The sequence below is a fragment of the Channa argus genome, chromosome 3 (genome assembly GCF_033026475.1).
Source record: "Channa argus isolate prfri chromosome 3, Channa argus male v1.0, whole genome shotgun sequence".
NCBI classification, from domain to species: Eukaryota; Metazoa; Chordata; class Actinopteri; order Anabantiformes; family Channidae; genus Channa; species Channa argus.
Genome location: NC_090199.1, coordinates 12659883 through 12727559, shown reverse-complemented (window position 1 = coordinate 12727559; position 67677 = coordinate 12659883). Strand labels below are relative to the sequence as shown.

General features: G+C 39.7%; 2 protein-coding genes across 2 annotated transcripts in view; one reads left to right on the top strand and one right to left on the bottom strand.

Annotated features, from left to right (window-relative positions):
* Window positions 1-6991: 6991 nt before the first annotated feature.
* cxxc4 (CXXC finger 4) lies at window positions 6992-34293 on the bottom strand. The gene is made up of 3 exons (XM_067499632.1): window positions 33741-34293; window positions 30831-31769; window positions 6992-8271 (listed from the first exon to the last, which is right to left on the bottom strand). The coding sequence occupies exons 2-3, from the start codon at window positions 31653-31655 to the stop codon at window positions 8227-8229; spliced, it is 870 nt and encodes a 289-aa protein (XP_067355733.1). The 5' UTR covers window positions 31656-31769; window positions 33741-34293; the 3' UTR covers window positions 6992-8226.
* Window positions 34294-53973: 19680 nt separating this feature from the next.
* tet2 (tet methylcytosine dioxygenase 2) overlaps window positions 53974-67677 on the top strand; it is a 25625-nt gene continuing 11921 nt past the window's right edge. Inside the window, exon 1 of the mRNA XM_067497255.1 lies at window positions 53974-54411. The gene's annotated coding sequence lies outside the window, so the exon portion shown is untranslated. The remainder of the gene's footprint in view (window positions 54412-67677) is intronic.

Genomic DNA, 67677 nt, shown 5'->3' with positions numbered 1-67677 from the left:
AGTTTACAGAAAATCTTTCATATAACAAGGAACAAGGACAGAGAAAAGGGGCATAACATGACATGTAGCACTTTGAAATCTTTTGTCTTGGTCAACTACGTTTTGGTTGTGCTTCTTGGACATAATGATTTGCTGATGTTCACAAGTGTTTCTACACGACTGAACTGCATTCGTAAACACATATTTGTCGGGAATGTAATTGCAACCGGATTATGTTTTCTGTTAACTTAATGAGGACATGTTGTTAAGTTACATAAATGGCAATACCGAATGTTTATACTGCAATATTTTTTCTACAAATTATCCTGTCTTATTTTAGCTATATATCATCCAGTTTTTGGGATTACAAAAATTGGTATTTTTATACATTTACATCTCTTGGTTAGGGAAGGGAAAGACTGGGATATGGTATGAAGCAAGGGTTTGGATTTTTGAAGCTGCTCATAAAATATTGAGGTGATTACGTAGACATAGATAGATAGATTTGCTTTTGCTATTTCTGTTTTGAACAGACTCTATTGCATTTCATTAAGCACTAAACAGTAAAACCTGCTCAACTTTTGTTCCTTACAAATACACTCCAAAATTAACCTGAAACCTGTCAAACTTTAACAGTCACACTTAGCTACATCAAGTTGGTGCTGAAGTCTAAATCGTCTTTTTGATTGATTCCTTTCCAAGTCACTGTCTTCCACCCTCATATAGGTTTTGTTGTTCCAGCCCCATCGTTTCATTCTAAACTTTGACACTGGCGTTAAGGTGGATACGAATTTCCATTTTAATGACTAAATAGCTTTAAGTATTTTTGCAGTTCGTGGTTATCGGACACAAACTATTTGTGGGTCAGATCGAAGAACAATTCTGCATTATATTCTGACATATCTTATGTAGAAATTTCCTTATGTAGCCTTGTACACTATATTGACAGAATGTATGATCACTTTCATTTTTTAATACAGTCATCTTCTCTCTATATCTCTCTCAACACCTCTTTGAATATTTGAACCCTGCTGCAGTTTAACATTTTATAGCCCCCACAATTCAGCATGTTGAATGAATATTGAATAGAGAGTGGTTGGAATGGGACACTGTGAGACTGGTGGATGTGATAATGGAGTAATCCACAGCGACAGGTGAAGTACTCTGCTCCTCTGGGCTGTTTGCTTTGGTAAATGTAGCCGCCATCCTCTGACCCCAATGGGACATGACACTTGGACCCTCCCTGTCTTTTCATCTGATTTCTGCAGCTCCTCTTTATGCTGTTCACCAACATGCTGATGGTGTTACCACAGTACAATGTATGTATGAGTCGGGGATAGCAGCAAAGAAAAGTGGTTGTTTTCTTAGGAGGAAGAAGTTGGATTAGTGGATGTATGGGTGGGTTGGTGCAGAAGCTGATAGATGGTGAATAAAGAGTTTGATGAATGGACAGTTGAAATACTTGAAGAACGAAGAATATTAAGGCCCTTCAGGGATACAACATGTTGGTTAGTTAGCTTTATTTAATCAGGAAATCAGTAAAACAAGTCCTTAGTTGTCGTCTTTGGATCCAAATGCATCTTTGAAGAAAACTAAAGTAATTTCTAACTTGAGTCATGGCATTATGACTGTAAACGTGTTGACTCTCAAAGCATGTAATTGGTTTGTTATTGCAGTGAGTGACATAATAATGTCAGTTTGCACATTGTTAAAACAAAAATTAAAATATCATAGTTATTAGTACAGTATATTTTGCTTATTTTGCACAGTATATTTTTGAGTCATAACTGCATCAGCTAGTCTATAAAGGTATGACTGTAAAATGTGTTTATTTATTGGTTATTTATTTATATTTATTTATTTATTAGGCATCGGAGTGGAAATGGATAAATAAGGAATGATGCATCAGCCAGAAGTGCAAAGGGACATAATGTTTGGCATCTTTTGTGAACTGTTTTATTGTTTTACTCTGTTGAATTATCTTGGGAGAAAAGAAGAAAAATTATAAATAGAAATACAGCAGTGATGAGTTTGTCACAGTGTATTCTCTACATTCTACTTTTCACCATATTTTGACATTTGGTTATTGTAAATAGGACATTTTGTCAGATGGCCAGTTCCTTCATTACACACAGACTAAAACCAATCAAATGATCTTCTCTGCATTAGCATCAACACAGTGTCAGACTGCTTTAAAATTATTATTTTAAATTCCTAAGTTGTTCAAAATATGTTTTTGAAGAGATGAGTGAATAGATTTAAGTCACTCTTTGCTACATCACATACCTTGGATCAGACACTGTCTCCTACAAAATATGTTTATATATTATTCATTTGCCTTCCCAAATACGTATTAAATGGATTACATTATCTAGTAATGCTTGTTCCAGTGCAAAAACTGCAACAATGTTACTCTATGCAGAGGTTTTAGTGAGGTAAGGTCCTGGAAAAACATGATCCAACACTCAATTGTTATGTTGATAACTTACCTTATTATAAAACAAATAAGCATTAGAAAACTGCTTATTTGTTTTATAATAAGGTAAGTTTTAGATGACATAGTTGAAAAAAGGACATTTTCTGGTATTCTAAATCTATTTAGACCTTTGAATGGGTATCAGCCTTGAATCCAGCACTGCTGACTTTGATTACCTAATTCCTCAGAGATCTCTCTTAGACTTTTGCTGCCAGAGGCGTTGACATGATGTGAAAAAATGTCGCTAGCCGTCATGAAACGTACCACCCCAATCAATCAGTCAGCATGCTTGCACCTTTCTTTTCATGTTTGAATATGTGTGCAGGTGTTTGTGTGTGTGTATATGTGTGTGTGTGTATTTCAGCACAGAGGGTTTGCCCATTTGCACTCTTGGGTCAGCATGCAAGGAAGAGACACAGGGAGACCATCAGTGCACCATATTCTACATTCAATTACTAAACCCAGGAAGGTTTTGGCTGTCAGGAGAAGCAGACAGTGTCCGTACATGCATACGTATGAAAAGTGTAGCGTTTGTGTTTGTAATTCTCCAAAGGCAGCAAAAACAAAGGTGCTAATATTTTGTTGCCATTTCTGTCAAATTAAGTCAAATTTCTTAAATCATTGGAAAGTTGTGTGGAGCTGTGCAAAGGGGGCAAGGAGAGCACAGACTAACAGGATCTGCTGAGAAGCCACTAATCTTGTCTGACTGTTCCTCTCTCTCTTTGTCTCAGCGGCAGGTATAGATCGATTAGTTATCCTGCAGACATCACCAAGCACAGAAACTGCTCTTCCCCCCACTTCTGCTCATGTAACACACCTGTATGTATCTCCCTCACCCATCTGAATGTCTCAGTCTCATACATTTCTGTCTCTGTCACTGTCATCACCTTTGTCTGTCTCGCACATAAATACAAACACCCTCAACCTGTCACGCACACACACGCACACACGCACACACACACACACACACACACACACACACACACACACACACACACACACACACACACACACACACACACACACACACACAGAGAGACTCGTGTCTCTCTATACTTGTGAGAACACTCATTGATGTAATCCAATCCCAAGCCCCTTCCCCTAACCCTAACCATAACAACTAAATGCTTAACCTAAACCTTATTGTAACCCTGACTCTAAAACCCAGTCTCGACCCTCAAAAAGTCCTTTGAATTTGTGTGGACCAGCCATAACACCTCACAACAATAGTATTGAAACAAAATTGGTCTACACAAGGCAATAAAACGCCCACGCATAAAAAAATCACGATATGGCCAGGCATAACTACATATTTTTCAAATCACCCAAATTCCCTGAAGGTGCAACAAAACAAATGGACTGAAGGACAAACATTTTTTAAACAAATGGATAGCCAATGTAGCGGGCATGTATATAAAAACATTAAAATAGAAAAATACACTGTCTTTATGTTATACAGTAAATCTTTTTACATTTTAGAAGATTTCACAGCTGGGCTCAGACCAAACAGCCCTGGAATACGATTTTCTTCCCTCAAACTTTTAGAAGTTTGTAAATCAACTTTCCACCCAAATGTCGCTTGTGCAAATCTTGCTGCCTCCTTCAGTGGGGAGATGTTTTTCTTCTCCCTCCTGCTCTTAACTGTGTACCAGCGGTTCTAGGGGCTGTCATATTGCATCAGTGCTCTGCTGATTACTTCCACCTTGTCTCCCTCGTCAGGAAATGATTCTGACACACACTCACACCCTGCTTTCTCTGCATCAATATGCGTGCGATGGAAAAACTGCAGACAGTAAATAAATAATGAAAGAGAAGGTAAGGAGGGATGGAAGGGAGGGAGGGAGGCTCTATGTGTCATTCTGTCTTGGTCTCATTCTCTGTCCTCTGTGCATGCAAGTGACTCAGTGTGGGAAAGTGTTACATGCGTTGTGTAAGGATGTGTAACACAAGTGTCTGTATACAATTCATTCACAGTTGGAGATGGAAATGAGAAGTTTGGATGTAAATGTATTATTTAAAGGCCCCAAAAAACAACAGAATGTTGTTTTGGGAAGGGGTTAACCTTGAAACTACACACCCTGCATTTGAATAGTTTTATAGAAAGTGGGATTAGAAGACATTTAACTGGTGCTAATAAGCATTTCTTCTGCATTGCATTAATTTTCCAATATGTGTTATTTTAGTGCCTCCTCACAGGGTGGGTTTGTGGATTTGTTTTGCTTGGTGCCAAGAAGGATACCAGTAGAGTGAAGGAGCATTCTCAGTCAAACCCTCTAAAGGGATTATCACACAGACGCTGCATTTCTGTGGAGGACACAGAGAGGTTAAGCACATGTGATTGGCCCACTAACCCCCCGCACCCACAGGCATGACAGGGACCTCTACTCATCTCAGCTTTTATTTGAGTAATGGCTGAATATCGAAACCTTAAAAACCATCCAGCATCTTTACCCGGTCAACAGGACAAGTGAAGGATTACCAGTACCCTGTAGGACACCTCTTTTGATGTTGTGATGGCCTAATGACCTAATTAAAGATTAGTTTGTCTAAAAAGCTATTTTAGCTGCCTTTACATAATGAAATGACTTCAGCTCCAGAAATGAAGCACAATTTGGTTTCCTTCCTTGTTCACATCGGTGACTTAACCAACAGCAAACATAGCATATGTCATGCTCTGTGTGTGCAGGTGGGTTCAATTTGAGTTCACGGCTTCAATTTCTTTTTAAAACAACTACTGAGAAGTAGAACAGTACCATTTTTAAATAATACATCTTAAACAATAGTGCATATTTTATCAACAATATGGGTCACCAAGAGATTTTTAATATTATTTACTGGAACAAAACAAATGTATCCAACTTTCTTTTAAACCATCCCGGAAAACAGCACTGACACTGACAATGACAAAGGAACAAACAAAATTTAGAAGGAAGCAAATTAGTCATTATATACAAATATTATATAATGAGTCATGAGGAGTGAGGAAGACAATGAACGTTGAAGTTTTTCTTTTTGGCTGTTCGCTAGCTTCTTGGTGGCTAGGGAGGGATTCATTGAAAGTTGTACTTTCATCTCACGGGTTAGTTTTTCTACTCAAGGCCATTTTGGACTCTAGATGTGTCTTCAACGGAGATGGGAGGGACAGAAGGGAAGACGGAGTGGCTGGAGTAGATGGAAGGTGAGGCATAGCCGGGTTATATAGATGGGTTGACCGTGCAATAGTCAGATCATTAGAGGAGCTCCTGTAAATCATTTAACACGTAGTTTAAAGCTATAGTTAGGAAACAATTAGCAAAGCATAAAGTTGCATAGAAACAGCTATGGTGAGTTTCTCCTAATTAAAGGACAATTTGGAAATTCCTGTGTATAATTTTCTTATAGACACAGTGTGACTGTATCCTGGGTACCAGTGACCTGGTGGAGTGACTTCCAGGAGCACTACTGTCAGCATGAGGTTGCCAAGCAAAAAGTGTAGACACTGCAAAGAAACACTGGGACGTATGAATGAAATATTTCCTGTTGTTTTTATTTTTCTAATTTAGTCCAGATTAAACAAATGTTGTTAATTAGTCATTTTAAAGTCTGAGGTAAATGCCACCATTGTTCAAGCTCCATGGCTGAGGACTTGTTACATATTTCCACCACCCCGCTAACTTGCTAATGTGCTCTTGCTACCTCTGTCTCAGACTGTCCCTGTCTGAAGCAGGAAAGCGAACATTACCACCAGGGCCTGAGGGCTATAAATCCCAGTTCCACAGCGCAGAGTGGGATGTGGGGGGAAGGATTAGAGAAAGCTGTCTCTGATGTTATTTAATCTCACCAGCCAGGGAGTGAGAGAGCCAGCGCACCCCTGATGCACGTTATCAAGCTCTGATGACCAGCGAGGGGGGATTGGGATGCCTCAGAAGCCACATTGCCATCCAATGCTGCTGCGGCAAACCACTTCGAGTCGTCCCTCTGGCTCGTCCTAACCAGTCAGCAGCTCAATTTGGGTGATGGCAAGCGTACTCAGCCAAGGGAAAAGTCGGTCCCAGATGATTTCCCCCTTCTCTGCTCCTCAGCAGTGACACCCCTCCCAACATCATCTACCTCCCAAATGTGCCACTGTCCTTCCTTTCCCTCCCACGGCTGTCCCCACTTCTTCTAGCTGCTCCCCCCCCCCTACCCCTGAAACCCAAAGAACCGGCAATCGCTCAGTTGCTCAAGCTATCTCAGGAGCCCGTCTCAATTCACCTCCCCTCCCGCCATCCTTCCTTCTCTTCCTCCCTATACCCCCCCCGTGCTCCCTCCCCAAGTGCATTCCAGCATGACAAACCACATGGGATTTCACAAGTCCTTTAAAGTCTGCTGCCTCTGGGAACCACTCTTCTCCATGCAACATTTTAGTATTCTAGGGAATACGTGACTGGGGAGGCAACCAGTGCTGTTAGATTTCTCCCTTCTGCTCCTGGTTGTTATTTCTGTTGATGCTTTGCAGGAGGTAAAAACATAGGAAAATGTTATTTTATCAGGTGACCAGTCACTGATTTCAACCCCTCAAATACACATCAGGTGGATTTATTTTTCTCTTAATCTTTGCTGATTACTCCAAATCAAGCATTTTCTGTCAATAAGTCTTTAACTGAAGTCAATTTTTTTATTATAACACATAAAAGCATCACAACAACAATATACAAATTCTTAGTAATCTTTAAAACCAAAACACATTTACACATGCAACAATAGGGTTTAAAGACAATGAGTAACTTATTTAATAATTTTCATTTTTGGAATGTGTTAACGTTTTTGCAGGAAAAAGGACCATTGTTTGCTCTGCAGGAGAAAAGTCCAGAGTATGTCTTAGCTCTAGAACAACATCCGATATGTCAAATATGCATACTGACTTGTAAATCATTTGCATGTTTTCAAAATAACCTACAATTACTGTTAAATGGCATTTTTCTCTACCCTTTAGAAAGTTAAAAACCAAAGTGAAAGAAATAAGGGTTTGATGACCTAGGTGGTTGTTAAAAACACCTTTGAGAATATGACCTCCAGACAGCAGTCAGACTCATAAACGTCTGAGGCTGTAACAATCAAATGACGCCCAATTAGATTTTAAAGAAGCGCGGCTCACCACACAAGACAATGTGCCCTGTTCTGCAAGTGAGTCCACTCAGATGAAGAAACGCGTCAACAAGCCCGTCACAGAAGCACCGCTGCCGTCCTTCGTGTTGTTGCCCTCGAGATGCATTAAACTGCCAGCGTGGCATTTAAAACTATGGTTTTCAGATGAAATAAAAGACAGAACTAGTGGATAATTCAGTTTGATAAAATAATTGAAAAGTCAACAGAAATGAAAGGTTGAAGAATAATTAACAGAACAGATTATTGCTCCAGAGTAAAGTGTGTTGTGTTTTGTTATTTCGTCAATCCATGTGGCCTCTTCTGTTTGACAGATTCACTATCGTTGTATGATTGTCTGTTGGAGTCCTTTACATAGGGTTGGCTGTGAACCTACAGCCACAACACTGAAAACACATTCATAGACACCAAAAATATACATTATGATACTGTCAAAAGGTACAATAATTACACAGAAAAGGAAATTACAGAGTTAAAACAACACCGTTATTTTTCATTTATCTTTTTGTCTGTTCGTTTTTCCTTCCTCATCCTCTCCAAATGTGTTGGGTGCGTTGGGTTCTGTGAACCCATCAATGGCTCCTGACAGAGTCAAGAGTCCCACGTGCCCCCCAGCTGCTGGATGAAGGCAGCCACAGCTCGCCTCTCTAAAAGAACCACCGAAAAGCTTCACCGTTGTTGACTGGCGTCCTCTGTGGGAGACAAAGTGTGAAGGACAAATTTTAATTTGACGCTTTCCTTCTAGCAACCTCCAAAAAAAAAAAAAAAGAAAAAACAAATTACAGACATTTTCAAAAGCCAGTAATCAATAATATTAGGAGCAGCGGTGGATAACAGAAATTTGAAATAAAATGGACATTAACTAAAGTACAAATCCAGAAGAGCACTTAAAACAGCTATAAAGCACAACCACCAAACCAAGTATTTCATCAAAGAGCCAGCCAAGGTGATTACATCCACGCCCCACCCACACCCAAATAATCATTACGCTGGATGAAATATTCAATACAAATTCCCAAGTAGCAACAATGAGGCATTTAATTACTGTGAGTTCTAGCTGCAGTGAGGGGGAACAGTACATCATTTCAATTTGAGCCCAAGCCAGCAGCCGCCCCTCTTCCTTCTCCCCAAAACCTCATTGCCAGATTGGCAGCCTCTGCTTTCCGAATCTCATTTGGAAGTCAGAGACATAAAATACTGAAGTCTCCTACCAATCCCCATGACCAATTAGCACGTTTTTAGAATTTTTTTTTTTTTGCTGTTGACAGGGGGAAATGGTGCATAATCACAACTAAAATCACTTTAGTCTGAGTGGAGGGCAATTTGACATTTTAATACCAAGTGTCATCTGTGGCTCCTTAAAGGCATACTGATGGGTACTTTAGCACCAGACAGGCTCCTACACACAGGCTTATACTGTTTAGGGACCGTTGGTAAACAGTATTTACAGTGCACAGTAGAGCTTGGCAATAATTTAATATTAGCATACACAGTCTTTTTGTGAGATTACGTTGTAGATCGAAATGGCATAGTACTGATTAAAATGAGCATCGGTTTGATTTTTTTTACATGTAATTTTTCACGCATTTGCATAGTTGTGACATACCAGCATTGGTCAGCTGTAGTAAATGAGTCATACTGGCTGTACAATGAGTATGCATCATGCATTTTTGCTGTGACAAATACAGTTAGCCTTTTTTAAATTACAATTGGAAAGTTTTAAAGTAAACAGATGTATATAACAACGGGATTAGCAATAATTCATTGATATGTTTATATCATATTTGTGACCAGCCAAGTATGTGAATTAACATTAACAAATTATGTTAAAACAAGTTATGCTGTAACAATTATTTATCCTTCAAAACACATTTACTGTTGCCAATTCAACAAGACTGTTTCCTAACAATGAGCTCCCCATGTACAGAGCCTGGCTTCGGGTGAAAATGTTGCAATGTGACACCAAAATGGCGGATGCCCTTTCTTAAGATGGGACCAAAATGGCGGTTGGTGTAACACAATGGTGTGCTCTAAACAGTCAAAAATGCTAAAGTTAAACAATGGGCTTACAGCAGTTTTGTTGGGGCTAGGCAAAAGAACATCAGGTTTAGGTGTAGATACAAAGTTAACACTGTTATGGTTGGTAAAACGAAAGTGAAAATCACTGCTTACTTAACATCACATCACATTTCATGCTGCACAAGACCCATTGCAACAACATTAATAACCAAAGTTTCACTTAGAACTTGCCTTTCAGTCTCTGTGTGAAAGTGCTTTGTGAACTATCCACAACCTCATCCTCTTGATAAACGTTTGTGGGTATAAATGCTATGTTTACCACAGCCACTAGATGTAGCTGAACTGTACAAAATATCTTTTAGTCGTTTCTGGATCCTGTAAAATACGACTATGAAGGTTGTATCTACAAATTAGTTTTATAAAACTTCATTTATAGCGGTTGAATTGTTGCCATCTTTGGTCCTTGATCTCGGCTTAACGTGACAGATTGTTTAGTGTATGTATTGTAGTTCAATCTCGTTCTCTTTCCCAAGGCATCAAAAACGGTTGCTTTGTGAAGTGCTTTCGTGTTGTATATTGACACTAAAGAGACTGTACCCCTTTGTGTTGGCATGAGACACATGGGGCTGTCAGGCGAGTATAATAGAAACCCAGGCATGTCAATATTTGCAGCCTAAAGCAATGATGAAGTATATAAAGCCAAAAGTCTGCCTAGGGAGGAGGCCAGTGTGATTGGATACAACAAGACACAGGCCTTTCCCAAAGGAGACAGAGACTTGAGTCCAGTATGAGAAGCTGTGCACTTTAATGATGATCTTTCCGCTAAATCGTTATCATAACAGGTTTTTAGGTAGGTAATGTTTTGACTGTATGTATTTTTGTTTTTTAATTTAACCATGACCTGAGTTTTTGGTGCCTAATCCTAATTCCACACTGAAATAAATAAATCTGAGATGATGTAAATGTAGCAATTCTGTGTTATTAACAATAAGTAATGGAGTTTGTACATTAACTTTAAAAAATATTTTAAAAATATAAAAAAAAAAATTAAAATTAGAAGTTAATCTGCATTTGTTCAGAACATAAGACATTGGGCCCTTTTTTCTAAAAAAAAAAAGGTTTTTCAAGTAATCCCTGGCAATCTTTTTAGGTGGACTCCCACAGCAAGCCATCATCTTGTTGATTTTACTCTGTTTAAATAAAACTGCCTCTGCAGTGGGCAGGGCCACCACCTACTGCTCATTACCTGGATCAGGTGTATTTAGTGAATCACAAGCTGAAAGATACCAATTCACATTGTCTTCGCCCACTTGACCCTCATTGGAGATAGTATCTTGAGATGGCATCACTGAATACACCTGACCCAGGTAATCAATAGGCAGGGCAGAGGGACCTTGAAAACCGGGAATGAGAACGCTGTGCAAGATGAGGATGTGAACCAAAAAACATTCACCAAGGTTCATAATCTCAAGGTCATCTTGCAAGCATAAAAGCCATTCAGATAACAATGAAGGTATTTACATTAATCTCTGCGCGATCCAACACGCAGGCAGTGACAACAAATGATACGTGTACTGTCCATATGAGATGGCAAAGGACTTAATTAGGTCAGTACTTGATGGCTTGGGAGGTGTCATTATCTGATGCTGTTGATGAGAACGTGTTGGTAGATCAGTGAGATATGACATGGCTTTACTCAACCGGTAACCAAAAGCCTGATGACATAAAAGGAAACAACAATTTTATAAATGGATGAAAAGTGGTCTCCAAACACCTCATGTTACAACAGTAACAACTGTGTTGATCAATCGATCATCCCTGAATAAGCTCATTAGGTACAAATCAATAGATGAAGCCTTACGATTTAAAACATAATTTCTCTATAGATTGGAGCCAGTACCAGGTCAGCCTCACATACACATCTACTGGTTCATCACCACACTAATTTTGGATCCATACGTCTTATGTACAGTATGTTCACACCCCATTAACCAATTACTATTATCCTTCCAAGCGAATAAATGACAGACTCATAACAACATCATTACTGATTAAAAATCATGGATGCAATGAAACACCATCATGTTTTAAAGGGTCAAGATGTTCTCAGAATTTTTTTTCTTTGTTTTTTTTTAGTATAATTGCAATGAGCTATTGCCTGCCTCCTTAATATACTGTAGGTCCAATGGATCCTTGATTACAGCCAAAGCAAACAAGGATGGGAGGGCTAGTTTGAACCACAATGTCTTTGTGAGGTTATTTTCTCCTGTGCCACTAGAAAAGAAAATATTTCAGAAAATCTGTCTTATTGATTAATTTTAAAGAGTTTGTAGTGCTCTTGTAAAGTTACCATGTGCTTAAAATATGTTGTAGAATTAACTTGTTTATCCCACTTCAATGTTGTTTCCAGCTGTCCCCATGATAAAATATAAACTTGTCCCTGAGCTCTGGATGAATGTGTCATGTGACCACTTCACACTTATAGATTTTCTAGATATTCTTTGTATCACGGACAGTTCTAGATACACAAGACTTGAACTATTTCAACCCTTTATTGTATTTTGTATCATAATTTCTCGCTCTATTCATACTCTATAATAATGCCATATAAAATGGGCCAGCCTGGAACTGAAACTTATTTTGTTAAATCACGATCACCTACAAACATCATGCACTTCACACTTGATGCACATCAGCAGCAACAATTGTTTGAAACAAATGTGGATACTGGTGCCCCACTGGCTAACAAGTAACAGAAAAATGAGCACCAGTGGCAACATACTATCAGCATAAATACCGATACTTAATTTAAGAAGACATATGACATCCTCATGATATTTCTTTCGAAGTAATTTAATGACATCTACACTGTAAATATAGAGTGAAACAACAGTGAAATTAAATTTGTATCCCTGTTAAATAAAATAAGGTTAGTGATGCTACCTGATATTTGTAGCAAAAAAAAAAAAAAAAAAGAGCCAAAGACAAGAACTGTGGAGGGTGATAAGACAACAGACACATTCCTTACAAAGAACAACACTGATCTTCAAGAACATCCTGCAGAAAATATCAACATGTCTGTCAGAGCACTATGACATGTTTTCTTATTAATGCACAGGAAAGACTGCACAACATGTGTGTGCGTACCCGCCAGATGTTGTGGAAGTTTGGTGCACATCCACTTTGGATATGGCACATTCACAGGGGTACTTTCAATCCTGAGTTCTGTGCTCTCGGTCTAGAACACAATGCTCTAGGAAGCAGAGGCGAGAGAAAGGGGAGGTGAGAATGTTTATCTTGATCCATATTCTCACATTGATCAGTCCCTAGTGGAAGTGCGGCTCGCCAGAGACAATAATGACCCTGATCTGGGCACTCGGCATGTCTCTGTTTTGTTAAGTTCCTGCGTTATCGATCCAGTGGGACTCCTGAGTGCTGCTTGGATTCACTCCCAGGCCTCCTCGCCTCAGCACACTGCAGTGACCAGGCACAAAGAAGGCTCAATTAGCACAGCTCTGCATTGCCTGCTCCCCCACCTGCATGCGCCTTCAAAATCACTCCATCAACCGCCAGGGAGAGTGAGGAAGAAAAGACACAAGAAATACAGAAACAACCAAGGGAGGGGGAGAGGTGTAGAGGGATAAAGTGGGGAGGAAAAACAGAGGAGAGAAAGGTGGGGAGGAGGTAGTGTTACACCAGGGACACGAGAGCAACACCAAGGTTTCACCTCAAATCAAGACGCCGTGGCAGCTGCTCAGCCTCGCGTCAACACTGCTGCCTCTGCAGCAGAGCATACATAACAACCTGGCTACAACGACACACCGAGGAAAAGACAATTTCCCGCTCTGGCAATGAATGCACACGAACAAGTATTGAACTGACTGGAGGAGAAGGGAGAGATTTCTCTAGACCTCAAATTAACCCCACCACACCGCCACGCCAGGCAGTGTATTCTATGTGTGTCTGCCGGTGGCTTTCTGTGATAACAACACAGTAAAACTGACATGTGGTGGAATAATTCTCTGCTGATTCTGGCGAGGCAGCGCGAGGTCTCTGGGCAGCCATGACACCCTGTGATCCTAACTGAACCTGGCAGGTGCAGTTAATGGTGAAGCCACGTCATCGGCTGATTGATACGAAGTGGTAGAAAAACAGCGCTGGCTAGAACAGGATGGTGAATCATAGTCGAACCAACCGGACTAAAGCCGAGTCTGTAAAGGCAGCCGTAACCTCTGCAAAAGGACACATCAAACATAAACCTTCAGTCACAATCTTAAAGATCCAGGTGAAGGCAAGTTCTTCCTATCTTTTCCACTCAAACAATAAAAACACATGAAGGGTTCCTCAAACCCACCAGCCCTGCTCTGCCCCTGCCCCTCCTCTCCCCAGCAGCCTTGGCGTCACACTGCGCTGGGGCCAGAGATAAACCACTCAAGACGATGAGGATGATAATGGCAGACGCCGCAGTGCCTTAAAATTCAATCAGCGCAGGGACGTCAATGTGGATGAGTGTAAAAGTGAAATATGCTTGCCGGCGTGTGTTAAAAGATGCTACACAGGGCTCGCAGAAACAACATCAGGCGATGAAGAGGACGATGAGGGGAAAAGCAAGAGAGCAGGAGAGAGAGAGAAGGAAAAGCAAGAAGGGGAGAAGAAAAAATGAAAATAATGTGTCTCTACTACTTTGCTTCCCAGCACAATCCCACTGGCATTCTGAGCAACCCTACTTTAACCACAGACTGTGAATAAATTACCCTTTTGAACTCGGGGTGATTGCAAATGTGCCCTGGTTTCTCTTGAGACATGTCTGGCACTAACCCTCAGCTCTATGCTCCCAGCCAGTCTTGTCACAGAGCACCCCCCCCCCCCCCACCCACCATTTGCTCCCTCCCTTTAACACAAACTCAAAGCACACACAGACATGCACAACATCATAAAACTTTTAATTTGCCATAATTGCTGGTGGAATTTTTATTTTTTTTCAGCCAACTACAGACTCCTCTTCTTGGTCTTTCTTTTCTGTCTAGGAATTCTCAAGAATTTCATGTGACGATGAGATTAAAAACTATTTGTTAGAGATGAAATGGAGAGGGAATCCTGGAAAAAATGTGTAGCGGCAGCAAAATCAGAGTAGATATGGAAGGGATAGAAGCAAGGGCAGAGACACCGGGGAGATAGAAAGGCAGGAGGAAGAGAAGTAAGAGACAATTGTTCACGGTGGACAGGCAGATGCATCTGGGGAGCGTGCTGATGTGTTTCTCAATGCTCATTATAACACGTGGCCCATACATTACCCTGACAATACCCATTATTTATTCACTTACAGACCGGGACACTGGCCACTTTTCATAACCACAATCCTTTGGATGCGGCTCTAACAGGCTTTAAACAAAACATATATAAATACCACAGCCACCCGTTATCTATTGACACACACGCGCTCCAGCTAACACTGCTTTATTGACCGGATACTGACAGTTTTTAAAAAAACACAATTACAAGCACTTTTGCCACCACATCGTGAGTGAATGAAATTTGTGTGTAAACAATTTCATGTTTTCTTCTTACTACCAAGGCCTTATGCATTTGAGGCACTTTCAGAGAAGTTAGGTCTGCTGTAATTTCAATATAAACCAACATCATATTTTGAAATGACTTTGATCATTTTCTGAAGAGGCAGACAAAACTAGGAAGAGACAGGAAAGAGAAGTAAGGAAAGAGCATGTTTCATCAGAGTCAAGGAAAGAGGACTTTGAGACCCAGCCAGACATTCAGGGCCAGTCTCCAGGTCTAAGAAAGAGGAGGGGGGAAAAAGTTTCAGTGGTGCAGTCAGCTTTAACTGATGTGTTATATATTGCCTGTCACTTTATTCTGCAGGAATATTGGGGCGTTGCCAGGCTCAAACCTGGAAGGTATAGCAATCCATCATCTGTAACATTACCGGAACTGGTGGGTGGGGGTTGAAATCTCATCTTGAAGCTTGTTGCCAATATTCTAGCCACCCAGTGCCGTTTATAAATGTTACCTCTCCAAGGCCGCCATCATGGACAAACCACTCATCTACTCATCCACACACCACCGCCTCCAGTCCTGCATCACAACACCGTAACGCAAACAGACTCAACTTTGCGCACAAGATTAAATATTCAGTACAGCCTGGATACTGTGTACTGTACAAATATGAGCCCTCAGAAATATCTTCTGTTAATAGTGATTAATGGGCATGGTCTTTTGAATTAAATGCGCACTTACTGCGTTTGAATCCTTCTGCTTTGTGGTTTACTTGCTTGCTCAAGTGTCATAGAGACACCAGATTTTGCAAGACCTTCATTGATTTTAGCCAGGTAATATTGAACACAGTCCAGTGCTATTACAAAGTAAAGTTTCCCCCACTGTAAAACACAATATTTCAAGTTATGGTAAATCTAATAATCACAACCACAACAATCAGACATTTCTGTCAGTGCAAGGATCCTCTGGACTTTGAAAATAAGGAATGGTAGCACTGTATAGAACCTAAGTTTTGCAAATAAGCTTTTGAGCTTACTCCAGCACATTCACAGAACATCAGTGTTGTTCATATGCAAGTGTTGATTATGATGCATTATTACATAGAATAAACATTAGATATCAACATCCCATTGTTTCATATGTCACTTTCTAGCCATCATGGCCACTGCAACAGTATTAACATGAACTTGAGAAACGTCAATACCAAAACCAAAAAAGACACCAAGAAGTCAAATTCCCCTCCACAGTTAGTGAGTCAAGCCCATAATCACAATGCTGTAGTTCCTGTATACTGTATATATAACAGCGTCACCCTTTCCTAAAATAATTTTAAAAGTTAAGTTCAGTTATTGTATTTATATGGCTCAACGCCATATTCAACAGAAAAAAGCATTCTATCAATACTGCAATACAGGATTTTGAAAGATTCCTCTGAAGTGTAAGAACACAGAGGTCACATACCTCACACGAGAGTATGTATGAGGTATGTGAACTATGGTACCAACATTTAATAACTAAAAGAAATCCTATGATTTTATTACTCATTATTTTATTACTTTCACTTAGCCCTAACTGACTCATAATATCAGACAATTTATAAAAAAATTAATAAATAGTACTTATTTTTAATCTGAATTTTTCTCCCTTAAAAGAATGTAAAATCAAACTATAGGCTATAATACAATTTTGACACACAATATTCAATATCCTATTTTTTTTTTCCATAGATCATCAGCTTATTAGATTTTTCATGGAGGAATTCAAGTCTGAGATATGTGCAAATTAAGAGGAATACCAAACACTATACAGATGGTTTCCTCTTAACAACATACATATTCAAGTAACCTTCCCACTTAAATATTTTCACGGATCCTATGCACAAAGAACTCAAATATACCAGTGTCGTGAAAGCATTCCAATACTAAAATACAGCTACAATCTTTTAATTCAAGGCCCAGCCTTGCACCAGGCATCCATTCAAGCAAATCAAGCTAAGTGTAGTGCGGATGTTTGTGAGTAATGAGGAATTTGAGAGTTTTTTGCTGACTAGGCACGTACGGACTGAGGGTGGTGAAGGATAGTATGATGGTGTGCTTAAGAGCTGTGCCTGGGAGAGGCGGAATGGTCACAAGGGGGAGATTAGGCTGAGGGGCAGTGAAGGAAAACCAAATCCATCTCCATCTCAGAAACATCCTAAAGCAGATTACTTACTTCAGTGGGAGAGGAGGAGAGAGGAAGGAAAGAGAGGGAGAGACAGAGGAGCAGAGGAGATGGATGAGAGAGGAGAGGAAGAGAGAGAGACCAATTAGCATAGATGCAATTCTGGCACAGTCCTCTGACTTGATATTTGACCTTCTGCTAGAGTCTTGCCAAATAGTGTCTGAGAAGTACAGACGGACCATATGGCAAAGTGCTGCTGGAGGCTGAGTGCAGCGTGACTCCAAACCTTCGTATGCTAATGGGGGAATGTAATTACAGTGCAGTATTCCTGTAGGACGTATATTTTACCAGCCCTCCATAGGAGTGGATTTGCAGCGAGACAGGCCAAGCCTCAGTGACTTCGAAAATGCACTTTTTATCAAACAGTCAGGTAGCCATTAAGTGGACAGTGAAACGGAACAAGCCCGGTGTAACTGGAGCAGCACTGCAACATTTTTTATTTTATTTACTTTTTGCAATTGTTGCAACTAAGCAACCAATGCTGTTTACTGTATATATACCGCATATTGCAAAAAGCTAATTTGCAGCTCTTGTCACTCATTAGACTTTTAGATATGACACTGTATAAGGGAGTTAGTACGTGTCACTAGTAAGTGCAACACCTACAGTCTAATGCTAAATTAGGGTAAGTCCAATAAAACATGCATGAAAGAAACTGCTGAACTGCAATCTGCTGCTCTCCTATGAACACACCCCGACCTGTGATGTCACAGCAGATGTTTTCCAGCAGCTGCCAACGGCAAAACACCTGCTGAGCCTGTGACATCACTAATCAGGGTGTGGCCTGTGGAGCAAGACACAACCACTGACAGCAGTGCTGCACCACATGACACAGGTCCAGAATCTACTTGAAGTTTAGGTAACACATGAAAATAAGCAAAAAAAATTTGTAATCAGAATAATTCTTCAGGAACCGTTTAGATACAGAGAAAAAACTTGGAGGTAGAGTGAGGGGAATGGCATGCAGCAAAGCTCGATGGCTAGAATGGAGCAGTAATTTTAATTTACAAGCAGTATAGGAGCATGCTATGAAAGGTTTTTAACACACATTTTTAATAAATGAATTTACAATATCTGTCAACAAATAAACATTTCCTGTGATTTTTTTTTTTTATTATGACTGTGTTTCACCCGTTTGTCCCTCAGTATCTGTTTAGTATCCACTCATGGTGGCAACAGAATGACTTAAAAGTATTATATTAGAAACTACATTGTTGTTAAGGCAACGACAAGGGGCCCAAGCCAGTGTCTTCTTGTGTCGGTCCAAAGTCTGATTAAATGCAAAGGGTTGTGTCAGGAAGGCCATCCGACGTAAAACAAATTCCAAATTAAACAATCGAATCATGACTTCTGAATCTGACTTCCATACTGGATTGGTCGGGTGAAGGTAGAGGTGGCAAAGGCCAAACAAAGACCATATGAGGACTTGTATGCTAGGTTGGACAGTAAGGGGGGAAAGGTGGGTTTGTACAGATTGGCAAGGCAGATAGAGAGAGAGAGAGAGATGGGAAAGATGTGCAGCAGGTTAAGGTGATTAAAGATAAGGATGGAAATGTATTGAAGGATGCCAGGAGTGTGATGGGAAGATGAAGGAGAACTTTGAAGAGTTGATGAATAAGGAAAATTAAAGAGAATGGTGAGTAGAAGAGGTGACTGGTGTGAAACAGGAAGTAAGTAAGATTGAGAGTGAGAGTAAGAGTGAAGTGAGGAGGACATTGAAGAGGATGAAGAGTGGAAATGCAGTTGGTCCTGATGACATACCTGTGGAGGTATGGAAGTGTCTAGGAGAGGTGGCAGTAGAGTTTCTGACCAGTTAGTTTAACAAGATCTTGGAGAGTGAGAGGATGCCCGAGGACTGGAGGAGAAGTGTACTGGTGCCCATTTTTAAGAACAAGGGAGATGTGCAGAGCTGTGGCAACTACAGAGGGATAAAGCTGATGAGCCACATAATGAGATTTATGGATGTAGTGAGGGAGAAGGAACATGAAGGAACATGAAGTTAGTTGGTGTGAGAGAAGAGGATGCAGATGAAAGGTTAGATGGAAGTTTAAACCAGGCACCAATACAGTTTCCTACAAAGTGTGTTTGACATAACAAATAAATTGTATTTAAAGTGGTTTAATATTTACAAGTACTATAATAAAGATTTCCGTGAACAAGAAAACAAGGCCTTTCCCCTTTTAGGGTTTGCACATAGGATGCGCTGATAGTAACACTAACTCCATATCTCTTCAGGCCTCTCTCTACCCTATAACACAGAATATAATCTCAGACAATCCTCCCATACAGTGTGCAATATCTAGGTTAAAAAGGAGTGACTTTCTGCCTTTGAAGTAGACACCATGCCTCCTCCATTTATCATGCATGGAAAATCCCTGCCCACACAGACAGAGCCTGAACCAACCCACATAGGAAGAAGCTGAGGCAGCACTCTTGGGTCAGAGGCTACTGTCTGTAGCCAGGATCACCTACCTTCTACTAAGTACAACAGTGCCGGCCTTCATTTCAATTAGCTTCACCTAAGTACCCTTGTCCAAGTAAAGCAATTTTACACAGGGGCTGCTACGAAGCTAACGCTCCTCTGGGAGCAAACCCGACAGCAGAGAGGCTTTCAGGCGCTGCTGAGATTTCAGGAAAACAAAACAAAGAGACGCAGTGGCGAGGTCAATTGAGCTTCGAGATGAGAAATCTGAGCAGTGTGAGCAGGAAGAAGGGCAGGCGTTGTAGGATGGGAGTGGGGAGGGGGCTTGAGGGGGAAGAGGAGCAGGACACGCGTTTGAGTGTGTAGATACCTGAGGGATCTGGTATGGAAATCCCCCATTTCTCAGCCAAGTTACAGCCCTTTGAACAGCGGAAGACGTCAGCAAGCACGACGAGAAGCCATGTGGGTGTAACGAAGCGAGTGCTAGGTGAGGCAACGTGCTGCCAGTTCTCTGAAATGTTAAATTGAAATGCAAAGTAGGAGCAGGCCTTCTTGTTTTGAGCAGCTTTCTCTGCATCTGTGTGGGAGCCCTTAAACTCAGGTCTATACACAGAACCCTGCATATTTACTGTAAATACACATAACATTTAGACTAAGATTAGAAAATACACACAGCTAAAGTTGAATCATTCATGGCACTCAGGTAACGGAGACAAATCACTCTGTGAATCAAATTACGTGTGTAACAAAATATTTTAGTTTAGTAAATGAGGTTTTGAACATGCTTCCAATTTTTCTGGTTATGCTTATGAAGACGCAAAGGATGCTGGTATCGACACATATGCGTGTGGACCTAACTCCCAACAAGTGGTCCAGAGAACTGGACACTAGACAGATACTCCACAATAGTGCTACACGTTGGAAGGACCTATTTCAGTTGGTTCATTTTCTTTATTGACAATGTTTGAGAACTACTTAACTACTTGATGAGAGTTAAGTGCAGATGCCCCCTGTCTTTTTTGATTATTCATAGCAGGACAAAACATATTCTGTTGGCCACAAGGTGACTCTTAACATAAGTTCAATCAACTGGCAAACTTAAACTATGTCCCATTAGGTTTTTCAAAGATGTTATGTGTAACTCCAGTTTAAATGCAGAATGCAATGAATCAATCAAACCATTTTAAACCTTTTTGTTTGATAAATTAGTACAAAGACAAGATATCAAATGTTGAACTGAAATTCTTTTGAGATCATTTGAAACCTTTTTTGTTTGATAAATTAGTACAAAGACAAGATATCAAATGTTGAGACTAAAAGTTTTGTTTGTTGCTAATTCAACAAACTCTACAAAGCAAACAAACAAAAAACAAGGTCTTTAAAAAACATATAAACTAGGTCTTTGTGATGAACTATAATTCTTTTGGAAAATTATGGGCATCATGTGATTCGCGCTGAAGATGAGACAGGCCATCTGACTTGTTATTAGAGCATAGTTCAAAACCTAACATAGTAGTGTGGGAATGCAGTGTGCACAGCATGGCTAACCTGCACATCTGTGAAGCCACCATTATTGCTATATAAATATATTGTATATACATTGATTTATATATTTTGAAGCAAAATATGCTGCAGAGAATTGGAAATATAATAACCAGGGATGGGACTAATTTTGCTTACAAAATGAAAGCAGCTGGTCTGTTCAGCTTCCAAAAACTTTTTGCTAAAAGAAGAGGTGGTGCAACACAGTATACAAGCCCCGTAATACACGTTCTTTTTATTTGCATTTTACAAAATTTGGGGTTTGTAGAAAGAAAATAACAAAACTCTTAAACAAAACAAAACAAAACAAAGCGAGGTCAGCTCTCTAGGTACATAGAGAAAATATCACTCCAAGAAGAAAAAGAAACAAGGATTTAATTCATCTTGTCAGAGTCATAAGACTAATGTTCCACCTGAAGAAACCTAAGAATGGCAAGCCTTAGTTAAACTGGAAAGTGAAACTTGACGAAGATGAAAACAAGAGTGATATTGTTAGAAACACAGTGGGCAATGGTGTGTAATGTGCTAAAGGCTGCATTTAAGACTGAGCTAATCCAAGCACACTCCCCCCCGCTCAGTCATTCCAGCTCCACAGTGATCAGATGGGGAAATTGGTCACAGTTTGTCAAAACACAGATTGTACTTTGAGCACATCATTTCTGTACTCAACAAAACGCCACAGACAGATCTTTCAAGGAGTGATGACAAACTGCGGACAGCTCAATGGTTTATCAGTTGTGGGGCACAAAGAGGCTCTCCACTCAGGAATGAAAATATCCACCTGATGTCATCAACCGGGCCATCATAAATCCTATCCTTAGCCTGGGGCTGACTTCACGCCTCTGTGACACCTTCTAACCCCAGGGTTTCTATCAGGAAGAAAAAAACTTGGAAATATCTTTCTGGGCATGGTGTCAGATGCTTGCCATGAAATATTCATAATCTGAGAGCAGAGCCACAATAGAGGAGGTGGCAGCATGTGAGGAATTGACTTGCAGAAACTGAGACGCAGCCACGTTGACCGATTTCTCCCATCACCAGTTGTCACTCACAAATTCACTTTCACGTCAGTTTTCTGGGATGAATAGCACAAAGCCATCTGTCATTTACTGACTTTTAACCTACAGATAGAACTCATTAGCGCAGAAGCAATTCTGTGGCCCTGTATATTATGATTCATCTATTTACCAACTAAAACAAGGTGAACAGAGTGAATATAGGTGATACAGTGTTTTATTTTACTTTTACAGCTCAGCATTGTAATCAAGTAGCTTCACAAGGTAATAACAATTAAAAGCCTTTTGTTTTGTTCTTACATGTTTTAACCAATCAGCTGTGCAGAAATCCTGTATATGGGTATGGTCCATCTTCAAATCATACATAACACATCTCTAATATGGAATTCAGTATACTGTTTGTAAAAACAGTCCTTCATCTGTTGAATGCCACACAAATGTATTTTTAATATATACAATAAAATGTACTAATATACACTCAGAAATGCCTGTACTAAACTGTACCTAGAATTACTGGCAATGAAGTGAATATGTACACATTGTAAACAATGGCCTAATACAATTCACACTTCTTTAATTCTTCCATGTGTGGTGAGGTTTGCCCATAGGCAACGTGGGCTGGTTTATAAAAGAAATAGACTATGCCATCAGAAAGCAGCTCAGAATGAAATTAGTAAAATCAAAAATAGCACATACAGATTAAGTAACTGCTGAAGCGTTGATGTATTTCTTAAGTGTTTGGCCTATTCAAAGATAAAATAACCACTGACTCTATATAAAACCTCATGGACTGAAAAAACTTTTTATGCAAATGCTTTATGTTTAGTTCTGGACTCCTTAATTTACTAGTCCACAATCAAGCAATCCTTGGCCACCTGCTTCAGAGGTTATTGTGCCATTTCATAACTGTTATCTGTTGTTATCATCACCATAAATATGGGCCACAAGATCCCTGGTCCACATGCTAACAGTCTCTATTATGTGTTGTGATGTTGTTTGGTTTACACACCAAAAATAGGCTCAAAATGTGGAGGTTAAGTTTAAAAAAAGACTTTGGTTTAGGTTAAAATCCAACAACAACAAAAAAACATAACCAATTGGCACTATTGCTCCTGTCATAAATACTATAGCTGCTTGATGATACATTTTCCACGTGTATTGATGATAACAATGCTGATGGTTGTAGGTGGCATATAACTATGGTTGTGGTAACTGATAACTTTGCGTTCAATGACGTGATACGTTGTCACAGTGAAGTCTTCACTCACCAAAAACTGTCTAGTCAGTCTGAGTCATAGTAGCAAATATTAGTAGGGAGAGATTTGAGGTTTGAGGTCTGTCAAAGAGACTGGTGACAGAAAGTACAGTAAAAGTGTAACTGAAATACAAGTCACGATATAAAAAATATCCTCAATACCCAGGGGTCAATGCTGCTTACCTTTGCCATAATTGATGGACTGATTTAAACCATAGTAATTCCACTGTCTTTATCTATTTGTTCCTTAACGTAACTGTAGAATGTGAGTTAAATTACAGAAAGAATAAGCAAAATGTATTTACTGCTAAATGAGAATTAGAAATGTTGCACGACCAGGCCTCATCTGGCCATTGCACTCTGTACAATTGTGCTTGAATGAACTGAATGTATGGCTGCAAATAAACGAAATGCTGTGTTTCAAAAGGGCCTTATTTATTTTCATTTCAAAATCAAATTTTGGTCTCTTCCTGTCTTGTCCCTGCATTTTGCAGCCTACTACACATCAGCATTTTCCTTCTGGTGCGCTGTGTAGTTTTCATGTCCGGATGTGACGGGAGTCTGGAAAAACTTTTTTTTTTTTTTGCAATAGCATGGATAACCACTGGTACAAACTGACAGCAAACATACAGTATCTATATACCTTAACAGATGAATGAACCACACTGACACTGGTTATAGATAAACATCCAAACTGACCAAATGACACTATAGCTGGTGGCTAAAATCAAGTAGAAAAACAATTTTGAAGCAAGAATTTTCTATTGGTCTGCAATTTCTCAACACCTATGCTCTTAATTGTATATTTTGATATCTAGCATCACACAACCTACGTTTGTATTAAATAAACAGATGAACATAAAACCACAGAGGTTTTCTAGCTAGGTTGAACCTTATCTTAACCTTATCTTGGCCAATTGAATTAGATTTGTTCTTCTTTATGTTTCACACATGAGAGTGACACAATTTTCATCCAGTAACAAAAAGGAACAATCATGTGACTGCAGTGTTCTATATATGAAACAGAAGCATCACAAAATCACCAGGATAATGCGTTATACTATATATTTTACTCTACTGTATGAATATGTGTAATACATGTATGATTTAACACAGAGTAGGCAGCTCTATGGCTATTCAATAGTTCTGGTAGCTGATTAAAACTGGGAACCCTGCGTTCAAGAACTCTTAATTAAAATCTGGCTTTTAACATCATTTTAATATGGAAACGACTTTGCAAAAAAGTACTAAAACAGATTGATTGTAATATTAGAGTCAAAACATAAAATACATGCAAAAAATCAAATAAGTCAAGAACTCATCATTTTTATGGAGAACAAAAACCACCTTGTTGCAATCCTCTAAGCTCATTGCAATCCCCTGATGCATTTACCGAAGACTTTTCTCTCACACTTTTTCATACAGGCGCTCAGTAATGATGAGATACCTTTTAACTTCTCAGCCAGAGTCAGCATTAATAATTTATTCTCAACTGTTTAAATTTTAAAGTGCCACACATTAACGTCCTCCTGCACCTGCTCTTTCACGCTGTCCACCCTCCACTGGGCTGCTTTTCTACCCCCATCCTGCTCTCCCTCTCCCTGCTCTACAATAAAGACAATGACAATGAGTTCTCTTTCACCACTGAACCAGGAATGTTAAATCAAACAAGGGCAGAGGGGCGACAGACCACATAATGTAAGGGCATCGTCTGGACGCCTCAGATTACGCTTTGGCCTTAATTGGTGGCAGTGGCAAAAATGATGAATTCTTTAACAGTGCTGTGAGGTTGTGCATTCCCGAGCACTGCAACGACCTAAGGAGGGCAGCTTCTCTGTGCAAATGGAAGCTGACAGAAAATCCACATGGCACGACCAATCTAGAGGAAAAAGGCCTGACAATGAGTAAAGGGGCCCATGTTCTTAAGTAGCTGAGGGTAGCTTGCAGGGAAGATGTGTATAATTAAGCGGTCTGCATTGTGGTTCAGATGGCAAAATCCTATTGTCTTGACAGGAGCTTAAGGTTGCCCTTTAGCTTGAGATGTGCAGCAGCACATGGCCTGATTTTTCTTTTTCTTTTTTACACTCCCCCAGACCTCTGCGACCAAATTAATCTGCTGTTTTAAAGCTTGAATAAATCTAGTAAGTTAGAAATCTGCAGATCTAAAGGCCGTTTGTCCCTCAGGCTTTCCTCTGCCTTTTTTTTAATATCTTTACCCCCTCTCCTTTGCCCATGGAGATTGGCTGGGAGCACTCAGTGTTATCTCCATGGAGGCAAAGGTTTGGGGGAGGGGGTGAAGGCCACAGATTTGTCCTTATCTATTCTGAGCACACCTAAAACAAATTAGACCTGGCTGCCGTTGCTTATTTGGCTCCTGCGCTCTCATTAAGGGGCTGAATCCAAGCTATTTTCCTCAAGGTCCTGCTTCCTACCATTTTGGGCCTTGTCTTTTATCACAATAGCAAAGGTTTCTAGGCAGCCAGGCCACCTTTTCATCTCACCCATTTCATGTAGTCATATCAACACCACACAAAGAACAGAGGGGAGAAAAAGGACATCTTCTTACTGTACAATGCTGTTTTCCTGCACATGACTTGATGCAGGCCTTTGACATCTGTTAATTAAAAGGAGGAAATCTGTTCAATTGGATTTAGTTTTGTCCCTTTTCTGCATTTTCCACATAGTGTGCTGCTAATGCTACTAATCTAATGGGCACCTCTGTGGATGTTGTTATTTCAAGGATGTTTGCTTTGTTTTTGCCATATTACGAATGCAAAAATAGAAAAGACATTGAAGTCACATTGCCCCTGTCAATATAGTTAACAAGCCAGTAAAATGGCACTTGAAATCCTACAATTTTGACAACCTTATGAGTCGATCGATATGTGTAATGAAGGATTACACGACTTTAGATGCCTAAGAAAAAGTGCAGTCTTATGATCATTATAATATAGCATATATCCACACGTTAAATGTTTTCAAAATCCCATTAGAACTTACACTCAAAATACAGTATGATATGTGACCTATGTCTTTTGCCAGAAGGTTCTCTCCTGGTCAGACGTTTGTGACATAAAACCAATGCCTTTGTTCTCTTGAATGAGTTCATTTATGACTTATTATTTTAACTTCTGATTCGTCTTTTGTAAATGTATAAACGCTGTATTGTTGACCTACATTGTTTATATTTTATCCGAACCCTAACACCAGAGTTCTGCAGTTTTGGTGTATAGTCACATTTACATTTATCAAATAAAGGCAAAATACACCCATTCAAATAAAGACTTATAATTTAAAAGAACCTGCGCCGATTAGAATAATATGTATTATGAACTTTGAATATGTAGCAGAATTAATTGGTTACATCATGATGCATTACAAAGACAACATGTTTTACTTATAAAACTAATTTAAAACCGGGGTGTTACTACTGAGACGCTTGTTGGATGCTCAACACAAAGTACATTGACAGTGGTTTCCACCCTGAGGGCTGGAACACCCACAGGATCCTAATATAATGCTGGAGGGCAAGATGATCAGAAGAACAAAAAAGAAATAAGCAACATTATGTGTGGGTTTTTTGTATTGTTGTGCTCTAATCTTTTTTTTTTTTTTTGTGAATACTACCATGTCTTCAGGCCTAAAACAAATCTAATGAAACAACCAAGACAATGGAATCATATCCACACTAAGGCCACAATCTGTGATGAGACAGGTGCTGCTTCATTTTAAGAGGTCACAAGGCAAAAAGATTGGGAAAGGCTGCCTTAGAAAATGATAAGGACATATGGATGCCCTCACACTTTGTGAGGATTAGTGCTGCAGAGTTAATCAATTTGTTTAGCAGCAAGCATAGTGGCTGGCAAGCATCACTTTTACATCTGCAAAATTTAGAAGAACTCTAAAGCCTTTTTTATGAGCCTCCCTACAGAAATGAAAGTAAAGTTGAAGTAAACAGGTGAGGTAAACATAGGCAAAGACATAGCTTTCCCACATATGAGTATTATTGCATTTGAAAGTTAATGAAGGACCTTTGAGCCATTGGAGCTCAAGCTATGCAAAGGTAACTGCTCGGGAAATGTTAGGTTAGATGAGATTCCTCTGCCAGACTAATCCATCCTGGAGCCTGAGAGCGGCACGGAGACAGAGAGAGAGGGAGCAGAATCTTCTGCAGAACAGCACAGAAGTGACACAGGGCAATTCTCTAGGGCCTTGCATTAGCGCGCTAAATTAAAGGGGGTATTAGATTAAATTGGCTCTCCGATTTCAGGGGTGTGAGTAAAATTCTGATTTGCATTTTCCACCGCTGCTTAAGATATAATTAGTTCAGGGTGATTCCCATGTGGGAAGCACTGACAGCCAAATCTAACTGGCTGCCATTAGCTTATCGTCTCTTCCAAGGCAAAAGGTACACTCGGCTCATGTCTGGTGTGTGCGTTTCTTTGTTTGTGAGTAAGAGCAAGAGACAGAGTGAGAGCCAGCATGGGTAGGCTGTGCATTTGATAAAACTCACATTTCAGCAGCTGATTCATCAAAACCATTCAAATCACACTGAACCGTGGGTGACCATTAGCACCCTTTGGAAAGTGGCAAAAAAGATCCACTTCCTGTTAATTTGCAGATAAAAGTTTGTAAAACCAAGAGCACATATTCACACCTCCAAGACGTCTTTGAACTCGGCATCATTTCCGTGGCAGAAGGTGCACCTATAATTACAGATGCAGAGTCAAAAACAACAATTACTCCTGTAGAAGTACATAATATGAATTGCTGTAGTCAGTGAAGGAGCTTTTAAAAGCAAGTGTGGATTTGTTTTAGGGGTTTTCACACACTTGGTAATTCTAACCGTCTTTGCAAATGGATGTTTTCCAACAGTCAGTCTAACCATACATAATGAATATGAGGCTAGCTTCCTGGACACCTGTTTAGGGACACCTGTTAGTACAGGATATTATGGAGCCAACTTTAAATGAGATTCCAATGGACATTTTTGGAGTTTACACAACTAACCCCTTACCAATAAGCCAGCAGTGACTCACTTTATATAACCCTGGTTTTCCCATCACTCCCCCTTAACAAGAATCAGAGTTTCCCACATTGTTTGTCAAGCCACAAACTGTATATGTGTTCCCGCTCAATACAGCAGGACAAGGTAGTACGAGAAACATTCAGACGCATGACACCAAGGTTACTATTGCACCACCAAATCTAAGCAATCTAGATACGACGTGTTCATATGGCTGTTATCATGCCACTGAATGGCGAGTTCTCATTTTATCGAGTCGAGTTATCGAGTCATTATCAGCTCATAGTAATGGTTTGGCTGGTTTCACCTTCTACCCATTGGCACATTTATTTATAAACAAAAACTGTGGGAAATTCTGAAATTTAATGATTATAGTAAATATGACAAATGCCAGAGTTGGATTTGGTGACACAATAGCCTTAGCCTGTAAGCAAGAGACCGGGGTGGATGGGTGGGTGGCCAAACCCAGACACCAGTGTGTGTTAGTTTAGGCAATTATGTTTCTGTATTTTAACCCACCCCACGATCATTTACTAACAGTCTCCTTGTTCAAAAGTACTGCACTTATTGTGCTAAAACTGAACGACATTGCAGAGCATAATATCAAATTATATTATGACCTACTGAGCGCACTAACATCTGGGTCAGGTCGTTAACCCATTTTAGAAAACTAGATTTTTAGAAGTTGTTGATATAGAGATTTTTTTGCAGTGCAGCATCACAAACTTTGGGTTTAATTAATCAGTAGTGTTATATGTAAATAACAGACCTAATGTTCACAGTTTTTTTTTTCAGGTGCAGATTAGTAAAGCTTTTGATGTTCGGGGAAGTTATAACATTTTTATTCAGAGATGTTAGTTGTGGCTGGCATACTGTAAAACCAGGACTGAATTAAGAAAAAAACGTCCATAGATTGTCGAATACACAGCACATTATGATGATGAGAATCACACAAATAGATAATAATATATTATGTCACATTGAACAACGAATTGCTGAAAAATAACCTTCCGAATTTCATTCAGGTGCAGTTTCACTTCCTGTAATTTCCTGATTATTGAAAAGAACCAGGAACAGTCAAGTGTGATATTTACATAAAAAACAATGCAGCCAAATGAACATACATATTATCTTAAAAAGCTAATTTAATAACTAATTTAAAAAGAAAATATCTATGATGAATTGAAACAAGAATCAGATAAACCGATGGCTGGAATTTGTAGCGAACAAAGGAATCCATACATAGTGTTTTTCCATAAGTAGATTAGGTAATATTTTCTAATTAGCCTCTGTCTCCTCTTTGCCTAATCACTTAATTAATGAGCGAATCATCTGGCCCTCAGGTTGCATTTGTTGGTGACTCATCCATACCAGCTCATGTTAAACGAGTGAACAAGTTCAGTCTCTCAGGGTAAAGTAGAACATATTCACAACTTTGCCCTTGATAACCAAATGTCAGCCAGTAAATAAATCAATTAAAACAAACCTTTAAAATCAACACTGCCCTCTGATTGTGTCCTAATGAAGCCTCTTGCTACTTGTCAATAAAGCCAGTTTAATGTTTTTTCTCGTCTCTCTAAGAAGGGCGGATTATTTCTGCTCCTTTCCTGATGTCTCATAACCTGAATTGATCTATAATTGGACATAATGACACAAATATGATATAGAATGATTTCATCTGAAGACCACTGTATATGCACAATCAATTCATACAGGATCAGAGAGGATGAATCTGGGTGCTTCACTCCTCTGGCCACACAAAACTTGGGGCTTGTTTTGAGAAACGCCAACAGTAGCCCTGCCATCACTCTCCCCATCTCTTGGTGGTCGGAGGCTGAGGCTTTGTGGGATATTGATTCTCCCCATCCAGAGACGGTTTCCATAATTGGTTAAAATGACCGGGTGCAGAGAGGGATGGCTCTCTGCTGAAAACCATTTCCCAGCTCTGCTTGGAGCTGAGCCAAGCTCGGGGTTGTTCGGATGCGTTCCAGCCCCAGCCTGACTGGCAGCAATTAGGGGTGTCTGAGCCAAGCTCAGCTTGCGCTCCGCACAAACACCCCTAATTACTGCCAATTAGGCTAGGCGGGTAGGCAGATTTGAGAAGCCGGGGGGATGTTCAGGCATGGGTGGGCATGGAAACAATTTTCAAGGGCTTAGAACGTGACTGGATGAAAAGGTTAATGCTTTGGAGTGCAAGGGGATAATAACAAAAGAAGGGGAAGCAGAGCCCCGATTCTCACCTCCAGCGATGAGCCTGGCTTCTTCTTCAGCTCCTCACATTTCCTAAATTTGCAGATCTGGTGGCCCGTTTTGCGGTTCCGACAACTGCTGCAGACACCACAGTTGATTAGCCGCCTGCAGGGTGCACAGACCCCACACCTTTTCCTTTTCTTCTTCGCTGGGTTTCCACTGGATGCCGAGGAATTATTCTGTGGGCAGTCTGCCAGATTGGCAATTTGAAACGCACTGTCTGTAACGGCTGCTGAGGCTGCGGGGGAGTGAAGGGCTGTCATGACGATGACCCCGGGAGGTAATGAGATGCCCCCTAAAGCCGGAATAGCGGAAAAAGTTCCAACGCGTTCTGGGAGATTCATTATCTCTGCTTCAGCAGCACCGCATTTCAGCTTGTTCATGCATTCTCCTGCTAAAGGTCTGCAGTGTTCGGGGGATAAGGTAGAGAGGAAATTATTATTTGCCATTTGCAGCGTCTCTGGCGGAACGCCAGGCTTCCCTGGCCTCTGGGAGTCATTTCTATGCATGCTGGTCCTATTAGGGTTTATTGCCGCTGATTTCCTTCCCCAGAGCATGGCGTTATCGCAGTTCCAAGGCGACATGCCAATTCTAGCACTGGGAAAAATGGGCGTTGTGATGCGGGCAATCTTTGCAGTCTGTGGAAATGCCCCATTGGTTTTATAAAAGTTTGCAAAAGACCTGTACCTTTCCATTTCTGCGTTATAATCCAAAAGCTGACTTAATCCACCATCCTGAAGATTATCCTTTTGTAAAAGAGACACATCTGCGTTCTGTCCGTTTTCAATGCAAAGAGCATTGTTTATGTTAGACATGGCTGAGGAATGGATGTCAGTGTTTAGGCGAAGAGAGTGGGGTTACAGTGGCCTTTGTCAAACTGAAGCTGGTTATGAACAGTGTTTTACCATCCTGGTTTATCTTCTCCAGTGCTAAAGGCAAAAAACAAACAAACACAAAAACAACAGTTACACATTAAAGAGGCCAATGTTTTCATTCTAATCAGATTTCATTTCACTGCTTCAGCTTTTTTTCTGCAGATAACAGCTGAACATTTGAAGAATCTTCTGGCACATTGCTTATGCTCTGACGTTTTCTAATAGAACCATCACAAATAGTCAGAAGTGATCTTCGTCTGATGATAGTAACGTGATAGCTGTGACAGTCCAACATGTCATTATTATGATGGGGAGAAGAATTAGCATTTTTCAAAAAAATAAAGAAATAAATGCCACGCACATTTTTTAGATACCTTGTCAAGGAATTCTTTCTTATTTTGAAGAAAGTCCAATGAGCTACTTAACAGAATGAATAAATACATTTAAATACACACCAAAACATAAAATATTCAATTTCCACTCCAAATGAACACTTTTTTGAAAAGTTAGAGAGGGGTTCAACAGAATTCAGAATATGACAGACACAGAGATTTTTACTTGGGGCCTGCACCATATTTAAAAACAATCTTCTTCGGGCTCCAGACAGAGCAAAGTTAAATGTTTCATCTTATGAAACTGTAGAGTTGACCCAACACTGAAAACATGACTGTGTCTAACCTCTCAGGAGCACCTGGGATTCATTCATGACCAGTGCTATTATATGTACTCAATGACAGACCACATATCCACTGGTGAATTTACATCCAGATCGTGGAGCAGACCAACAACAGCGTGCGCTGCCTCAGGATGGGATGTGTGTGTGTGTGTTTGTGTCTCCAAGTGTTTATAGGTGTACATGTGCATGTGTGTGGGGGGTGTGGGTGCTCCATTTCCTCCATTTCCTCTCTCACTCTCTCCAACAGTCTGTCTGGATTTGGTTTCCACAGATAAAAGCCCATTAGACACATCTCCCCCTACTTCCATTACCTTTTTCTGGGCTTTCTCTCTTAATTGCCAAAGCTGATCCATTGCTGGAACACTAAAGCATTTCAAATCACTTCCATGGTGCTACCCAGCAGCTGTCTCAAAAAAAAAGAATTATAAATATGCTCACATGGAACTGGAGTGATCGCACTGGGTGGCATTATTAAAGTCCTCTGGATGCTGAAGTGCATCCCCTTACAAACATGCCCGGGCAGGTAACTATTTGCTTTGTTAGCCTGAAAATATCACATTGTTTCGGTAATACAAGCGCAATATTGTAACAATGGATACATTTTTGGAAAGAAGACTCTAAACAGTTAACATGCACTAAAACATCCAACATTGTTTAATTTAACCTGTTGTTAGTATTTTTTAATTGTGATGGCACCAATGTGAATCCACCTCTCCACCATCCCTACCAGATCTAAACAGTCAATGTCGATGTGGCATCCAAAACAACCCGCAGCCACCGGTAAACAAAACCTCCCTGGCTTAATGATCAGCCCTCCTCAGGGTCATTATTACTTAATCAATTCACCCCTGGAGCGAAATACGCAGCCAAAGGCAATCAAGTCACGGACATTGATTTTCAACCTGTAAACAAAGTTTAGAGAGACAGAAATGTTCAATACTTGGAGCTGGAGAGAGACACGCAGAGAGAGGGGGAAGGTGGGGAGGTGGGGAGACAGAAAAAGGTGCGAGAGGGAGACTGAAGAAAGAAAAGTAGAAAAAGCCACGTCCGATGACGAACCATTGTGCCGCTGCTGCACCACGATGCTATTAATTACACTTAGTGTGGTCTGTGGCAGATATTCAGATCAAAGGTCACGCATAGATAATCCCAGGACAGTAGAGCGGAACAGCAGTGGAAATAACCTCCCCAATAATTAATCTGACATCGCCTGGATCACTTGACAGTCACACAGGACACAAATGGGGAGAGGAAAAAGAAGGAAAACGCATGCAAGTGGACAGCAAAATAAGGATGGACACATATACACACACACACGCACGCACGCACGCACAGAGAGCATCACCTACCGAGTTCCTGTTGAGAAGAGCTCCCAAGATGCTACCAGCCTGCGACCGCGTAACGGCACATTACCGCGAAGCGATACGTGGGGGAAAATAACGCAAAGATGCGAGAAGACGCACAGACATATGCTGCCGGGGGAGAGCAGGGCGAGAGTGTGTGTGTTCAGGGCGCTCAAAACAAAAGGACCATTTTTATCGACTTTCTTATCTCGTTAGGGAAAAAAAGGTCGGAAAGTGCATTAATAAGCCAAAGGCTTTCGTAGGAAAAAAGAGGGGGAGAAATCGCAGAGGGGGTTAGGTGTTTCCTCTCCTCCTGATCCGGGGGTTGTATTGTGTGTCTGCCTGGTCTCTGCTCAGTCCGTGTCTCCTGTCGCTGTGTGTGGCTGATTGGTGCTGAGGTGAGGAAGCAGGGATGTGGACACCTACTGATCATTGGCTGGAAATTACTATAGAAACACTCGGGAGGTGGGAGGGATGGCTGGCTCAGGGCGCCCTACAGGGAGAAAAATATCTACGGGAAATAGTGTCTGCGTCTTGCACCCTTACACTGCTGTTTTCTTTCTGTCACGGAATATTCGTTAACATAGCCTGTTTGTGTCATGACGAGGCATTTAGAGAGGAGGAGGGGGAGTCATTTGGCAGACGCGTCTTTTAATAAGGATTGGGGAAACTTGTCAAATTAATTTGAATGGAGCTGAGCTGTGATTAAGACAAAATGCCTCCGCCGGGTTGCCCCCCCCTTCTCTCTCTCTCTCTCTCTCTCTCTCTTCGTCCACCGACAGCCATAATTACTAAGACCTCCGGGATTCATCACCATTATAAATCCCGCCTGCTGGCCATCCATACCTCCAGCTTCCTCAGGCTGCCACCACTGGCACGCATGCCACATGTATCCCACCAGCTCCCATGGGTGACACTGTGCGTTCATTCATGCTGATGCTTATAAACTTGAAGTTGAAATTAAATTATGACGCATTTCAGTATCTGGTTTATTTATTTTTTTGTCCATACTCGCATTTATCTTTAAGGTTCATGGTGCAGTAGAGAAAAAAGTTAACACAGTACCTTTACCTCTGCCCAGAGCCGCCTAATGAATCTTCTCTATAACAAGGTTTAGTTACACACTTTAGAGAAAAGTTAGAGAAATATCAAATGTAATATAATTTTACACCCTTGGAAAGCTAAAGAGTAGAAGCTTATTTACATTATTGATTTTATGGTGTTTCTTGATTTTACATCATCCTTCTTAAAATAAAAAGTTAATAAACAACTATTTATGGCTTGGTGGGTTAGTTACTAATAAGAATAGAAGGGCTTTGGGTTGCCAGGTTGTGAAGATCTCACTGGCTGGAGTTGTTGGTAAAATGCTTGTAGGCATTTCATATGTCAGAGAAGACATATGAGCAAGTCATTAATAAAGGATTTGAATACATTAAATCTGCAGCTTTAAGTGTTAATATGTAATAACCAGTCGAATGGATTTTCACCACCTAACAACCCCAAAAGTTTCCAACTATATAAACAAGATTATCATTTGTTAAAAACGTATAAACTCACAATAAAGTGACTCGTATTTGAAAGTTGCATCTTCTTCAATAATTGAGAAGCTGCCACTAACAAATATTGTTTATTATTAATCCAAAAGCAAAACAATAAACAAATGATCATATTAGAGGATGACAGAGAAGCTCAAACTAGTAGATTTTTGTATTTTAAAAAAAGGACTTAAACTATTTTCAAAATTCTTAGATGTTTATGTTCTGTTAGTCAACTAATTAGTAAAACCATTAACAATCCACAATCTGCCCCTAAAATGGCAAAATGTGAAAGAGATATACACTATAACCAGCAGAGTTTTTAAGACAATTGTGAGTAAACAAACTGACAGCTACACTGACACGTACAGCAAGCTTCCAGGTGAGCCGTGTGACACAGGCCTATAGGCTGCTAAAGGCTATGCTTTGATGAATTTATTGAGAGGTGGCAATAGATAGGACAGACAGGAAGCAAAGATTTCACAGTTAAATGCTTTACCATCATGTTTAACTATCAGAATGATAGATCGAAACACATTATAAGACTGTGTGTGTAAATTATATTTGCTTGACTGACAAATTATTCCTCAAACGATATTGTAGTTCTTTAATTTTCTTTCCAAAATCCTCTTAAGTACAAAACAACCATGGACTAAAATCATTTTAATGTTAAAACACACAAGTACACACACACACGTAACTATGATATATGCATATGTGTATAATTTCATTTTTGTGCTAGTTGAGACACACCTACAAGAAACTTCCTTGTGCTCTTTGTCGTAGCGAAGCTGTCAAATAATCTCTTTTTACCAACAACTTGAGCTCGGAATGACTTGAGGGGTGCAACAGATAGTTGTCATTGAAGCCCCAAAGCAGCAGAGAGATGTAGGTGTTATCAGAAATTGGTCTAGCAATGTCAACAGAAGTGGGTGTTTAAGTAGACAGTGATTGGTTGGTTTGGTTTTGAGTGGGAAAGATTAGCATCTACAGTCTGTCGACACACCCCACACACCACTGTCGCTTATAAGCTGTGGTTACTTTTATATCAGGTGCAAAACCTTTTCGGATTAAATTCTCTCTACACTTTGACCACTACATTTACTGGCATTTACAGCTTTGGTTACTTTAATGAAGGTTAAGTCGCGGCCTGTTAACAAACCTAGAGATTTCTCATATTTTCAACGTATTCCAGCATGTAACAACTTGCTTTTGTTCTCAAACTGCACATGACAGGAGACGCAGACATACAATAAGAAGAAACCCATCTTGTTGATTTCTTTACGAATTGATTACTCAAGGTCTAGTTAAACAGAGTATTTGTAGCAATAGCACGTTTAGACATGTATAATTTTAACCATATATACTTCAGAGTAACCTGTCTCTACATCCATCTAGCTGTCCATCTTTATATTTTCAAGGCCTGCTTGTTTTATCTCCAATTTATGGGCGAATATCTTTCCAATGTTCTATCTACAATATACATCCAAATCACTAGAAATAAGTTGTTTGTTTTGTCTCGGTTGTGTCCTTTTAATACCGAAGCAAAGGTACTTTTGACTCTACAAAATGCACGTCTGACAAATGTGTTTTGCAAAAACACATAAAATGAATTACATTTGTCTTGACATTTGCCAAAACGGTGTTAGATCAGAACTTTTGTTCTTAGACATGGAATATGAAAAAAAAGGAACATTCCTCGAAGTGTTATATTCCTCAGTAACCTTGGTATAAAACCCTGTACATCTGTGTCTGTGGAAGCTCTGTCTGAAAATCATTTTATCTTTCGGGCGATAATAGCCCCCAGGGGAAATCTGCCTAGGTGGTCTTAACCTCCGTCAGCAGAGCCTCAGCAGTGTGTGGGTCTCTAGCGGTGGGAGGCATGAACCCTTGTGGCAGGCCTTTGTTCCTGCCTGCGTGCTCCGCAGTTGCTCCCTGTGTGTGTCTATCCCTCCCCGTTTCTCTGGGCTTTCAACTGAACTTGTAGGAGTAATTAATGACCCCGGATTTAAATGCAGCCTGCACTTAGTCAATAGAGGTTGAATCGTGGAGGAGTAAAACCATAAGACATGGATGTTTGAGGGGTGATGGTGTGAATCCATTGATTCATCTGTCTCAATTTGATCTGAGCTCGTTGCTCACATCTCTCAAGGGAGTGACAGCAAATGCACATGGACACATCCAACCTGCTTTCCTCTCCTCGTTAAATTATAAAAGTCTCGCAAAACAAACTTAAAAATGATCAAACCGAATAGAAAGCACAGCTGGCTTTCCTTATATTCCCTTCTCTTTGGTTGGCCCAAAACACTGGCAGAATGTATAGATTTTTTTACGCGAGCAAAGAAGCCCACAACAGTCACATTTGTTTCTCAGTGGAATCATGACCAGTAAGACGGAGAAGCCTGACAGTGTCTCCTGGAAGTGTTCCTGATGGGGTCACACAGGCTGTTATAGTTAACAAAACTCCTCCGAGGCCTTTAAAGCATAAAGAGAATGACACAGACAGAGAGAGAAAGACTGAGAGACAGATAGAGAGAAAAAGAGAACTTGGAAAAATAAACAATACGAGATTATGGGTTTGGCAGTGATGTGCCACAGTGCAGAAGCAACCTTGGCGGTATTTATTTAGAAACCTGCCTCATTTTCTTTGGCAGGCTGTAATGTATGGTGCCCTCACCTCACACACATTAGCCTTTTGCTGTGATTTGATGTGTATCAGCCGGTATTACAATGCTTTTCTCAGATACACTCGAGCGATCCCTCCTCCCTTTTCCATCGCCTGCTAATTGGAGTGTATAGAGCACCCTTAATTATCCAGTTAGTAGCTTTACAGAAAGAAAGCTGACTCCTGGCACACAGTCTGTTACAGATGACAGCACCTACACACACAATCACTACCAAACCTTAAGTTACATGGATAGAAAGCATCTGTATGTAGGCTACGAGAATGAAAGTTCACAGCCTGATTCTGTAGATGTAGCTGCTTTAAAATATATTTTTTAAGGTAGAAGGACTGACACTGGGGATTTCAAGTATTATTATTTCTGCTTTTGTGTTTTAGTACATTGTGCACCAGTAAAAATAAGAATCGCATTTCCTTGTCAGAGGAATCCACCACACCACATGATTTTAGTACATGAATGGCCTATTGCGGTGTGTTGTGGATCTTAAGCAAGCGGGGAAAAAATGCAGGCAGTACGCAGTGAGTACACAGTGAGTGGAAGAAGTATTCAACAAAACAATATGATAAGACCCTTAAAAAGTAGAAGCTCTGCATTTAAAATCCTATCTGAGTTATGCTGTTTTATTGAATTTTTAATTGTAATGTACAGAATTATTGTTTTAATGATACCAAATAAAATTTGACAGTACAACTGAGTATGCAAAGTGCAAATGTGACCCGTGTTCAGGTGCACACGGTTGCCCTGTGAACAGCAGTGTTGCAGGTGAAAATAGTCGGTAGTTGGAATTAAAAGCTGCTGTTCGGCCCACAATCAATATTTGCAGTAACCTGTCACAGGGCTGTCCTGCTACACGAATGTAAACACTACCACAGTAATGATTCTTGTTTAATGTCAGAAGCTATTAAATTGACCCCGAGAAATTTCCAGAGCAGTATTGTAGAGACGGAATTAATGTCTATAACACAACAACACATTGGTTTGTTGGAAATGAATTTTGAACAGTGCTGAATGTTACTTCATTGTATCTGCTCCAGTCCCAGTCTCACGGTGACAAACTAGTGTCACTGAAAATGACAGAAAGGTTAAGATTATGGTTGTAATTCAGAAAAAATTTCAATGAAGGCAGTATATTTCACCTGTTTTCAACTATGTTTCAAGGAAATGCATCATTTAAAATGCATCTTTTAAACGCTGAGGGAGCTAGCCAGTTAAAAACAAATTGTTGGGCAAACACAAACTTAAATTTATCAAACACAGACAAGGGCTTCAACTTTAAGTGTCTCTCTTCATGAACCAGGAAACATTTTTTATGCCAATGTGTGCAAACACAGTTGCCGTGCTCATCCGTTAGTGTGGGTGAGCAAACAGCTTCGGCAAACACAAACATCTTGGAAGCACCCGGTAAAGTCCATAAGTCACATTCATACACCACATTGTGCTTGCACCCAGACGTGTTAGATTTTCTAGAAAAAAGTGTTTCCATCTGGACATTACACCATAGTATCCGTGGAGCACAGTGGTGAAGTTGTTTTAGCCAGTGCCTCACAGCTACAAGGTCCCGGGTTTGAAACTACCTGCTGGCTGTGGCCTTTCTGTGTGGAGTTTGCATTCTCTCCCTGTGCTTGCCTGGGACAAACACACTTAACGACTGGTCGGTAAGACTTGGAAGTCCGGATCCAATGAGAGCAGAAAATTCTCACTTGCTTTTGTGCCAAAAATAAACCTGGCGACAATCGGCAACTGTCTTTTTAATGAACTATTTGTGCATACAGTCACTAATTTTGTGTTGGCCGTTAGAATGAATGTCAATTTGTTCTTTATTAAACCCGACCAGTCTTTTTCTAACACTAACCAGGTGCCATAGTCAGGCAAACTGGGTGTTGTACTGCAAGGATGAATATTCTAGACAAAAAACATTGTGTGGGAACATTTTATAGATATATTTGGTCTTTGTGTATTTGTGACTTACCATTTATGTTAAATATTAGCATATCATCAGGTTTACAGAAAACCTAATGGTGCCAACACTTTCCCCATAAAAACAATCCTCTTGCCAGAAATGTTTTTTTTTAGGAAATAGACAAGTAATGGCAGCAGCATAAGTACTTTTACTCCTATATAACGTCAGCAGCTAATGAAGAAGCTAAAATTTGTTTGTAGATTTTGCATATTTAGTTTAAAAAAAAAACTAAAAATAATTATAAAGACCGTATTTATACCTGCTATTTATCTGCAGGCTGTAAGCTTGTATGAGTTATCTAATTAATGATACAGTATCTGATCACAGAACTTTGCATATACACCTGATATTAATAAGTGGTCTCATTATCTCAGTTCTGTCTACACTGTGATCAGGACTTGATATGCAAATTAGTTCTGTGGGACAGGTGGGCTTATCAGCAAACATGGTGTATCCTAGGTCAAGGGAAGACTCATTATTGCTTCCTTTGCTCAGTGAGAGGTTTTGTGTAGGGGTGTATTTCTTAATGTGTTTCATGCATGTTCTTAGAATACATGCATGTTTTTGCCAAGTGCTTCAGATTGCAAAGCATTAGTGGCGTTTCAACTTGTTGGACAGGTTTGGTCTCTTAAAATAGTAGCCGAACTGCACAGAGTGGCAAAGACTGCACTGCATCCGACTGTATTCTGTTGGCAGCAAGGCTTATGTTCAGTTACAGCTTTCATTAAATTTGTTTTCCCTCATGCAAATATAAATGGAAAACTAGGTGTGAATGGACTAGCCCATTTGTTGCCTGGTGTATAGGGTGCTAAAAAAGGTTTCTATCATCCACTTGCTGTTTGCCGTTCTTTAACATACAGCTCTAGATGAAGACTAACTGTCCCACCATCCTGGTAGGTGTGTATGCAAGTGTCTGGATGAACCACAGGGTTTTGATACACAAGATCCCACAGTGGGTAGAAGTGCAAACTCCTGCACAAGCTGTTACATTGGATGTAGATGCAGTGAGACAGGAAGGCAGCTAGAGAGACATGATAAACACACACACACATACACACACGTTTTTACAGCTATGTTTGTGAGGACATTCATGGACAGACAGGACTACATTCCTCTTACCCAAGCCTTAAAACAGGTCCTCACAAAGTACAACCATATAAGTACACAAACACGCAGACCCTATCAAACGCATTTGTCACAATAAACATTTTATCAATTTTAGGTGAAATGAATTTTTTTACTTCTTTCACAGAACTGTCAGCGAAAAGCAGCGTTTATTTGTTTGTGTGTTGACTTAACCTCTGAGCCACAGCTTTGGCTTTGAAAAAGTCCACAATAGCAGATGCGGAGTCTGTCTGTCTGCACAATAGCAGTGCAAAAATCAATGTAATAGAGCAAAAAAGTCTTGAACAACTTGACAGTGAATGAGCTTCATGTTGCAATAACAATGAATAAGACTCGCCAAGGTATTTGTGACAAAGTGTGGAGAAGTCAGTATTTTTGTGTCATTACAAAGGTTCTGTGTATACTGCCATCTATGTACAGTGTGTATTCTCAAGATGAGCTTTGCTGTGCCAGATAATACTTTTTAAAACGTTCATGCTAGGTAACATGGTACTGCAGATACTTTCCGAGTGATGCAAGATGCAGCACAACTGAAGACAGATCTTGCCAAATGTATTTAACCAATCTCAAGTATGAAACCCTTTTTGGCAACCTGAGATAACTGACTTCAAAATTTAGCAGTGCAAAAACCACATAATGTTCAGAGGCAAGCTTAAGAAGGAAAAGCGCTTAAGCTTTTATGATGCTCAGGTTCTAATGGTCCATAAGGTTTCTCCTATGAAATTTTTTAAATGTTCCTGAAACATACAATTACATATTAAATTGGAAATGCCAACTACTTAATGAGCAGTCACTTACTCACACATGTAGAAATGATGTTCTGAAGCTACATTATCTTACAGTTCAGTTTGTGTTTTTCAAGTTTTAGGTTCAATAATTGCACTGTTATAGCTCTGTTTTTGGTCTCTACAACTCCTATAGTAAATATGTGACCCTTTAGCTTCCAAAATTTAACCAGTCAAGTAATGTATGCTACTGAGCATGTACTGTACGGTGAGCTTTTAGATAATTTTGAAGCAGAAATGTAAGTTAAGAGATGTAAAATAGCTGTGAGCTGAAACTTCCTATAAAGCTCTGTAAAGCTGAGTGGAGCTTCAGATTTGCTTTACAATTCTCTGAATTAGCTAATTAAAGTCATCCAATTCACACCGTTACATTGTTTTAATATTGTATTGATATTGCCATTGTATATGGCACTGATTCACACAATGCTATCTTCTGCATAGCTTCTTTAATATAAATAAGAACACACTCACACTAGGTAATCTGTACCAGGCATTCACAACAAAAAGTCACATGGTGGTGATGTAAGTATGCTTGGCCATATGAGTGCAGGTCAGCAGCAGAGATGAAGTTGGGGGACAATCTCACTGCTAATGTAAGTATGACCTAACAGGAAGCAGTTTTTCCCAGAGCATCAAATAGTGGCGCTCCTGGAGCGTCCAGTAATAACGCCAAAGGGTCCCTGTGGCGTCAATACGATACGCTTTAGGAGCGTCAATATCTGACACTATGGGATGAGAACGTGTTGGACCTAATTGTTCTGCTTGATATTCAAAAAGTAGGCATTTTACTCATGGATACTGCAAACCCAACTGTTTACAGTACAGTAACTAACCACTGTATAGCTAAAACATTCAGCACCAGTGTCCATGTTAAATACCAATGATAAATACTGTAAATGCAAATCAATAATGGTTCAATCAAATAAAAGAAAATTATTAATCGAAAATTACATTTTTTGTCTGACCCTGCTCTACATTATATAAAATATGATGTCAAAAAAGGTGCCTCTTCATACCCTGTGTTACTTTCAAACGTTCATATGCAAGTTGGCTAACCGTGTGAAGCCGAATAAAACTGTAAAATTTCCATGGTCAAACTCAGAGGTGAAATCCAGGTCACACTCTCCTTTACTTGGTAAGTGTTTAACCTAAGTTTGATGTCACTTGCCATTGCAAATGTCATCACCTGTTTCTGAAGGCATTCAAATGTGATATAATTCCATGAATTGTATTTGTTGTGAAAAGGCTCCTACTGTAGCCAGTCAGACCTGAAATAACTCGCTGAAATATTCCCTCCCATGTCACGCATGTGAAGGGTGTATTCATGTGTTTCCTAGAGGCCTGATGGATAAAGACACAGACCAGTCACACTTTTACAGTGTGTGCCAGTCATTCTGCGAGGCAGGAGAGCATATCCATAAAACAAACACGGTAGCAGCAGTGGAAGGGCAGAAGTGGCAGGATGGGAACTGCTGCCAGACACATTACAAGGAGCTCTAATGAGGGAGCCCACACTCTCTCCCCCACCACCACCACCACCACCACGGAGGAATGCAAGGCGGGAATTAATTGTGAGGGCGATGATGGCGAGAGAGCTGAGGAGCAGGTCATTACTGCACGCCTCCTCCTGGAGCGCCGCGGGCAGAGCGTGGAACGCCACGCTACTTGCACAATTCCCATGATCCCACAGGAGGGGGGGAGCAAAGATAGGAGGAGGGGAATGAAGGGGACACACAGAGAAAGCGAAAAAGGAAAATATACTGGAAGAGCAGGAAGGCACACTCCTCTTTGTTGGAAACAAATAAGAAAATAAAATCTACTGTTTTTACATTACTATAATGTTTTTTCCCTATATCTGAATATAAATATTATATCTTTTTTTCTATTATCCTAATACCTGGTAACATCATGTTAAAATGTTGCTGTTCTATTTATCCAATAAGATCCTTTGTCTGTCATATGTACATTATTGTAAATCAGATGTGTGCAATATGACACTGCAAGGTGGACAATGCAAAAAAAAAAAAAAAAAAGGGACAATCTGGAAATTGCTCAGTAATCAGGTGCAAACAGGCAAAAGCAAAAACAATATTACATGTCCTAAAGCTTCTAGCTGAAGAAGCCGAAAAAATGGCTTCGTATCAAGGTAATGATCAGATTTCAGGCTCCTCCGCTCTTCTAATCTGCACACGGTGCAATAACTGACTCTTTTGTCATTTCTCTTTGTGTGGGTTTGTCACCCTTATGAAACCTGTGACTTTAGACTGAATGCATTGGACACATTGCCCTCTAGTGGATATTTAATGTATGCAGGTAATGTATGTCACAGCCATAGATAAAAGTGACACCCGTCCAGAATTTCTACTGCAAAAATCCTGCAGCAATTATATTCAAAAGCAGATGTTAAACGTTTAGTTTTAAAATAATTCGTTTCAAAATACGTATAGTGTCCTCTGTGGTGAGGAAGAATGGTAGCCGTGTGTGTCTGCATAGAATTGCATTTATGTAACAGAAATAGAAGCTAGATAATCCTTGGCCCTGTGTGAATGTGAGTTGCTGTGGCTATGATGAAATGTCAGCATACCTTGATGAGTTACAAAGACATGCTGAATGATAATAAAGGCTGTTTATTTATTATGGATTCCTTTCATTAGATTTACACTGTTCACTAAAGATGCAAAGAAGGTGTAACCAGTAAACTAATAGCTTTTTTAAAACTCTGAGACAAATGACATGTGATTTGGATCCAGAACGAATAAAAATGTCCCTAATGTGTTGTACATTTACTGGGATACATCTAACATATGCAACTGGTGTTATTAACTGCAGCAAAATTAAATTCCCTTCTTAGATGTTGAAAATCCATTACGACACAGTAATTAAAGACAAAGAGACATACAAGAAAACATAACTGACTTTCCTCTGCATATACGCCACTCCCAACTCCTTTAACAGAGGAGCCTTTTACGTTATCTTAACTCATAACGAGGGAGCAGAGACACACCTCTTTGATGAGGTATTTAACGACCCGATTCAGTGCTTTTCCCTTTTCACTACTTTCGTGACTAGAAACCCTTAGGAGACCAGTGCTGTTGCCTTGCGGATGGCCGAGCCCATTCCATTAGCACATGTAAAATCATTTAGACCATGTCGCCTTAAAACTCATTATAAAAAATCATTATAGTGAAGCTCTCTGTGAGCTGCAAACTCACCAATGCCAAGTATTACAAGAGGCAGGAATACTGGACACACTGGACTTAAGCTGCTCTCTTGTAGCTTTGCTGTTGGATACATAGCAGAAAAACAACTACAGTTTCCTGAAGCAGTTTTTTTTAAAAAAATTGAAGCATTATTATTATCCTTTAAAGTATCAAAATAATAGAGTAGATTGCATGTGACAGTTGTAATATTACATGACATTATTAATATTTTTTTAATAGTATATGATTAAACAACTAATGTGGAGAGGTTAAGTAAAAATCACAAACAGCACTAGCAGGGGTGCAGAGATTTTTGCTTCTAAAAGCATTTGAGCGAGGTTCGCCCTTCTGACCAATCAAAGAAGAAAAAAAAATTGTGCTAAACATTGTTTAAAAAAGTTACTAATTATTTACTGTATGTGAATGTTTGTATAACTATGAGTGCCTAAAGGGCTTTGCAGAGTGTAGAGGAGTTTGGTGTAAAAAAATCCAAGCGGGATCTGTTAGAGCTAGAGTGAAGCAGATCAGAGGAGACAGCAGTTGCACACATTTGTTGACATTAATCTGAACTCACCTTTGTTTGGATAATCTGGACAAAAATGTCGGAGTTAGGATTCTTTATTATGAGGTTTCTAGCAGACTCTTACGTGTCACAACTTTGACCAGAATACATGTGAGTGTATTAGGACCTCAGGTCCCCTGTTTGTTCGACCTCTTTGTAAGGGAGGTCTAGCTTGGCCAGACATATGCTTTTATCACATCAAACAACTGCAAAGCATCACGGCTCAACACAATGATCGGTGCTCAATAATCTAGGATTCATCTTGAACCTCTGTTGCTGCACAACTGTGACTGAAAGTCAAAGGCTGAAGCTCATCACACCGGCTCAAACATCCTCCCTGCTTGTTAAATGGTAAGTGATCTCCACTTACATAGCATTTTTCTACCTATTGGTACTAAAAGCGCTTTACACTGCTTCTCATTCACACTCACAGATGGGTGGTAGCAGCTGGGCTACACTCACCGGGAGCATCTAAGCTGGGGTTCAGTTTTTTGCTCAAGGACACTTCCACGTGTGTAAAGAGGAGCCGGGGATCGAACCAGAAACCCAAAGATTGTTGGACGACTGCCCTACCTCCTCGCATTCTAGATTTGTCCCAAAACAGATGACAGACTTATTTTAGAACTGATGAACATTTTCACAGCACACACATTTTTTTTTAAATGAATTTCTTTCCTTCTGTTTTAATGAACAATGTGCACTCAGGTATATACAGCACTTCCAATATAGGGGACAAACAGTCTTCAGCAGGTTGAGTAAGACAAATCAATGTTCCAAACCTGTTGTCTTTTTAGCACATTTCCTCTTGTGCCATTAAATCCTTGTTTCAGAGGTGCAGGCTTCAAATCCTTTCTACTTCTTTATTCATCATCTCCTTTCTAAACCAGCGGCCACCAAACAGTGTTACTAATACACCAGAAATGTCTGCAGCAGCACAAAACATGATAATTTATGTAAGTGGTTGGTTGAATGTTTGTGAGTGGAGGAGGAGGGGAGTATATCAGGAAGCGCTTGTGTTTGTGCGTAAATCATGTCTAACCATATGCTGTCTTCCTCTGCAGCGCGCACGCAGCTGAAATTGATCATCAACCATCTCCCGCTCACAACAGCGTGGGCAGAGGGAGAGCAAGGTCACAGCCAAGGACTCGCCACAATCAGTGATGGGCCGTGGAGGGGGGCTTATGTGTCACGGCACAGCTGTTATGCCACATACTCTGAGTCACAAGCACATCTTTGCTGCTGCAAAACATCATCATAATTACCTTAATGCTGCACTCTCCCTCCTCATCTGGATGAATTCTGCTCTGGAGGCTTTAATCTGAGCCTAATCGCCACCATCGTCACATACATTTCTGTTTCGGTAGTAAAATCACAGCTTTGCCTTTCTTATCTGTTTTTTTTTTTTGTTTTTTTTTTCCTGTCAGGTTTAAGTGTTTTATGGTTCAGCAGTTCAGAGGAAGGGAGGTTTGTCTGGTGATAGACAACATGGCTGGGGGCGGTTGTTGCACTGGGTGCTCGTCATGCTGAACCAAGCCTGGAGCACTAGAAGGGATGATTTCATGTCTGTGCTATCATGGAGGACCATCTTAGCTGCCAATGCATAGATAAGCAAGGAGCAGGCAACTGCTGCGGCAGCTGTGTGGACGCTTCTGAACCACGAGCTGCAGGCAGCTCAACAGGCTGGTCGTGCATTATTCCAGACTGACAAACAAGCTGAGCAACAAGCTTGAGCAAGTGCACTGTTTACCAGCTTACCTATACAAACTTCGCAGTCCCCGAGCTACGTGTGAAAGTTTAATTTATACATTTTAAAACAAACAGTGTTACTGTGTGAAAACAACAATAAAACATCAGATTTCCTACTTACAAATGTGGGACACATACTGTACTGTATTAATATTGCTAAGTGATGGTTAGGCATGGGAAAAAGGAAACAGTATGAAGTCTTAAAGTAAATTCACCTTACTGCATATACTGAGTGTCTGACCTATAGCTCATTTGTCTTTATAACAACAATGGACAGTTGATAGGTTAATATGCTATAGCATATTATTCTCATAATTTTTATATTCATCACATGACTCATTGCACTTCATGTCCTGTGTGGAAGCATTCAGCTTTTATTCTTAAAGTTGCCACTCATTCTCTGTGCACTATCAACACATTAAGATCCACTGCGGCCGTTTTCTTCTGGTTGTGGTCATTTTTATAAGTTTTGAGTCTGTCTTGTGTGGGTCAGTTTTTTGTCTGTTTTGGTAATTTTATGTCTATTCAAGTATTGTGTGTCTTGTATTTTTGGCCATATTAAATACTATGTACTGTATCTGCTGGCATCTCCGTGCTAAACAAACCTATTGTATAATGTAATTTAAAGTCATCCTTACTTAATACTTAGTAATATTCTTATCTTACTATTCACCTGACACACCGAGACTCAGGCAGGAGTAAATGGGGACTGTGATATGTTCTGGCAGCATGCTGCAGGGACAGTTGGAGGGCAGGTGGGGGCAAAACTAGAAGCCACCTGGAGGAGGACTGTGAATCAGGATGTTGTTCAGACAGTGTGAGGACCATTCAAGGCTGCCAGAGTGTGATGTGACATTAAAACAGTCACAAATGTCAAGTGCCAGCTGTCTGCATACGGAGTGGCTGCATCTCATTTTCTTTCCTTCAGACACAAATCACATCTCTGTTAGAAGAGCAACTTTGTGCCTTTCTTAAACTATGGCTTTACCTTTATTTAATGCTTTAGTTTTTGAATCATATCTCATATACACATACTGTATATTGCAGAAGGTGTAGAATAAAATATTAAAATAAGAATTGAAAACACTGAAAACTCTTTTTAGAAATTAAGCAAAGCGATCTATAATATCACAAAGACCTAAAAATGTGTCTTAAATGTGTTTTTATTCCTCCATGTCTGTATTTCAGCATAATCAATTTGAAATAGAATAACTGTATTAAAGTTTCAAGTTTCAGCTTTAATTTGAATAGGTTTACATAAACATTGAAACAATTGCGTGAGACATAGGCCTTTTGACAAATTGCATGGATTTAAAGGTAATTGGGAACTAAATGATTCTTGGGCAGAATATTTCAGTATGGTTCAGTTCATTTTGATTCAAGTAAATTGCCGCTTATACAGCACTTTGATCCAAACCTCTGTACAATCTTTCAAACACACTCACACACAGATGGCAGTGGCTGCCATGCAAGGTGCTCAGCTGATCCACTGGGAGCAACTTGGGGTTCAGTGTTTTGCCCAAGGACACTTTGACATGTAGCCAGAAGGGACCAGGAATCAAACAACTGACCCTGTTGTCTGTAGACAACTACCTTACTAACTGAGCTACAGCCACCACAGTAGGTGCAGTTGACTTTTAATAAAGATATGCTCCCCCCTCCCCCTCCACCACTACAATACAAGCAACCAAAGTGAGGAAAATTATTTTGAGGCTGAAAAAAGCAGAAATGTGTCAGATATCAAATGTGACTTGTTTGGCAAAATAAACTACATTTTAAGTAAGCAGGAATAGACAGGAAAAACACAATAAAGACCTTGAAGGCAGCACATGACCACAAATGAGCAGAACAAACACTTTTATGACTGCACAGCAAGTCAAGAATCACCAGCATGCAGGCAAACATGTTTCCTTTTCAGCGATCAAAACATTTAATGACCACAACCTCAGAGGGTTCACCATAAGATGTAAACCCTTGTTAAGCCTTAAAAGCAACGGGGCCTGCAGGCAGTTTACAAACCATACAGGGGGAAAGTAGGAGAGTTTATTAACAAGTTTTATGAACAGATGGGACAAAATCAACCTTCGCCAAAAACAGGCTGAACCAAAGTGTTGCATCTCTTCTGTCAAATGTAATGACATTGTTAGGGCTTATTATGCTTGTATGGCTGCCAGTACAAATGACACACTGACACATTTTTTTGACAATTACACAAATGACAGAAGCAACGGTATTAAATAAGTGGTAAACAGAAGCCAATATGTGAGCACATTCAGCCAAATGCATAATAAGTCATGGAACCACTTTTCATTATCTTAATTATCCAGTTTAGCTGTATTCTATTTGCTGAGGACCAGTGCTATAAAGGCAGAGAGACCCCAACAAGCAAAACAACATGTATCTGTGTGAATATTTTTTCTTCCTTAACGCTTCCTGGCTGTACCCACTACATTGTTGTTTCATTACCCACACAAACATACTCTGAGACTTTAGTTAAATCTTTCTGTAGAGTTTGAAGAAAAAAAAACTGAGCAAAAACATATGATCTGGACAAAAAGGAGGATTCTTTTAGCAATTTCAAAATCCACTGATTTAAGCGGCAATCCCCCTTAAAGTGAAATGCACAATTTCCTTTATGCATTGTAGGTCATTGTGCTTCACCAGCAGGGGTCATCATCCGCTCCATGTCAAACAGCAGAGCCTGTGGGTAACAAACAGGAGGGTTCATTGCCTCAAGGGAATGCAGTCTGTCAGTCAGATAATAATCGTGAAGAGTGTGGGAAATGTGAATTTTCCATGAGGTGGGGGAAAATTTCCCACTATCTCTCAGTGATTTGTAGCTCTGCTGAACTTTGTGTTGATTTCCATGGTCACCCCATGATGAAGCATTTATGTGTCTAACATTTTATGCTTCACACACTGTGAATGAAACCATTGGACAATTACAGAGTGAGATATGGCTCTCTTTCCTTTTTTGGTTTAAGTAGATTGTTTCGCGCTTTAATGTGCACCAAAATCAAAAACAGGCAGTGACCCAAACGAGTGGGAGCCGGGCGATAATTTACCACTGCGATAGTGGGCTGGAAGAATGTGTGAGAAGCTTACTTCACACAGCTGGTGAAAAGGGCTTCCCCACTCGTAATAGAGGGCTGTGCCTAAAGAGGCTTCAAGCTGGGGGCGGTGTGTGAGGGGAGGATGGAAAGCACCTGCATTTTGAATGCGGGAACCAGCTCTTAAACTTCTATGTAGCAGTTGGTCGCCACGGGAACAGCAGCAGGCCATGATTGGCCTTGTTCTACCCTGCTGTGCCCAGGGAGGACACTGTCACACACACAGTATACCAAGAGGCACTGAGAAGCAGGACCAAAGTCCAGCAATCACAAACAAGCAGCAAAAGTGAAACATTACTAAAATGTTAAGATTTGGAGCTCAATAATACAAAATAAACATTTTTCAGCTACTCTCACTCTTCTTCTGTAATCCCCAGTCTCCACCACCTTGCCCCAGACCCCTTGCTGTGGCTTAAACAATTAGACTATGTGAGACTCACACTAATGACTCTCTCTTGTCTTTTAAGATAACTACAGGAGGAGGGGCAGCAGTGGGTAACATCTTGTTAGGTGGGAAACCTGCAGTCAGTGGCTTGCGTATTGGGCTCAAACAGAGGATATGTACTTATTACCCTAAATTAAGTGTTTGTTTGAGTGTGTGTGTATGTGTGTGTGTGTATATTGCCCCAGGTGAGATGTGTGCTAATACCACCAACACTTTTCAAAAGTGCTGCTTTTCTCAGATTCATGATGAGCTTCAGTAGCTCTGTCGTGCCTCAGATGTCACCCTTTTCTCACACTTAAATGAAGCCGTAAATCAGTGCATTTGCAGTGCATTTAGTACTAAATGATTCACACTAAACAGAAAAAATAAAAGTTTTGAGGCAATAAGTTTAAGGTACCTACCTTACTTACCTTGTCACATAAGGTGAGTAAGGTGTATTATATATATCTATATCTATGTATTTATCTATCTATCTATCTATCTATCTATATCTATCTCTCTCTCTATATATATATATATATATATATATATATATATGAGCGTGTGTGTCTTAATGTCCAAGTGGGTGCAATAGAGCTCTACATGAGAACCATGAAACCCCGTGTCTCTGTTCAAACATTCATTTTAAAGAACAGCTGTTATTCAGTACTCGATTTTAGCATTTACATTTTTTACATGCCAAATGAACTGTTAGAAACAAAGACTCATTTCATTTCGTGGTTTAACAAACCATTTTGTTATTGTGATTCGAGCCAGCCTGCTCAGGGAGCAGGACTATAAACCACCACATGACACACACACACACACACACACACACACACACGTAAGACCAGAGGCCCAGATCTTTGACCTGAGGAGTCAGTAAGCTATTGCCTTTGTCTGGCTTTAGCATAAATCAACAAGAGCAGTAGCGGCCCACAAGGAAAAAACAAAAAAAACAAAAGAACAGTTAAAACCCCTTAAAAGTGCTTTAATCTTTAGGTGTGAAATCAGTAAAGTGACAAGTGTGCCTCAATTCTGATGACCCAGGGTCAGCATGAAGCCACAACCCTGTGTTTACAAATGAGGCGATGACACATGCCACCATTACTCTGAAATGTGACAAGGTGAGTAAATCAGAGATAATCTCAGATTTACAAAGCACAGTAAATTTCAGAGGAAGCAGGCCAGTAAGGAGATCTCTCGCCTGGCTGCTGACACATAGCAAAGGTCCTTGCAACTATTCTAAGTTGCGTGCAAGACAAGTTCTAATAAATGCACCGACTGAACTTTTGGAGGCCCAGAAGTGTAAATTTAAATAGTCGAAATAGACGAAATTAGTGAAGAATATATGCAACTTGCTAAACATGGAAACTGTCAGTCTGTTAGGGGCCCAATGGAGCAGGGACATGAAAGGAAATTGACCAGGTGTAGTATTGATCAATGGGACACTTCACTGGTGCATTTGTAAGTTTGCTGCATTTACTGGCAGCTGATGAAAGAAGGAAAAGGGGAACATCTACAAATTTTATGAATCATTCTACGATTTAAATCCTGGTCATGAACTCCCTAACCATTATCTGGACTAGCACCAGTTCACATTAACTTAGTTTGTGTACAATAGGATTAACAATACTCACAGTCATACACACAGCTACTGTCTGCTGTTAGTCTCTTACGGAAACTCAACCAAAATGAGATTACAAACCAGAGACATAGTATTATCATTATTTCCTATTATATATGACTGTGGGTGTTTATTAAAGGTTAAATACAGTTGTACAGAATGTACATTGAAGATAATAGGTGTTTATCTACAGTATATCTCCACCATTGTAACCAGTATAGATTTAAAAGGGGATCAATAAGGTCTTTTACCTGGCTTCACCTCAGCATTCAGTATTTCTCATAAAAATGGTGAGTGTCCCTGATATTTTTGACATTTCACTTAAGCAGTTTGATGTCTGGTATGTAGAGAAAGATACTGACTTGATGCAAAGAGGGTTTCCTTTCTCTATGTAGGATATAATTTGCAGTTGTAGTGACTCCTTCTTCCTCCCTCTGCATCTTCCCCTCCCCCATTCTGTGTGTAAAAACAAATCTCCTTTTCTGCTCTGAGCCTGAAACTATTGAGTCAACAAATGTCGCCACAGCCAGGCAAGGGCTGCTGGGAAAGAGGTGGGGTCTGACTTTGAGCCTACACTGCAGCTAAAGGCAGATTACTTTCAGATAAGAACCACCTGTTAGTATGGTAAAGAAGGAACTACATGTTAAACAGAGTGGAGGTACCACTCTCTTTAACATTTGAGCCGAGCAAACTGTTTGAAGCTGAGTATTGAGAAATCACTACACATTATTCAGCATATTCCTGCTAACAACACTTGTGTTGATAGTGTTTTGATAATGTTTGTGGCATTTCAAATCCAAGACGAAACATATCCTGCACCCTTTGCAAACTGAACCTCAAAGTCACAGTTCTCCACAAGTAACCCACAACAAAAGCCACAGCTGTGTCTGTAGTCGCCTCATTCAAACATATACATTTTGAACTCCTCTTATATAATATTATAACAGTCTTTCATGGCTCAATTTGCCCTTCAAAGCACCTTCAGCCTCTTTGACTCTCACACTAGTCTCTCTATCTCTTTCAAGCCCCACGTGGCCAGTGTCAACAGGAGGTGGGTCTTGGCAGACACACGAGGCAAAGTATGCTGCTTGTATGCAGGCTGCAGAGTTGTCTTACACCCCCCTCTAAAAATGAGCCAGCCAGCCAGCTAAGGAGTGCCAAAATAAGACACAGCCGTTTGAAATTAGCATATTGCTCAACTGGTTGGACTTCTAACTGGCTTCATCTCATGTTTGCTGTAATGCTCTCGAAAATGAATAGTATTTCATCAAAGGGGAACTTCTGACAGAGGAAGAAGGAAAATGAAAGAAGGAAGTCGAGATAGAGTGGAGGGAAAAACCCTGAGTCACTCGGCTTCCTGTCTGAAAAAAGGAAGGGGGTGGAGGCAACTTTTTCTGCCACAATAAGGCAGTTGAGACATGTGCAATTTTCAACATAATCTGGACTGAGGTGGCGTCCTGTCCTGAATCCACTCCAGTGCTTGAGGGCAGCCATAGCCATAGTGTTCACTATTGTGTGCGGTTGAGAGAAGAAGAAAAAAAGAGGAGGGGGCAGAGGGGGCAAAGAAAAACCTGTCTCTTTGTGTGGGAAGGACTAAGCAGCAGGAAAGTGATTTTATGATTTTGCCAGCAAAGCAAGCCTCTTTCCCCCTGCCCTGCAACATCTTGTCTAGCATGTGTGCCTGTGCCGCCTCACAGTCACATATGAATGTGCTTCTCAGGCCGGCAAACAGCGACACCCGGGCTTCTCCTGATGATGAGAGCCGACGTCAGACTAGTTTCCATGAATATTGATGTGGAGGATAGTCTGTTTCATAGAAGAACAGAAGGAGGCAAGATGGCTGCTCTTTAGGATTGGTTAAAGAGGAGATCCAGACGGTTTGTTGGAATTTCTACAAAGTGGAGGGACGTAAAAAGGAGGTGAGAGTTTGCTCAGTGAACTAATACTCAGCCGTTAACCTTGAGGGTATTTTTAAATGGTTTTGTATCAGGCGAGGTATGACAAATGTACCCCACGGTAGAAGCAGGAGCCAACATAATAAGGAGGGGATATTAGATAAAGGTACTCCAACATGGCTGACGATTTTCTTTCTTTTTTTTGTCAGCTTGAACTGACAGACCCCTTCTGTGCTTCCCTGTGTGTTCTGTGCTCACTCAGCTTTCTTGCTGCTTTTGAATGCATCATAGAAAATGGTGTGCTTATACTGCTTGTTCAGGAGTTTTTCTTTAACCATAATGTACATTCATACCTAATGGCCTTTCTCAAAACATTCCAATCCTGTTTGTGTTTTGAGGTTTTAGAGACACACATTGTGACTGTTGTGTAATATAAGTGTGTTTTAGCAGTGCCTTCATTTTAAAGGGGGGGGCACCCTTTAAACATTTATTTCTAATTAATGGCTATGTCAAAAAGATTATATTTTGTATTAATTATGTGTATTTGGAGGCAGTGCTACCCTTTGTAGTGTATAGTTTTCTGTATAGTTTGTTTCTACTGTTCAGGGGGAGACTGTATGTAGGACAGTAACAGTCCAACCTGGGCAAGTCCAACAGTAAGTGCTTAGTGTGCGCACAGCAGTGGAGCTGAAATAGCTTCTGGCTTTGTGTATCTCTGTGAATCAGCTTCCATTGCTTTCAGCACTGACTGACAAGCAGACACAAAGGCAAATCCCAAGGAAAAGCAAAAGAGAAGAGAATTGTGGTGGCAGAGTGTAGTGAAGGCAGACAAGATCAGAATGTGCTGAAGGAATTGAAACTCAATCCTGCTGCACCATTAACTGAATGGTAATTCTGGAGCAGGTTTTTCCGTTTTTCCACTGGAGCCTAAACAAGGGATTGTTGCAGAAATAAACACTAAACATGGAGTCAACTTAAACAATAAGTAACTTGACAAGACTGATTTTAAATTCAGTACAAGGGTACAATTGTTACAGGAATCAGTGTGGTGTGTTGTTCTGGACACAGAGTAATTGACAAATAGATTATTGACAGTGCAAAGAGGAATGTGTGTTTTTTGTTTGTGTCTGTCTCATCTGTAATCATTTAAAAGGGACTGATTTAGAATAACACCAGCAAGAGCAATACATGACAGCAGTGGTGGTATAGCAATAAGATAATCATCTACATACCCTGTTTAGAATTTTATGTTAATTGCTGGAAATGGAATAGTTAATTACATGTTAACAGCATGTAAATCAGACATTATCTCAATTACCAAACATCTTATTTGTTGTTAGTTATTTTCCTTATTCACTGAAGTGCTACTTCAAGATTAACATCTGAGTGGCTCATTAGAATATATAAGATCTCCCTTAGGTTTGTGTATTGGGCTGTATATTCTACTGACTGCAGTTGTAATGTAGTCACAGCATGGCCTAAGGTAAAAAGCAAAGTAAAGGCATGCCTGCTAGACACAGAATAATGACCAGGGTTTTAAATGGGCACTGCATGTATTTATATTCTTTAGAAAATTAATACGTTAAGTCAAATGTAAGGCTAAAAGAAGAAAATGTTAACAAACAATGACGTTTTAAACGATCACATGATACACAACTGACAGTATAAATGTCAAATATGCCCTTTCAATTTTTGACTTGTTTGGCTTTATTTGAGTTAATAGTTTTTAGCGTCTTTAAAAATGTATGTGTTCAAATGTTGCTTTTCTGTGTAGCAATGCTTGTAGCCTTTGCAATGTCATTATTGTGGATAAGAATCCCATTTTAAACTATCAGCAAACTTACTAAACCACAAAACATCTGATGCAGCAGCATGACTGTGTTTTGATATAGCAAGCACAGTCACTGTAGTGTCAGCAAGAGGTTTTAAGCAGGGGTGTACTCTCCAGTATTCCTGAAGTTCGTTGTGTCTGCATGATCTATAGTGGTTATGTGTGTATGGGTGTGCCTCATTCATAATGTGAAGACATTGTAATAATATCGCTCACTAAAGACCACGCTGATTCATACCAACTGTAATAGCTCATACCACTGTATCCAGGATTTACAAATGCTAATCCTAAAAACTAAAACATGCAATGTTATTGGATGTGTTTTCATGGGTCTGTGCATGGACACTGGTAGTTGTAAACCATCAGATCATTAATGGGCTCATTGGGAGATGACTGGGGGGGAAGGGCCACATAGATTAATCACATGCACATAGCTTCTCTCATCTATCTTCACCTACAGATAAAGCTACGTGGTTGGATTGCTCTTTCATCATGGCTGTAAGTCCCCTTTATGTCACTCCTTGGGCAAAGACAATATCACCTTTGGGAAGAATGTCCAGTTGCCATAGCGCTCTACAACAATGCTGTCCACTTACAATAAGCCCTTACCCCAAGCCCTCACCTTTAACCCTGCTCTGTCTGGCCCTGGAATCATATTTCTACCTAAGGAGCTGTAGTACAAATGACACAGCTTTGACATTTTAGATTGCACTACATGTTGGCTGGTCATTCCTCCACTGCTTCCTGAGACAAAATGGCGATATGCTAAGCGTTGTATTGATTTCTGCAATATTGATTTCCTTCTTGTCTGGGAATTGTTTTCTTTTAGAGAGCAGGTTAGGAGCAGCAAGCCACAATCAGGTGTTTGTACAACATAATCTAAGTACTATAGTGTTCATTCAAATAATGTTCGCACATTCGTGGGCTATATGTTCACAAAGAATGTACCATACAAAATTCACAGTTGTGTAAATTTATGAAAGCAAGCTACAGACTATAAGTGGAAAAGCAAAAAATATGGAAGAATAAGGATGAACAACTGTTAGCCTTAATGGCAAGAGAGTTTAATTGAATGTGATTTTACTTAGATTGATATTTGTATGACTTTTACTAGTTACTGGATGATTTTCCACACTGCACGTGCTGATCAGTTCAGAAGCCTGCTGTGTCAAAAATCCTTTTGATCTGCAAAATACTTCCCTAAAGCAAACCACTGTGGGTTTTAGAGTGTTCCTCTTCTCTAAAAGGGAAATGAGACTAACTATTAACTGAAGCCAAATAAAAAAGAACCTCAGTTATCAATATTTGCCAAACCAGACATTAACCAAACCCTAACAAGAATCTTGAATTTCCATTGCATGAAGGGCCCACTCTGTTAAAGCACATTTAGTTGCGGCCTGGGAGTGGTTTATTGGTTGCTGCAAATGGACCGTAGTAATAATCTTCGCTTATACAAAGGGGTTTTGAGTCATTGCCATACCAGATACACTATGAATCCCAAATATGACTCTTGGACTTTTTTTTTTTTACACAAAGCCGTGTGCTGTTAGCTGGGCTGAGGCGTAATTATGAATTGAGAATGATGAGGATGTGTTTGAGTGGCACAGGGCCGAAAGGGAGTGTTACTGGCCCTGCGAGCATGTATCGATGTCAGGGTTTACCTCAGGGGTGAGACAGCGAGGGCAGCGACTCAAAAGCTTCCTCCACGTGAGCACACGCACATGGCCGTTCTGTTTACAAACACTATCCTGGCATTCCGCAGAGAGAGAGGCAAGTGAGATGTTACGTAACAACCCCAAAGCGAATAGCATCTCTTCCCGCCTCTTGCCAGGCCGCTCCTGCCACGCTTGGACAATCCTCTTGAATGCCGTTATCGCCAGTTCCGCTGCTAGAATTTAGGAATAAAAAGAAATTAAGACCAAAACCAGAACCGCATCTGTGCTCCAGAACGTGGCGCGACTGACAGCCAGGTTTTTCTGATGTTGAGGCCATTCTGTTAGCCTGATAGCTTATGTCTAGGTGAAGGAAAGATTACAACAATAAACTGGCGGGTTTGCGGCGTAAAAACTTAATTATTTCACCATGGAACTCAATGCATACAGATACATTTTACTCAACAAAGACACTTTGTATTGTTCTGTTTTATGAGAATTGTTAAATTGTTTTGATACTTATTTAGCAGAAGTATGTTAGAGGTTAGTGTTTCAGTTAAAGAAGGGAAGATGCCTCTTTATGATACAAGTAGTGGCATTTCAAACAATTACGCAACAATGTGTGATGACACGCCAAACTAACCCTAAGGCCATCGAGATGCCTTGCAAATCCTGAGGTGGCGAAAGCATAGGGTCAGACCCTCAGTAAGACTCTAATGTCAAAATGTATTGAGGTCAGTTCCAGTTAAATCAAATGAGAAGGGATTTTAAATTTCTGTGTTCAGGACAATATAGCTCATCAATATGTTTTCTCTGCTAAACAGTGGACTAATTCAGATCAATACTTTACATACAATACAATACAATTTCCACAGCTAAAAACCACTGCCACATGATCTGCAAGCTCTTTCATGATAGCACAAACTTCCGGTGATCCAAACAACTGTTGGCTGTTTCCCCTTCTCTAAAATGGCTGTCAGATATACCCAGTTTTGTTACTAGAAGCTACCATTGAAAAGGTTAGGCCCCATGGCCCCCTGCTGTCTACACAAGGAGCACAAAGACTGACAGCTGGTCCTGAATGTCATTTAGAAGCGTAACCCTACCAAGGCTTTGAATGACATCACTTACTACCTCTAAAGGCTTTGAGTTGCTCAGGCTCAATATTAGGTTTCCTAAGTGGAATGTACAAGTGCAGCAGCTGGTGTCTTTCCACGTCTACTTAGTGACAATCAAATTGTTTTTTTTTGTGTGTATATATGTATTTGCATTGGGACAGTTTCCAATTTTCTCTTTAAGCCTAAATAGATAGAGACATAAAACTGATGTAGTAGGGACATATAGTTTGTGGGAAAAAATATATACTATGATCTGTTTGGTTTAAAACCTCTCTCTTTCCTGTTGAATTGCTAAGGTGTGATGGGGGTGAATGGTTTTACACTAGTCATGAATCACAGAAAACATTCCAAATTCAGCAGGATTTGTGATTTCTATTCAATGAGAGTCACGTGCCTCCCACTCAAATGGAAAGAGGGAGCTTAGCAACAGTGGCTTAGGTAAGGCTGCTTAGAAACCAGCAAGGGAACAAATATGACTATATTTGCACATAGTGAAATTTCTTTCTTTGGGTCTACTAGAATTTATTTTTGGCTTCATGTGTAATGAACAGAACAAAGTAAACCAGATGACCAAACTTGCCATTAAACTAAAATCTGCCATTAATTCATTTTAAATTCCTTCACTTTCATACTGTGTGCCATGATTTAATTTCCCTCCTATAATTAAATTCCCCTTGTTCTGTTTACTCTTCACCTCCTGTTTATTTGGAAGTGGGTTTGAATTTAGATCATGCAAACTTTGCTAAATACTGCAAATGCCCCTATGAGCTAATCACATGCCAAGACTCTCAGACTAGAGGGGGAAATGAAGACACACATCTCATGCAAGATTGTAGTGTATGGCGAAACGGGATATATAGCCAACATAATATCTCTCCTAGTGAGACTAACCTAGTGAGAAACACACAAAGCATATTTAATTTTAAATAGTGTAAACGTAATACAGAAAAAAAGGCTTGTAATATAAGGTTTTGTGGCTCAACACAAACAATTTTAAATTTGCTGATCTACACAATTGTAAATGTGGGTTTCTGAATATGTGGCAGTATTGATTTACTGGCAGGATCAATGCATAAAGCACATGTGCACACCACAGCAAAGCAGATTATTCTGTAGTCAGCCATGCAGGGGTAATGTTTAGACCAGAAGGGCTTTGGAGTGCTCCTAAGATGGTCGCCATAGCTACCATGCACTATGAACCAAATTAACTTTGGTATACTCACAGCTCATCTAAGTTAGTCATTCAATGCTGCATAAACAAAAGATTGACAGGCAGCGTGGAGGAAAAAATGAAGGGTTTCAGGGAAGTTAGTGGTTTGTACGCTCAGAAGGCCATTACTTTTAATCAGAGCCTCCATGTGATGCAACTTAAGGTCACAGAATAAGAGCCTGACTTGCCATGCAAGCTTTGCACAAGGTTTCTTTGCTGGGCAGGGTTATTGTTTTTTTTAGGTTGTGTCAATTAAACAGAAGAAATAAAAGAGTAATAGGCTTATGAAGTCAGTGGTAGGCTAATGTTCAACTACTCTGCTATCAGGATTGACCTCTTCTGAGAAACATTAAACGTGAAATAAAAACATAAATGTTTTTGAACAAAGCCACTGTTTCACTAAGATAGTATTTTGGAGAAAAGGCTAAAAGATAGTATCTATGACAGCGTGGTGTGTTATCAGGAGCTGTTTAGGCAGTTTCGGTATTAGCCATCTTATATTCCTGTGTTATAATTACAAATAAGTAAAGAAATATATTAGAGTATGAAGCTTTCAAGCAGACTTTTCAGAAGCAAAGTGGTACAGTAAAAACATCATCCAATTTAGGTTGACAAAGTGCAATTGTGAATTGTGTGTGAGTGTTTGCAGTTTTACCTGCTAAATACCTGCTAAACAAGTTGTATCAGAAACGTACAGAGGCGGAGTTGACTCCCTACCACAAAAGCTGTTGAGTTATTGCTCTATCATCATCGATAAAAAGTCAACTTTTTATTTCTCACTTTTGCCTTTAATGCTAAAACCGGCTTCATACACTCTGACTCATCTGATAAAACTATTCTTAAAACTAAGGGTTTGTTTTTTTCTGCTCTTATTTTTTTTTATTTGTATTTTATTTTATTTCTATTTTTCTTCCTATTTTAATTTTACTTATTGTATGACATTTAGAGTGGACGGCAAAGTAAAAATTTCATTGTGCAGGGAAACATGCTTTCTGTCTGTGCATAAACACAATAAACACTTTGAATCTTAAATCTTTGAATCTTGAATCTAAGGTTTATGCAGCAAAGTCTAATGAAGCTAAGATGTTGAAACAACAGCCTAAAACATTTTCAATTAATCAACAAATCGAGTATAAATCAACTAAACCAAATCAAGAATTGACTTTTCATGTAGCACTTAATAAAGATGAAGGCTGTGATTGGCTGTGTTCAAAGACAAAACTGCATTTTGTTTTTAAATTTATGTTAAGTTTTAAGTCTAGTCCATTAACTTATATTTTTAAGTTAACAGTTAACAGTGAGTTAGTGAGTGAGTCTATTTGTCTCAGAGCTGTTGATTCACAATGTAGACTGTGTCAATTAACAACTGTCAGCCATCAAGCTCTTCTAACCTCTTTTGTTAAAGGCAAACCCGACAAAACAAGCCATGTCCTCGGGTCCATGATTACCACAGATCACTCTGGTTCTCTGTAGAGGACATCTTGAGAATGTCTTGCCATTCACTAAAGGCCCCCTGAACGTTCTACAACATCATCAAATAATCTTGACTTAGAGTTAATACTAATCATAATTATGGCTGTAGGCCATGATGATATTATATTACTATTATGCTACCAGTTTACCTTTTGAGTTCCTTACTACTGTGTCTTTAAATACCTTTAAATTGTATCTGTTAATGGAAAAATAAGTATAATAAAATTTAAAAAAATAATAATCGAATAATAGTAATATTACTTCAAATTAAATTGTTTAAATAAAGTCATGTCAAAATAGAATCAAAGAAGGCAAAGAGAGAAAAAAAAAACTGCTAGAGTACAAAGACTGCAATGAAATCTCCACAAGTCAGCCACATCTGTCTTGCATTAGACATAAGGAACAATGTAGATTGTACAGATTCTTTCTTCTTTGGGAGGGGGAGGAGGCCCTCTAGGGAAGAAATTACAAACAGAATTGCATGTCCTCTGTGTCTGAGTGGTAATACATTAGTCTTATGTTTACATTTACATAAGGAAAATCAAGATACAGCATAGCATTTTTATGTATTCACAAGCATTTCTAAGGTAAAAATCCCCCGACACTTTGGAATAGCCCCTAAAATAGAGGTAATTACATAGTGGTAGCTATGTAACTAACACATTGTACATCATTGAAGTGTAAGAATGTAGACATGTGACTGTACAGTAAATATTCAGTCTTGGAAATTCAACTCTTGGAAATTCACTAAATGTCAAACTTAGTCTTTGAGGAAAATAAAAATCATCTGCAAAGAGAGTTGATCTGCACAAACAAAACTTAATATATAAACTTAATAACTTAATATATAAATGAAAACAATGGAATGATGGCAATGAGTGCTCACCAGTGCGGTAAGGCCTACTTTTATAAAGGTTTTCTTCAGGATTTAACTTTCTGATTAGACATTCCCCCTCTCTGTGCAGAGTGCAGTGTTATCAGTAGTGTATATGCCACATGTTGCTGTGGGTTATAGAAATGACTGCACAGAAAGGGGCTTTTGTTTATTGGCCAGGGTCGAGTATCTCATATGTTCACGATGATAAATAACAGGGAGACAGGAGACACAAGCAGCCATGAGGGGTGTGGTCTATGAACTGCAGTTCATGCATGCATGAGTGAGACATGTGACATAAGTCAGAAGTTTGAGATGCCTGACTGAGACCCTGAGATACAAAACATGCATCAGTTACAACACATGCTACTAGGACTTTACTTCATGTGTTCCAGTACACACCCTTGAATATCCCCCCTATGTTTACATAAGCAGCTGGAATAGAAGAATTGTTGTCAAAGGTCAGGAGGTTTCTGAAGCAGCAAGGCCAGGCCTCTCTTTACAGGAGGGATTTTAAACATTGTAGAATGCAAGTCATCTGACCTAATTACACTGGTAGGGGTTGCTAAGGATGAGGTTTCACTGGCAGCTCTGTTCCATGCAACTCTAAACTGTAGCTCCAGTCTGCCTGTATTAACCAATTTGATTTGATTACCAAGGATGTTGTTTTACCTTGTTTTCATATTTTGATTCCTCTGTTTGTCTGAGTAGATGTGGGATGACAGTTTTTTTTTTAATGGTGACTCCAATGGGGCTCATACATTTACATTTAGCTGCTTGATGTTGACATACAGTACAGTATGCCAGAAAAATGGGATTCTTGGAAAGAGTAAATGAAAAAAATGCAATCAAAAGAATTGTGAATCATACATTCTAGCAAATCATCAAAACAAATTGCTTTTATCATGTTTTAACAGTTTCTGATAAAATTAAATGAATGGTAAGAAACATTTTGACTAACATTTTACATACGTTTATAAGGCATGTGGGTTTTACCTTTACAAAGCAGTCTCAAAATTTATAGCCTCTGAACTTAAGGATCAATGTTCTTATCTTTTAAACAGGAAAATGTGAATGGGCCCATTCCAGCCAAAAAAAGGAAATGTACACTTGAGATTATGGCTTATTCCAGTCACTATTCTTCAAAAACAGCAGTGTGGCTTGGCAAGTGTATGTTTGATTTACAAGGCTACTCCACACCTCCCCTTCCATGACTCTTTAACAGAAGTGCTCTTTAGCCTAGCTGCCTCAGTCTCAACCTGAGCGTGCAGAGACCTGAGTTCTCAGCAGCTGTCGATAGTGGTGAATGTCACATACGGCTGCCAAGTCACGCCAACTACATCCCATCTACTATGGCACCTCTCATATTTCCCCAGCTCTATTAGGCAATAACTAAAACACAGTCCAAGTCCAAAGCGTTGAAGCATTACACTATTACTGGGGATATGTATATCCTTTGATTTGTGATAAACTTTTTATATTCTCATACAGACAATTATATGACTTTTTTAGCAATTCTGTGGACAAACCACAACAAATATTTTACCAAAGCAAAGTACGGTATATTAAAATACACTCAACTCTAACGTGCTACACTGCTCCATTGTTTAATAACTGACGGCATTGTCCAATAGTCCATCTTTGCCCCCAGGGTTCAACACAGACTGTTCGCTAATACTTAGCTAGAGAGGCAACAACTATGGGCAATGACGGTATAGGATTTTACAACAGCACTTAGCTACAAGGTTCATAACTGCACAGTCTAAATGACAGATTGAGCAAGAGGGAAGGAGGTGGATGGCCGACAAGAGTACAGAGGGAGTGTAATTAGAGAGCAGAGGACTGGAGGTGAGGCTGAAGGAGAGGGAGGGAAACAGCATATACAAACAAAGAAACTGACTTCTGGAGGGAAAGGAAGCTTCTTTGGGAATCTGGCTCAAGCCAAGCAAGTCAAGTCATTTCATAAACTGAAACAGAGTGCTCATTTCCCTTATGGACCTTAGCTACTAGAAAGAAAACCAAAATAGATCAAAGCATTATAACTTCCATCAGGCATCCACACTAAAGCTGTCTCTGGTTTTAGTTTAGCGCTCTACTTCCGGTGCATAAATATAACTCCCAGCGAATCTAATAAATAATGATGAGGATTTGGCAAATACTCCAAACTATTAAAAGCGAGCACAGTCAAAGTTTGCTGTACAACACTGAGCAGTTGGTGAATACGTTTCGTATGTTCATATGCTTATAGACGTGCACACACATTTGGATCCCTGGCTTTGTTCTGGGTTTGCAAAGATTTTTTTGTTGTCAGTGTGGGTGTACCTAACTGTGACAAGCTGCTTGGCTCCCCTTGGTATTTTGTAAACCCTGGAATGTCCCGTAGGAATGGAGCTGCAATGGGAGCAGCTTAGCACCAGTGTTCATCTTGACTAACTGTTACTGTTTTACAGACTGCACCGAGAGGAGTTGTCACATGGGAAGTGGTATTCAACCTGCTTAGCTCATTCTTATTATTACTTTTTCACAAAAGTTGTGTATGGTAATGATATACAGCACAAACCTCAGTATATTTTGCTGCACAGTGTTTTAGAAAACTAGTTAAACAGAAATTACAAATACAGGGAGAAAATAGTAGCAAACGGGGGAAAAAAAAAAGATTTTCAGTCATTTTTCACCATCCACAGCCATATGGATGAAATTGTACCGTTAAGTTTTTACTGTATTTACTGCTCTCCCCAAAAATAATTTAGAGTATGACTGATTATCTTCTTCTGGCCAACAAGTTACACCAAGCAAACCAACACTCATCCAGACAGCACAATTTAAAATTATCTGATTTGCCACAGATGAGGACATCCAAATGTCATGTTTTATGAATGAAGATGCCTTCCAGATGAAAAGACCATTTGCCATTCATCAAAGGAGCCTTGCTCATATCATAACTCCCAATTGGTGTTTGTGTACTCATTTGTCAAAATAACACATTTCAATTTTAATAACTTTGACATAATCATAAAGAGGTTCAGTGTCACTTCTGATTATAATGCTGCTACTTGTATCCCACTGTGGCACTTTCCATCCGTCTGTGTCTGACAGCAGCAAAAGAGAAATTAGTTCTGTAACTAGCTTAAGACTTCCTCAGAATCCAGTACTATCTTGATATACCTTCCTTTTTTTCTTAAGGAGTATATGGTTTAAATGTGTCTTTTTTATTTCTATTTGGTCATTTTGTTACAGTTGTCAGACTACAGTTCTTGACCAAAGATTCAAATTTCATTACAAAAACCGATCACCCAAGCCAGTAGACAGAGGAAATTTCGAGGCATTTTTTTGCAACTGAACTGCAAACACAATCACATTTGTCTTTATTTTTTCATTATTGGATAGATTATGTTTTGATCATTTTTGAATAGTGGTCATACAATGCACAGGACTCTCAAACCACAAAATCTTGTGGGTGGTTAAGTTTAGGCAAGTACTTGTAAAGTTTATATTTTTGGGATTTTACTCTGTCTTTAGCCAACACAGACGAAAAAAAAAAACAACCAACCCTCTTTTGAGACTCTTGTTCCCAGACACTGATCTGGGAGCTGTCTTTGTTTTCAGTGAGCTTCTGTCCTCTTCCACCTGCTAACAGGCAGCTGCATGCTGTTGAGCTTCCACACACCCTTGTTAAAGCCTCGCTCGTTAGTGGGAGATTTAGGCCTGTACCGTGGGGATCTGGAGGGCTGCTAATGTCCTGGAGGGGTGATTGACACAGAGAAGAAGATCATTATGTTGACCAGTTTATGTACCTTGACAAAGTTGGCCTGATAGTTCACGCTGTAGATATTCTTGGTCCAAGCAGGGGACAAGGCTACAATTGCAACAGAGTGGCCCAAATGACCAGATTGGACATGCACATAAACCTGATTAGTACGGTCTATAAGTATATTAGGGAATTACTTCATGAAGTGACAAAAACTTTTCAGAAAGCAACTGATACATGTTTTTGGTTGATAGCTAAAGAAATTTGTAACCTAAAAATGATTTCAGCTGGGTTGGCATCTGCTTCTTTTTAAGACCTTTAGAGAAACATTTGACAACTAGACATGAAACACTTATCCTGGTAGTTAATGTATTCATGTTTTTTTCTGTCAACCTGTCCAGTGAAATACAATATAGGAAATTCTACGAGGTGTGATGAATAGCAAAGCATTACATATCTTACATATGTTTACACCTATTAGTAAAACTAGGTACATTATTAATAAATAGTCTTTTCTTTTGAAGATGACAGCTCCCCTGCAAGAGTCGAGCAGCTGCAACTAGTGCCAGATGTGAAAATCAGGCCCAATGAAGTATGATTATGCCAAATGAAATATGCTATGGTACCTCAAATATTTTGCCAGTCTGTGCCTAAAGTGAGTATATAGTGAGTGTACATTAACAGGAGGGCTTTGTTGAAATCCAAACCTGGATCCAATTATGTTTTTCAAAGGTTTTACAACATATTTTGAAGTTAAAATAACATGTGGCAGTTATGGCCAGAGGCTTCACTCTCAGCTTTTTTTTTACTTTTTAGGTACACAAAGACTTAAATTTCAAGTGAATAAGGCAAAGTAAAAGATCAGACTTTCTGGAAACTAAATTGCCTTGATGGACATTTCTGCTCATTTACTACTGTTTATTGGAAACTAAGCTGTGCAAAAACATTCACCAAAGACCAATAAAAACGTTCTCCCATTTTGTAGTGTGAAAAACTATGGGTCATGACAGCTTTATCAAACTGACAGTAATGACAATGTGGATTTTGTGTGAATCTGTTTGGTAGCTGGAGTCTATAAATTAATTACGTTCTTTTTGTCAAATCTTTTGCGTTCCTAAAATGCCTTCATTGTCGTCAACTATGGACAGCTAAAGAACCATTTTATATTAAAAAAATAAAAGTGAAAACAATTAGCTGATTAGTTAGATGTGTGTGCTAAAGGGCTCAGTTCTTGGTCTTCTACTTTTCTCCATCTGCTTCATCCTTGGGGTCCATAATGGCAGCTCTTCCTCACTTTCCACCAGATAACTCCACTGTCTAGTCACGTATTTCTGCCTGTCTCTCTGACATCTCTGCTTTGATGAGAGAGAGAGACGTCTCCAAC

Coding starts and splice junctions, on each gene's coding strand:
- cxxc4 (XM_067499632.1), bottom strand. CDS start 31,655: ATGTCTAACATAAACAATGCTCTTTGCATTGAAAACGGACAGAACGCA. Junction 8,272..30,830: donor AGCCAGGCTCATCGCTGGAG/GTGAGAATCGGG, acceptor TGTCTCCCACAG/AGGACGCCAGTCAACAACGG.